The 72,089-nt window shown below is 39.2% G+C and overlaps 1 long non-coding RNA gene across 1 annotated transcript; it reads left to right on the top strand.

The window, feature by feature from the left end:
- Positions 1 to 30,679: 30,679 nt before the first annotated feature.
- LOC140505528 (uncharacterized) lies at positions 30,680 to 51,357 on the top strand. The gene is made up of 3 exons (XR_011967545.1): positions 30,680 to 31,302; positions 43,466 to 43,607; positions 50,002 to 51,357. It is a non-coding gene; the product is annotated as an uncharacterized lncRNA (long non-coding RNA).
- The last annotated feature ends 20,732 nt before the right edge of the window (positions 51,358 to 72,089 follow it).

Below are 72,089 nucleotides of genomic sequence, written 5' to 3'. Positions count from 1 at the left end.
ACTAGAGGAATGAAAATCTGTGAGAGATTACATACCTTTCTCTGTGAGAGAATTTTTCTTTCTTGTTATTTCCTTAACTTAATTAAAAATTCTATTTGAGTCCTAATCTGTTGGCAGAGAAAGCACTTGATGGAAACTTGTGTATTTGCGTAATTCTAATTACCCCAATTAAAATTTTTTACTCTTGAGGAAATGTACTGCATTTGGAAATACTGGGCATATTTGACCCCTTCTCTAAACTCAGTTAATTCTTTTCATGTTTAGCATCCCCTGAGATATAACTAATCATCAGTCCACTTTCCTTGTTTTCAGTGTCCCAAAAAGAGATCTAGCATCCAGAGTGATCATTATAGCAATCTCAAAGGGTAAAGGGACTTCACATTGACCTCAAGGCTTTTCATTATTTGTACTCTGTCTTGAACACTCTCCAGGTTTATCAATGTTCTTCCTAAAATGTGACTTCTAGAACAGAACATAATACTCTAAAAGTAGTCTAATCAGGGAAGAAGACACTGGCCATTTTTACTTTGCTAGTTCTGAGCCTGTATTGTTCTTAATGCCGCCTAAGATCATATCAGTTTGGTTGATTCACTCAGTCAACAAACATTATACACCTACTTTGTGCTAGGCACTGTGCTAAGCACTGGGAACATAAAGAAAAGCAAAAAACTATCCCTGTTCTCAAGAAATTTATCATCTAAGGACTCATACATGGGTTTTAGAAATCAGAGTATGTCCCCAAATTTAAAGTCCTTCCCTATCCCTTTTTAATTTAGTTAATTTAAAAGACTGTTTACTGAGTGCCTGATACACATGTATAAATGTTTAAGGTGTCATGCTTCTCTATTAGAAGAAATATAGAATAGCCCATGCCCTCTGAGAGCTTATGATCCACCAGGATGACATAACATCTATATACACAAGTACTTTATACGATAGCCATCAAAGCAAAGGAGATATTGTTCTAAGAAAATTTCAGGATACATTGTTTTCTATTGGGATGGGAATACAATGGGGAAAAATGTAAGTTCATTTCAGCTGTGCAACTATGGGAAATGGCCTCCACAAATATATAGAAATGGGAGGCAGATGGACAAAAATCAGTGAATGACAAGAAAGTTCAGTTTTGCTAGAATGCAGAATGCAAAAAAAAAAGGAAAATGGTAAATAAAGCTAGAAACGTAGACTGTGGACATGTTGTGGTTGTGCCCATCCTTCATTTTCGAAGAAGACCATGCTATCAGAGAAATGATGACGTGACTTTCACTGGACTTTGTTTCAAGTGAGGGAGGGCTGTGCAAGGTCACCAGCCTCACTTTCTCCTCCTGAGCCATCTGAATCCAATGCCCAGATATTCATCAGGATGACTGGAGACAGCCCAGGATGCAGTGGGGGATCTTGGCCTTTTCAGGTATTCACGTAGAGGGAGGTAACAACCATTGAGTGACTAGGCCTCTTTAAGAAGTAGTCAAGGAATGGCCCTTTTAATGAGCAAAAGAAAAAAATATAACTAAATCAAGCTGGGAGGGAAAGAGAAATTGTTACTATTGATAATCACTCTAAGTCAGCCATTAAGTGGAGCTTGGACATTGAACGTGGAAAGCATTTTCACTAGAGGCCCCTCCATGAACTCTGCCTGAAAGTGAGGCCTACAGTGTCTAATGAACACTGTATGTGCACCCACAAGTGTAGAAGGACTTTAAATACCAAGCTGAGCTTGTTTTTTACCCTATATCACATACGGTGCCACTGAAGATTTTTAAGTAGGAGAGTGACATAGTTGTGCATGTTCTTTAAAGATTATTCTGGCTATTGAATTAAGGATGTACTGGAGATGGCAGATGCTTGAGTTTGAGCGACCCATTAAAAAGCCATTACAATATCCCAGAAGAAGAATTAATGAGGCCTGATTGGATGGGATGGAGGGTGGGAAGAGACCGAGAAAGACAGAGAGACAGAGACTACTTTGGGGTTACATTTGAGTGCTTGGGATTTCTTAGCCAAAGGGATTCCAATTCTTTTTGTGAGGAAGAGGCACCTTTCCAAAGCCTTTAAGTCTCCAGAGCATTTAAATTGAGGGATTGAGGATGGGACCTTGAGTGAATCAAAGAATAGGATGCCACTGACAACTTCCCTCTCTCCTACCTGGGCATATCAGCTTGGGAGAAGGTAGCAGCAGAGGGGAGGAGGGAGGGATGATGAATTTCAGAGTTGAAATGACCACTTCCTCCATAAAATCAAACCCATACCTGAAATGGGATTGCCTCTATAATGCACCTGACAGGTGTCTTCTTGATTTGAAGACCTCCAGTGAAGGAGAACCTGCAACTCCACAGAAGGCCCATTCCATTTTTGGACAGCTGCCATTGCAAGAAAGTTTTTCTTTACATAAAGCCTGAATTGCCCTCTCTATTACCTTCCACTCATTAGTTCTTAGTTCTGCTTTCTGGGGCCAAACACAACAAATACAATCCTTTTTCCACAGGACAGCCAGGAAGTGTAAGCTTGGAGATCCACCATATGAGATCTATATATGGTGGATAGTTTACATATCTAATACTTCCCATGAGTCAGGGACTCCTTTCTTAGCCTACTCATAGGTAGAACAATCAGGGGAGCTTGGACCAGAGTTCTAATGCAGTCTAATTCTATCAGGTTGTTTTACAGAGTATTTTGCATCTCAGTGTTTAAGAAGGCCATCTTCAGGAGTATATTCAAATAATTAGAAGAAAAAAGAGAGAAATCTTCCTGGCCCCATCAGCCCAGCTTTGCCTTCTTATTAAATTGATTGAGTGCACTCGAAATCAGAAAGGAACAACTGTTCCTCTATCTACCCAAGACTGAATTTACTCTTTTCTGTCTTTTATCATCCTTCCAAGCAGACATCACTCTTTTCCATCTTTCCCTCCTGTACCCCTCCATGCCCTGCAGCAGTCAGTTTTCCTCTGTTCATTGGCTCTCCTTCAAGTGTACACGTAAGGTGCAAGGATAAGGAAAGAACAGAAGCTGGGGCAAGTACAGTCAGAATTGTATTTGTCCTTCATTGCTGAAGAAGACCATGCTGTCAGAGAAATGATGACCACTTGCACTTGACAGTCAGAATAAAGTGTAGAGGAAGGAAGGAACGTAGACGTGTCTTCTTGTTTCTATGGTCACCCGACTCCCATGCCAAGCAGGTCTGCTGAAAAAGAGAATTTCTCTGGGCGAGCCCAAACCCTGCTAGAGACTTTTATCTTCCTACTCTTGCCAGCATGTAGTATCTTGTTTCTAAGGAGGAAAGGAAAGCTTATAAACAAGACTGCAAAGGCATCATAAGACAACAAATAGCTCATAAAAATGGGAACATTCTGATGAGTTAAGTGTAAATGAATCAGAAACATATGGATTCAATCTACTTTACAATGCCCAGTGGGATTCTAAATGAAGGGCAATGATGCATCTGGGATTCTTCCAAACCCAGGACAGTTAGTGCTGGCCAGGCCTGGCAGGTCAGGCTGGCATTTGCAACCCTAAGCAGCATGGGGAAATAGAAAGAGTACCATATTTTGAATCACAACCATTTATAAGTGGTTCAACTCTTACTTCTGCCCCTTACTAGCTGTGTGACTGTGGACAAGTCACTTAACTCCTCTTAACCTTGGATTCCTCAACTGTAAAATGGAAATAATAGTACTTATGGAACCTACCTCACAGTGGTGTTGTGAGGAAAGTGCTTTGTAAGGCTTACAATGCTATAGAAATGTTATTAGTGTAATTATATTTATTGTTATTTGTTGTTATTATTATCATCTAAGAAGCCAACTGGGATGAAATCTCTGGAAGGTACAGGGTTTTTTTACATGACAACCAAAAGATCAGATTTGTAAAGTGACATTCTTCTTAGAAATACCATTTTGAGAAAGTCCTACAAGGGATGAGAGTTGAGACACCAGCTGATGGATTTTCCAAAGAAATTCAATCCTTAGAATTCTAAGAGGGTGTGAAATAGCAACTAAAAGCCTCAAACTTCCCACGAAAAGTTCTCCTCTGTGAGTGTAACTATGAAAAAACCTACTGAGGCCCTTCTTTTTATCATCTGGTCTGGGACCCTTTTGACTCCTGGACCTGGGGAGGAAGTGGTAACCATTGGGCCTTCTTTGGCATGCATTGGCCAGGAAATGAAGAACGGAGCATATTCAAGAACACAGGAAACAATAGAGGGAGGGAGAGGCAGAAAGAAAGGGAGAGGGAAAGAGATCCAGACTCATCAGTCTGGCTGGGTTACATCAGCCATGAAAATAAACACTGGCCAGTGGGCCCAAAGCCCAAAGAGATCAGGCAGGTCTAATGGAAACCAGACAACGAACAGGTGTGCTTCCTTTGGAGTGACAGTCTCAAGCTCCATCTTTGTGGTATCTACACCTCACCTGCCAGGTGATGAGAGGCTAAGGATTAGGAGCAGCTTCTGTCCCCAAGGACTGCCATCCTCTTCAGACTTCCTTTTCCTGGCCCAGCAAAGTGAGAACCTACCTCCTGGGCTACCCTGATGAAAGAAAGCCCAGTCAGGCCTGTCCATACTGTTTACCATCCCCTCTCAGAGGGGTTGCCATGGGAACAGGTCTCTCCTGTCCACCACTGGCCCAAATAAAGGTTGGGGAGAGGGAGAACTAAGAAAAATGAGCAAGTGGAACAATATTCTCCCCAAATGCTGAACTTAAATTGAAATCATCTGTCCTCCTAGCCCAATCTCCCCCACTCCCACAGCCTACACCCAGGCAGCTGTGAAAGTGGGAGGGGCAGAGCCCTCCTTCGCTGACAGGATAGAATGGCCAGAGGTAAGGTGATATGCTGAGAAGAAATTCACTTAGGAGGCTGCTGCTGAGCATTGCTGCTTTTCTCAGCTCCCCTACCCCTCAGTCATCAGCTTTCATGTCTCTGTAGGGCCCTCCATGGAATTTATCATGGGACCTGAGTCATCCACCTCCCACCCACCCCCTGTCAAGTCAATGAGGGCTGTGGGGAGAAGAGAATTCTGGGTTAGAGTTAAGTGGCATGCCAAGCCTGACCTTTCTTAGGTGGCAAAGGTGACAGCCCACTGGTATGATCTCAGGCACACCAGGTCAATGCCTCAAAAAGACCTCCCTGTTAATGAATGGAATTCTACCCAGCATAATTAAATTCTGCTCAAATGAAAATACCCTTGGGAAGGGTAGCATTTTGAGCTATCAGTCATCCCATCCAACTGAATGGATGATCCGAGAACCCATTTAGATTGGGCATGAGAAGAAATATAGCATGAAGGGGATGAGCGACCAAAAGGTAAGAGAAGAGAAAGGTAAGGCTGGGAGCACTGAAAAAAAACCTGTCCGGATAGAGTCTATTTCACAGCTTTGTTCAATGGCCAGACTTGCCCACAGGATGATGTGCTGTGGCATATGGAAGGAGCTATGGTCTAAGATCCTCCAGTAGAACCTCCATATTGTTTCTGCGGTTGTTTTAGTGAGATGTGTAAGAGGAAGGGGAAAGTAGATGGAAGGAAAACCAGATGTGGCCCTTGTGGTCCCTTAGCCCCTTTTCCTCCCTCCATAGACCAAAAAGGCCTTCAGAACTCCAGTTCCTCACTTTTTCCAGGGACCTCATTTCATAAACAAAACTTACTTTCACTAGAAAGACTTAGTCTGTATTGAAAGTAGAGTTCCAGAAGAGTCTAACTTAAGCTAGGTAAATGCCAAGTTCGTCGTGACCTGCCTCAGTTTCCTCATCTGTATGTCAGCACCAAAAATATAGACCCAACACAAGTAAGGTAAAAAAGAAAGCCAGCTTTTAAAAGTTCTTAAAGTCCCAGGATGAAGAGTATAGCTATAAAACACATTGTTTACCAGGGTCACTACTCCTCATGGATAGCTTCTACTTTACCCAAACCAGGCACTCCTGCCCCAAGACATGGATGCCCCTGATCAAAGGATCAGAGCTCTTCCAAAGCTTTAGTAGTCAAGAAGCATCAATTGTTGTTGTTTGATCGTTTCAATCATGTCCAGTTCTTCATGACCCCATTTGAGTTTCCTTTGCAAAGATACTAGAGAGATTTGTCATTTCCTTCTCCAGCTCATTTGACAGATGAGGAAACTGAGGCAAACAAGGTTAAGTGACTTGCACAGGGTCACACAACTAATAAGTATCTGAGACCAGATTTGGACTCAGGAAAATGAGTCTTCCTGACTTCAGACTGGGCATTCTATCCACTGCACCACCTAGCTGTCCTATTAAGTATCTATTAAGTACTTACTATGTTCCAGGCAATGTTCTAAGTGGTGAGGACACCAAAAAAAAATGGCAAAAGATGAAGATAACCCCTCCTTTCAAGGAGCTCAGTCTAACGGGGCAGACAATATGAAAACAACTATGTGTAGAAAAGATGCAAACAGGATAAACTAGAGATAACCAACACAGGGAAAGTGCTAGCATTAAGTGCAATTGGAAAAAGCTTCTTTGTAGAATGTGGAACTTTAACTGACACTTGAAGAGATCAAGGAAAGCCAGAAGGAAGCAATGAGGAGGGAGAGAGTTCCAGCCATAGGGGATCGCTGGGTGCAAAATGACGGGAGTCAGGAGATGGAGCATCTTTTACAGGAACAGCATGGAGGCCAATGGCTATGGATCACAGAGTATGAAGGAATAAGAAGACCAGTGAAGTAAGAGAGAACTAGGTTATGATAGGCTTTGAGCATCAGACAGATTTTATCTAGCTATTTGGTTTCCATTTAGCAAAAGTTTACTTTCTGTCAATACTTTAGAGCAGCCTGCAGATGAAGCAGAAAAGATTTTTAGGGACTTTACACACAGTTGGTACTTAATAAATGTGGAATTGATCTGTTGTTATTGCTGAATTGGAAGCAATGAAGGAGAATAAAAGACTTGAAGAGGTAGGCTGGGGAGAAGGGGAAAGGATTTGGAGGTGGGCTCTCTTTTCCAATTTAATTATTTTCATCCTCAAAATTACTCCTAACAGCTGGACCAGGGATCATCCAGCTCATGTTCTATTGATGGTCTGTGGACTGGGGGAAGCCAAGGTACTTGGCAGACAAGCAGTCCAGTCCCAAGCCAGAGCCTCCAATGTGCTTGGAATGAGGAGGTGCATGCCTGAGAAAAATGGTGACAGGCCCCAGTCATAGTCTTCTCGACTGGAAGGAACAGGCCCTAAGGGACCACCTAATTCAGTTTCCTGTATTAAATTGTTCTACATGTGTAAGGCAGGCATGGGTGAATCAGTGGTCCATGCCCTTTCCTCTTTGTGTTGTGATGACCCTACTCTGCTCAATCTCCCCTTGAACCACTCCTCAGTCCCTTTGCTATGTTACTAGCCTATTTCAAGTCCACTAACAGTAGTTATTTCCTAAGTGCTATTGAAGAACCCCTACTATTTCCTCTCCACACTCTTCCCTTGATCTCATTAGCTCCCATGGGTTCAATTACCATCACTATGGAAATGATTCCCAGATCTATATGTCTCCCAGTGTTCTCTCCTGACCTCAATTTCCACATCACCAACAGCCCATTGGAAATTCTGAGTTGGATGTTTTGTAGACATCCCAAACACAATGTGTCTAAAACAAAATTCATCTTTCCCCTCAAACCAGCCCCTTTTCTGAACTGCCCTATCACTGTTGAAGGGATCATGGAAATTCAATTTAGTCACTCAGGCTGCCAACCTCTCTCATCTTCACTCTCACTACCCCCGTATATAATCAGTTGCCAAAGCTTGTAATTTCTATCCCCATGTTTCACATATGTCGCCCCCTCTTCATTTACACGGCTACCATCCTAGTTCAGGTCTTCATCCCCTCTCACCTCTTAACTATTGCAATAGTTTCCTGTTTGGTCTTTCCACTCCAGACTTCTCACTCTGATCCATTCTGCACACATACAGCTACCAAAGTGATCATCCTAACATACTAATCTTCCAAGTCACACCACTGCCTTACATGGCAAACTCTGACAATTCCCTCTTACCTCTAATATCAAATAGAAACTCCTGTTTGGCAGGTTCAGCTTTTTGCAACCTGACCCCCTTCCTACCTTTCCAGTTTTTTTACACACTACTCCCCTCCACACTTTCTGCAATCCAGATGCACTGACTTCCTTACCATTCTGCTCACACAATGCTCCATTTGCTATCCATGTGACTTTGCACCAGCTGTCCCTCATGCCTCAGTTTACTCATGCTTCAATTCTACATCTCAGAATACTTGGCTTTCTTCAGGCCTTAGCTTATGCCACCTTCTACAAGAAGCCCTTTCTGATACCCCCAACTGGTAGAAGAGGTGGCTGGTGGTGCAATGGAGAGAGTGCCAGGCTTGGAGTCAGGAAGACCTAAGTTCAAATCTGGCTTTCAAATACTTACTAGCTCTATGACCCTGGGCAAGTCATTTAATTCTATCTGCCTTAGTTTCCTCAACTGCAAAATGGGGCTAAAAATAGCATGTACCCGGCAGGGTTGTTGTGAGGATCTAATGAGATAATAGTTATATAGTGCCTGGCACATAGAAAATGCTAGATAAAGGTTAGCAGTTATCAATAGTACCACCTTCCAGCGTTGTCATGAGGATCCAATGAGAGAATATTTATAGAGTGCTTAAGATAGCATCTAGCACATAGTAGGTACTTAACAAATGTTTATTTCCTTCCTTCTATCTTAGTGTTCTCCCTCCCCAAACAACCTTGTATTCACAGGTACATATTTTGTACATACTCATATACGTACATATTGACTCCCCATTAAAATGTAAGCTCTTCAAGGCAAGAAAGGTTTCACTTTTTTTCTTTAATCTCCAATTTCCTAGCACAGTGTAAGAGTCTGTGGTTCTGTCAGTTCAGCCATGCCTGACTCCATTTGGAGTTTTCTTGACAGAGAGACTGGAATGCTTTGTCATTTCTTTCTCAGCTTCATTTTACAGATGAGGTAACTGAGGCAAACAGAGTGAAGTGACTTGCCCAGGGTCACCCAGCTGCTAGTAAGCATCTGAGGTCAGATTTGAACTCAGGAAGAAGAGCCTTCCTGACACCAGGTCCAGCACTTCATCTACTGTACCACCTAGCTGCCCATTATTAAGAGCCCAATAGTCATTGGAGCTTAGTAAAATCTTGGGTTTTGATTGATTAATTGGAAGTCTAGGTTGAATGTGAATCTATTAGTTAGTTCCATCTGGCTTTGCCAAGGGTACTCAATCTACTTGCAAGATGGGTTTGCCTGTAGACCAACCCCTTTTCACAACCCCAGTCATTTTCAAAGTACTTAAAATACCTTTCCCGAGACATCATACTGCTGACTTAACCTTTAAAATCTTATTATCTGTGGTCAATTTGCTCAGCTTCAACTTTGATAAACTTAAGACAATGAATTGTTGTGCAATATTGTGGGAAGATACAAACATTAAATAAAACTTGGTCCCTACCCTCATAAAACTAACAGTCTAGGAAAGTGGTATTACACATATAAAAAAACCCATAATACAAAATAATAAATGAATGAAAGTGTTTATTAAGTGTTCACTGTGTGCCAGACCCTGTGCTAAGCACTGAGTATACAAATAAATGTACAAGTCACTGTTCTGGCAGAGTTCATTCTCATGGGGGAAGACAACACATACAAGATAGGAAGGAGAATGGGCACACAAAATGCTACATGGTTTAGAAATGGATAGGGAGTGATTAATAGGATGATTCTCAGGTAAAATGAAAGATTGCCTATCAGAACCCACAGTGCCAGGGGCAGAGTCCAGGTTCTGGTGGGAGGGGGATGAGAGAGCAGGCAGCATGGTTTTGAAAATGGCTGGGAAGCACCCAAGAAAGACCCAAACCAAGTATTATGTAAAATCTGAGGATCAAAGGATACTTACAGACTAAAGGTAGCAGAAAAACCTTCATGGAGATGTGTTGTCAGCATTCAAATTGGCCTTGAAAAGAGGTAAGGATATTAGTCAATCAAAGAAATGGATGATGAAGAAAGAAAGTGGGCTGGGACCATGGTACCATGAGAATGAGAGACAATCAGAAGACAACCCAGCTGCTCCACTGGTATCCTTAAGATGCCAGGAGAACTGGAGAAAGGTGTCCAGCACATTGGGCACACCCCCTGTGATGGAATGAAGAGAAGCAGAAGTGAGGAAGGTGAGTCACACAGGGTTGGTTGAAAGGCATGGATAGGTTCCATCTGCATCACTTGAGGGAATAACCACACTGATGAGATCACAGATCCTTAAGAGGACTTGTGTATTTAAAGGATGGGTAAAATTTCAGATGGGACTGTCCAACTGCCTCAGCTTTCCTCCTCCAGAAAATCTAGCCAGGCCACAGAACAAGCTGCATTGCCTGGACCCTGTCCTGTGAGTATTCATCTGGCAAGGTCACCTCTCCTTCACATTTTCAAATAGGTCATTTGGTATATTAGCGTGAGCTTCCTGAGTATATCATCCTGGGAATCTTCTGGAGGGTATTAGCTATTCTGTTTCACACTCCATTGGTCTGGGATGCTCCAGGGGCCTTGATGATGTGCTACAGAATGCTTTACAGAACTGAGCTCATGAATGTTTGCAAAACACAAGCCTAAGATTGGAGAGGGAACCTGGACCAGCTGAAGCTGGAACTCCTGGGTAGGATGTTAACACACTCTCTAAAATTAGGCAGCCTTCTCAGATGGGGCTGAGAAAGGATGATGTCAGATTATGAAAGGGGAGTTGAAGGTATGGCAAGGAGAGAATTTCTTTCTGGGGGCACACCGTGAGACCCAGCCTGCAGCCATCTTGAAACAGTTGTTGGACAATTGAAACAGGAAGTGATTGAGATTGCTGAATCTCCTTTCCTAAGGGGGCCTTTAAAAGCCAAAAAGATTGTCGTCTGTCTTGACATATTTAGTCATGCCTGAAGGTAAGGGGTTGGAGTTGATGACCCCCAGTAGTCTTTCTAACTGTATGGTTCTAGTTTAGAATTATGTGACCTCATGAAGGAGGAGTACCTTCATGGTGCCTCTCCTTCTCCATCTGAGAAATGGGGTGGGACACTCTGGCACCTACCTCCTAGGGCTTTTAGCAAAGAGGGACAAACAAAATTTGCAACTTGTACTTAGAGGACTCTCAAAGGGAGGCTATTTCCTTCTTTCTCTGTAACACTCCTTCCATTTTCAGGGCTTGTTTCCAGATTGTCCAGCCAGACGACCACTCCTCAGGCTTCTTCTGGGCCAGGGAGAAAATGCTGCTTGGAAAAATCAAATTGTTTCTGTAACTCTGGTTAAGGAGGGGTATGAGGAGAGGGATGCCAAAGGAGATTCCTTTGTAAAAGAAACCAGGAAGAAAAAGAGACCTGCCTCCACCTCTCTCTCCTGGATGGTTCAGCTCTATATCCCATCCAATTCTGTCTTGGAAATGAAGCTGGTTCTAGAATGGGTCCAGAATTCAACCAGGCCAAGAGCCTTTCTTGGACTAACCTAAACTCATAGGCCACCCAGAACTGAACCAGCCTCCAGTCTGGAGAGGGCGTGATAGGGAAAATGTCAATCACATCCCCAACCTGGTTTCCTCCCAAGCAGTCCTTCCTGGGTATACTCCCTAACCAGGCAGCAGCAATCTCAGGAAACTGAACCGTGGCTTAGGACAAGTTCCAGGAGGTGGCAGCCTTGTGTAGTTGGAGAATAAGGTCTTGCCTGGCTGTCCAGTACATAGATAGTCCTGGAGTCAACTGCCTTTTGAAATGTCCTTCAAGGACAACTGGCCAGTCAGTTAAAAAGAAGGAAAAATCTTTGAGTCTCAAAGCAGAAAGCAGCAACCAGCCAGCAAGACCATGCTGGAGGAAGGGTGTGAAAACGATTTCTCCTTCGACGGAATTCGGTGGCTGCTCTTTTGAGTGACTACTAATAAATTAAGACAAACTACAGAGAGTAGGTTAGTACAGTGGAAAAATTGCTGATTTTAGGGTTAGAGATTGTTGTTATTGAGTCATTTCAGTGGTGTCTGACTCTTTGTGACCTCACTGAGCTTTCCTTGGCAAAGATTCTGGAGCATTTTACCATTTCCTTCTCCAGCTCATTTTATAAATGAGGAACTGAGGCAAACAGGGTTAAGTGACTTGCCCAGGGTCACACAGCTAGTAAGTGTCTGAAGCCAAATTTGAACTCAGGAAGACTAGTCTTCCTGTATCCCCTGCTCTATCCCCTGCACCAAGGTAGTAAGTGGCAGAGTGAGGTTTTTAACCCAGGTCCTCTGACTTTTTTTCACTGTATCATGACAATTCTCTATCTTTAAGTCTCTGAACTCTTACCAAAAAAAAAAAAAAAAAGGAAACTTTCAGGATTCCTGGGTCATTAGACCCACTAAAACTCTTCCACTGTCATCACTCTCCCATTCCCTTGGAATTGGACGGATGCCTGATTACGTTGGGGAGCCTGGAAGGTAAAGAAAGGGGAAGGCTCTGCCACTGATTCACCTGAAGCCAGTCACTTCCTTACGCTGGGTTTCAGTATCTTCATGTGTAAAATAATGTTAGGCTAAATGGTCTCTAAGGTCCGTTCTTTGCTCATAAAGACAATGCCTTGAATTCTTCCAACCCTCCCTCACCCCATTTTGCACATTACCTCCAGTTAGAGCAACATTGGTTGCCTACTTTTTGTAGTAGTCTTTCTGTGGGCTATAAACAGTAGAAAACTACTAAACATTCCTCGTTCACAGAGTCATTATCAAACAACTCTATTCAACCAGTGGCTGATTGGATCTTTCGTCATTTAAGGAAGTCTCTCATTATTTACTGTTCATGGATGTGCCCTTGATCCTCCCAGAAAATGACTGTCACAAAGGGGAAATAAAGCTTGCAGAGGCAAGAGAAACAATGGTAAAGTCATTAGAATACATGTTCACCAAAGTCTTCAAGTGTTTGGAAAGATGATGCAACTTTTGAGGGTAAAATAAACCCTACTGGTAGATGATGCCATAGCATACAGGGCACCTGGAGTCAGTTCAAAATTTTTTATATTTTTTTATTAATTTGTTTTCAGTTTTCTACAATCACTTCCAAAAATCTTAGATTTTTCTCCCCCTTCCTCCCCAGGACAGCATGCAATCTTATATGGTTTCTATACATACATTCTTATTAAGCACATTTTCACATGAGTCATATTGCATAGAGGAGTTGGAATGAATGGGGGAAAGCATGAGAAAAAACAAAACATAACATAACACAAGAGAAAATATTTTGCTTCATTCTGCATTTCAATTCCATAGTTCTTTCTGGATATGAATAGTATTTTGCCTCAAGAGTCCTCTGAGAATGTTTTAGGTCCGTGCGTTTCTGTGAAGGGCTAAGTCCACCAGAAAAATTCCTTGTGGTTGTTACTGTGTACAGTGTTTTCCTGGTTCTGCTCCTTTCACTCAGCATCAGTTCATATAAGTCCTTCCAGGCCTCTCTGAAGTCTTCCTGTTCATCATTTCTTATAACACAGTAGTATTCCTTCACAATCATATACCACATCTTGTTAGGTCATTCCCCAATTGATGGGCATCCCCTCGGTTTCAAGTTCTTGGCCACCACAAAGAGAGCTGCTATAAACATTTTATGCATGTGGGACCCTTTCCCATTTTTATTGTTTCTTTGGGATACGGTCCTAGAAGTGATATTGCTGGATCAAAAGGGGAGTCTATTCAAATTTGACCTCAGGGGCTTACTGGCTTTGTGATGCTGGACCAAGTCCCATGACCTCTGTCTGCTTCAGTTTCCTCAGCTGTAAAACTGGTAAAATAACAGCATCCACTTCTCAGGGTAGTTGTGAGGATCAAATGAGATAATATTCATAAAGTACTTAGAATAGTGCCTGGCACAGTTGGGGTTCTTAATAAATACTTCATTGCTTTCCGCTCCTTCCAACCTTCCCAATAAGTGATGCTAATGAGCATCAGCCCAGAAGTCTAGGCAGGACCTAGCGTCAGAAGCCCAGGGTTTGAATAACTCCTTGGCTTCTCATGGGAAGGCCTTAACAACGTCACCTGCACAGGCTTGGATATCAACAGCCTGAATATCCTAAGCTCAGAGTTGTAAGACGTTGGGTAACAGTACCTAGAACATGACATTTGAAGCCCAGCAAACGTAGATTCGAATCCCAACTCAGCCACCTTGACTACGGGACACTGGGAAGGTCGATAAACCTCTCTCTTGGTGTCACTGTCTTCTGTAAAATGAGGAGAACGATACCTGTATCACCTTTCATGGTTGTGGCATCAAATAAGATAAATTGCTTTGTAAACTTTGCAAAGTATAATAATAAATGTCAGTTAAAAATTATTGCTCTGACCCCCCTTCACCAGTTCAATTCACTGCTAGGTTGGGACTAGGAGTACATTTTGACTTAAAACCAAACATTAATGTGTTCATTTGGACTCATCACCTCTGATAACTTCCCAAACCCTTGTCTTTAGTTAGACAGCTCAGAATAGGAATGTTGCTTCCATTTGTTGATAAGGGGAGAAGGTGAAGGAAGGAAGCACCCATCTGTAACAAACAAGCCTAGGGGGCCTCATTAATGACTCAGGCACCAAAGAATGCCAAACAAAGAGGAAACAGACAGGACACTTTCCATTTCTTTTCAGTCCCTGGCATATTTCTTAGGAACCCTGGGCACGTACTCATGTTCATAACTGAGTTGATCATTTTCACAGCAGAGCTGACATAAATCCATGCCTTGGTGGGGCTGCCCAGGGTGTGTCCTGGTTGAACAGAGATCCCTGGTGTGAACTCTGGCAGCAAGGCAGGCATCTTACCCTGAGGCCAAGCGCTGTTGGAAGCCAGAAGATACGATTGATCTGTAACAGGAGTGATTTGATTTGATTTTTTTTCAATTTTTAAAGTAACTCTCTGGCAGCCAAGGATGTATAAACTCTGCAAGTTGCAGAACTGAGTATCACACATGGAAAAATAACTCCCTAACCCTCCCTTCTCCACCCCCACCCCTGGAGATAAACTATAATAAAAAATTAACAACTGGCTCAGCTATTTGGACAGATAGGGAACAACTTTCTATAAAGGACCTTTGCGCAATGTTACTGCCAAAAACCATTCAAACCAGGGTCATTAGTGACTTATCTGCCTCAAACACCAGCAGAGGCGTATTTCTCTGGGAGAGACTCCATCAGTAGATGTGTTCTTGGTGGAGAGCAGCTGTCTGAAGCTACAGCATAGGCCGGAAATGCTACACGCACCCTAGGGCATAGCACTTAACTCAGGATTTTGGTTTGCTCCTCAGGTGTGCCAGACAGACTGACAGCCTAAGCCACGGGAAAGCAGACAGAAGCCCTGAATCTCCCTCTGGAAACAACCTAGGGGAAAGTTCTTCTTCTTTCCTTATTAAAGGTGGCAGGGACAGATTTACAGAGAAAGGAAAAACTGAACTAGTGCCCAAACTATTCCTAAGCCTTTGGTGGTGGGTAAGAGAGAGGGAGGGATGGACTGGGCGTGGGGGAAGGGAGGGGGAGGAATTTTGAACGATTCAGCAACAGCTGAGGCCCCGTCTGCTCCCTATCCAGCTCTCCAAATTGCAGCAGGTGGCTGGGTGACACCTCTAAGAGTAGGTGGCAATCTTTAGAACATAGGAGGAAGATGGGAGGAGGAAGGTTGAGGGAGAGAGACAGGAAGAGCCAGAGAGAGAGAAGGAAAGTCAGAGAGGGAGAACAGTGGTGAGTTTTCCCCTAGGCTATTTTCTCCCACAGGAAGATCCAGGGCTTCTGCTATGTACACTAGGTCCTAGAAAAAGAGCTGGGTCTTCCAGAAGGTAAATTGAATTTGCAACTTAGCTGCCCTTTGTAAATTCATACATGTCTGTTGGCCAATCTGTCTATTCAGAGAGAAATTGATTGTCCACATGTTGTTACCTGCTCAATTCAAGTGCATGAAAGTATCGACTCCTTCTGCTTCCTTTAGAAAATCTGTCTTCAGATTTAGCCTTAACGTCTTTTCTTTCATTCTATTTTCATCTGAAAACCACCTCAGGAACCTTCATAAGGAGACAAAGTAAAAATCTTAAATAAAAGTAAATAGATCTACATACATACATATATGTTCACATGTATGAGGAACTAAGAAGTATCAGAGTCTCCATTCTTGAGCAAGACCAGTGTCCCCACTTAAGAACATGTTTTTGTTGCTTATCTTAGGCATAGTCTGTGCTGTCAGGCACAAAACTGCTAGTTTATGACTCTTGTGAAAGGATATCATCACTAGCATGCTTATATCCCCAAAGAGGCACAGGACAACTCGTGGAAACTGAGGTGGTATGTGCATGTTTGTATGTGTGTGTGTGTATATATGTATACATGTATGTATGAGTCAATGTGCATATATACACCACCTCTGACTCTTCCTGACCCCATTTGGAGTTTTCTTGGCAGAGATATTAGCATGGTTTCCATTTCCTTCTCACTCATTTTATAGATGAGGAAACTGAGGCAAACAGGGTTAAATAACTTGCCTGGGGGGTCACATAGCTAATAAGTATTTGAGGCCAGGAAAATGAGTCTTCATACACACATATACATATATATATATATACATATACATATACACACATGCACAGAATGGAATCTGAAGTCACAGAAAATAAGTAGCTAAGCTGAAAGCAAGATAATTCTGTAATGTACTATGATTATTTGGCATATATATATATAGAGAGAGAGAAGAATATGCATATTGTATGTATATATAAATGTATGTATATATACATACATATGCACATATATAGATATATACATAAATATGGGAATAGATATAGATGTGAATATGAATATAGTTATGAATAAGGATATGGATATAGACAAACAGACACATTCATGTACACACAGACACTGACATGAACACAGATAGAGACATGGACATAGACATAAATATAGACATAGATACAGATCTCCCAGTAAAGTAGGCAGATGAAATTCAGCAAATGCCCTATGGTCATGAGACAAGAAGGAAGGACTGTTTTAACCTTAAGCCCTTAGCAATGTCAGAAGGCAAAGGTGGCTTTCCCATTGCATCCCTCTTTCTCCCCTCTAGAAGTTGACAGAAGATTGTCCCTCTGAGCATATCACTGTATTTCTGGAGAATATTAATTCAGTGAATTTGTATTTGAAGAAGTATTTATTGAATTCTTACTTATTCCAAATACTATGGGATACAGTTGACTTCCTGGGTCCCAACCCTTGTAGACTAATGGGAAATATGAGGCATGATGTCAAATAATCATAGTATGTTACAACATAATCTTTACATTCTACTTGGCTACTTATTTTCTCTGTGATTTCAGGCTTCCTTCTCTGCATCTTGATTTCCTCACCTGTAAAATTTGGAAGCTGGACTTAGTGATCTCGAAGGTCCCTGCCAGATCTAAATCAATTGATAATGAAGCATTTATCACCAGGAACTGTGCAGGAATACAAAGGCAAAAATGAAACAATCTTACACTAAAGAAATTATATTCTGTTGTGGGATAATACCCTAAGGGCCATATGAATGATACAAGTAAAGTACTATGGAGTTCAGAGGCAGAATGGATCTCTTTGGATTACTAGGATGATAAGGAAGACTTTGTGGGACTGACATCATTACTGTTGGCTGAATGGGATTGAAGGATGAAAGCTCTTGAATGATGATTTCAAGAGACAAAGATTGGGGAGAGGGTAAGGAAGAGAGAGTATATTCTGAGCACCAAGAATGACAGAAGATAAAGACATGTAAGACACATTTCCTGAGTAGTAAGTGGTCTAGTTTATCTGCCGTGTATAGAGAAGCCACCTCTGTTTCCATTGACTGTCTTATGACTTCTTTAAGGATATGAGCATGTTAGTGATCACATTCTTTCATGAGAGTCATACACCAGCAGTTTTACAGGGATACTCTCAAGGTCTCTCTGAAGAACTTTGGTATCAATTGTGTGCCCCAAATAAAGAGCAAAAAACATGCCCTTAAGGGCGGGGGAATACTGGTCTTGCTTAAGAGTGGGGACTCCAGTATACTTGTTAGTTCCTCTCTTAATGCTAGCGCCTTATTAATTCCTGTTTACTCTGCGTATAGTTTACTTTGTGTATTTATTTGCATGTTGACTCTCCTATTACATTGTAATCTCCTCAAGGGCAGCGACTGTTTTTTACCTCTTTTTGTATCCCCAGTTTTTAGCACGGTATCTGGAAAACAGTAGGCGCTTAATAAATGTTTAGTGATTGATAGATTGACTTCATCATCATTGCTATGAAGGTTGCTGAGAGTGGGAGGAGAACAAATGGATCTGGACTAGTCAAGAGCACAACCAGAGTACTACCATCACGAAGAAGCAGACAATTAGCAGTTTCCTATTTTCATTAATTCTGCTTTTTGGGGCAGCTAAGTGATGCAGTGGATACAGCAGCAGTGCAGAAGCCAGGAGGACCTGAGTTCAAATCTCACGTCAGACACTTGACACTCACTAGCTGTGTGACCTTGGGCAAATCACTTAACCCCAAATGCCTCATCCTAGGTCATCTCCAGTCATTCTAATGAATATCTGGTCACTGGACTCAGATGGCTGTAAAGGAGAAGTGAGGCTGGTGACCTGCACAGCCCTCCCTCCCTCAAAACAAAGTCAAGTGCAAGTCATGTCATTATTTCTCTGATGGCATGGTCTTCTTTGGCAACAAAGGATGAACACAAAATTCAGCTTTCTAACTAGGTGATAAGTTCTACTGTTTTTCTCTGCTGAAGGGCTGTAAGTGCCTTCAAGCATTTTCTAAATTCAATACTGTGGCAAATATTAATTTACCCTACCTTTCATTGACTATACTTTCACTAGAAAAGCAATGTGGCTATCCCTACTAAATAAATGATCGGCATGAACAAACAGTTTTCAAAAGGAGATCTGTGAACTACAAATGACCAAATGAAAACAATCTCTCACTAATAGTAAGAGAAGTACAAATTAACCATTTCTGATGCTTCACTTCATTCTATGAAAATTGGAAAAGATGGGAAATGTCAATGTTGGATGAGGTATAGTAAGGCACAGTGCTGAACTGTTGGTAGAACTGCAAGTGGTTCAACCATTCTGAGTACCATTTTGGAATTATGCAAAGAAAGTGACTAAATTATTCACATGCACTGACCCAGCAATATCTGTATTGGGCATATTCTCCATGGAAGTCAAGGAGAGAAACAAAGATCCAGTATACCCCAAAATATTCATAGCAGTGCTCTTCATGGTAGCAAAGAAATGGAAACAAAGTGAATGTCTGCCATTTGGCAAATAACTAAAAAATGCTCAAAGAATGTAATAGAATACTATAATACAATAGTACATAATAGCACATTAAGAATGAGTAATGTGAGGAATTCAGGGGAATGTAGGAACTGGTACAAAGCAAAATGACAGTGCCATGGGAACAGTATATACAATAATAAGCACTACATAAACTCTTAGTAATGGAAAAAGTAATGAAGGTCTTAGAAAATAGATCAATCAATCAACAAGCATTTATTAGGTACTTATTATATGCCACTACTATACTAAGTAAAGGATACAAAGAAAAATTTAAAAATAGTTCCTGCCATCAAAGAGTTTATATTCTAAGGTTGGAAACAGCATATACATAAGTCATCATATACAAGATGCATGCAGAATAGATAGAAAGTAGTCTTGGGGGAAAGTCATTAGCATGTGGGGGGCCAGGAAACCCTTCCTATAGGAAATGGCATTCAAGCAGTCTTAAAAGTTAGGGATTCTAGGTGTTGGATGTTAGGAGATGATGCGTTCCACACATGGTGATAATCAGTGTAAAAGGCAAGGCAGGAGATGAAGCACCCAAAATTCAGAACAATAAGGAAGACAGTTTGACCCAGTGGAAGGGTGAAGGGTTGGGAGGAATGTGTCAAGAGACTGAAATGAAATGAAGGGGTCAGACAGTTAAGAACTTTGAATACTATCTCGATAGGATGTTATATCTGATCCCAGAGGTAATAGGGAAGCATTGACATTTTTGATTGGGGTAACATAGTCAGACCTACACTTTAGGAAGATTGCTTTACCTGCTATGTAGAGAATAGATTTGAGTAAGGAGATGAAGTAGTCCTGACAAGGGGTGATCAAAGTTCAAAAATAGGGCAGTGGCTGTGTGAATTAAAAAGAGGGAATATGCACGAATTACATTATAGAGAAAGAAATTATAAGAATTAGCAACTAACTGTATATGTGCAATAAATAAGAAAGCAGTTGAAGATGATACTTTTTACAAACGTCAGTGACAGAAATGATAGTAGGAGAACTTAATAGAAATAGAGAAGTTTAGAAGAGGGATGTGTTTCAGGGGCAAAATAGTAAGTTTTGTTTTTGACATTCAGAACTTGAGATGCCAACAGGATATCCAGGCTGAAATGTCTAATAGGCATCTGGTAATACAGGACCCTAGCTCAGGAAAGAGTCTAGACTTGGACAAATAGATCTTGTAATCATCTGCATAGAAGTGAACAGTGGAGCCATGGAGAAAATAAGAAATGGAGAAATAAGAAGAGGTTCCAAGACAGAAGATAAAACCAGAAAAATAGAAAAACTAATTCAGGATGACAAAAAAATGAAAAATAAAAAAGAGATAAAATAAAAAAAATAACTGTTTAGGAATGCAAATACAGAAGTAAAGCACAACATTCAAAGAAAATATGATCTCCATGTAAGTAAAATATATTGATCTCAAAGGCACAATGCACAGAGACACTTTGAGGGTTGTAGGTCTTGCAGAACATGACAAGTCAAAACACCTGAACATCACAATGAAAGAAATCACACAAGAAAACTGCCCAGAATTTTAGAAGACAGAAAGTAAAGTGCCAATAAAAAGAACTCACAGATAAGAATAAAAATCTCCAGGAAAAAAAGCTATAATTAGATTATGAACTTCTGGAGGCCAAATTGTTAGGTTGTTGTTTTGGGGGGGGGTTTTGCCTTTCTTTGTAACCCCAGTACTTAATGCAGTTCTTTGAAAATAGCAGGCATTATAAATACTTTTTGACTGACTATGCTGAGAACTCCAATATGAATAGTAGTTAACTTTAACACCTCCATGGATAAACATCAAATTCTGCAAATCACCAAAAATAAGACCCTCAAATATAAAGGAAAGAAAATCAATTAACACAAGACTATTTTGCATCCACTAGAAACTATAGGAGGAAATGGAGTAATATGTTTTGGAAGAAGGAATGAACTTAACTTGAAATTCAGTGATAGACTCTATAAACTTGAGTCTAATTAATGAAAAAAAAAGATTCACGTTCAATAAAAAGAGGTGTTTGAAGCATTCCTAGAAAGAAAACGTGACCTGAGCAAATTATTTGTTTTCAACAAAATTACTGGCAACTTTGAAAGGGTGGTTTCAGTTGAATGAGACCAAAAGCTAGATCACAGATTATTTAAAAGAGGAGACAAAGTAGAAGTGTTAAGAGTAGATTTTTTTTCAAGTTTAGTTTAGAAGAGGAGAAACTTTGAATAGTAGGAGAGAGGAGTAGGATCTAGTGAAGGTTTTGGATTTTTTTTTGTTTTAGGATAGGGGATATTTGGATGTATTTGTAGGTGATAGGTAAGGAAGCTGAAAGGGAGAAATTGAAGACTAAAGGGAGCATGGGAATGTTGGTGGGGATAATCTGTTGGAATAGACAAGAGGGGGATGGGATTAAAAGTACAGGTAGAGAAGTTGGTCTTGGCAAACAGATAACACATCATCAGAGATTGCAGTGAAGGAACTAGAAGATGATGATGTCAATAGACATGAGTTGAGGAGGGAGAAAGAGGAAGCTCTTGGGGAATGGCCTCAATTTTTTTTTTTCAGTGAAGTATGAGTTGAGGACCTTAGCTGAAAGTGGAAGGAATGTTGTGGGAGGCTTGAGAAGAGAGGTTTGGAACAGCTGCTGTGGTAGGATAAGAAAACAGTGAGGAGTAGGATTGTTTTGTTGTAGTAAGGACCTCATTAAGATTAGTGAGCATAAATTTGTAGTGCCCCAGGCAACACGGCTTCATGACTTGCTGTTATAAAGGAATAAGGAATTCCAGAGGAGAGAATAGTATAGGTTTGAACTTTTTCACCAAAAGAATAAGAATAGAAATGAAGGAGAGTAATCACTGTAACAAGGTGTAACACTGAGGTGTTACCTGTGGCATGGAGGTACTCAAGGTCATAATGGTGAAAAGGAGGAATTAAGAGAAGTGAGTTAGGATAGATAACATTCAGAATTTTCCTAGAAGGTAGAATTTTATTTTTCCCTACTTAATAGTATTTTATTTTTTCCAATTATATGTAAAGATAGTTTTCAGCATTCACTTTTATAAGATTTTGAGTTGCAAATTTTTTCTCCTTCCCCTCTCCAAGATGGCATGCAATCTGATATAGGGTTACACATGTACTATCATATTAAACATATTCCCAGATTATTCGTGTTGTGAAAGAAGAATCAGAACAAAAGGGAAAAACCAAAAAGAAAGAAAAAGAGAGAGAAAATAGTATGCTTTGATGTGCATTCAGGCTCCATAGTTCTTCCTCTGGATGCAGATAGCATTTTCCATCATGAGTCATTTGGAATTGTCTTAGATCATGGTATTGCTGAAAAGAACAAAGTCTATCAAAGCTGATCCTTATACAATGTTGCTGTTACTGTGTACAATGTTCTCATGGTTCTGCTCACTTCACTCACCATCAGTTCATGTAAATCTTTCCAGGTTTTTCTGAAATCTTCCTGTTCATTTTTTCTTATAGCACAATAATATTCCATTACATTCATATACCACAACTTGTTCAGCCATTTCACAACTAATGTGCATCCCTTCAATTTCCAATTCTTTGACACCACAAAAAGAGATGCTATAACTATTTTTGTACATGTGGGTCATTTTCCTTTCTTTATGATCTCTTTGGGATACAAACCTATCAGTGGTATTGCTGAATCAAAGGTTATGGACAATTTTATAGCCTTTGAGCGTAGTTCTAAATTGCTCTCCAGAATGGTTGAATCAGTTCATAACTCCAACAACAACATTCAGAATTCATCAACATGGATTTGGGACACTTGTGGGTGATTGCAATATCAAGGGCATGACCATCTCAGCATATAGCTGAGGTGGCATAGAGGGAAAAGTCATAGGAATTGAGCAGATTAAGTTTGATTACTTGAGGGAATAGCAACAAATGTGCAAAAAAAAGGATTAGAATGAGAGCAGAAGTTGTAGAGGAAGACTGTGAGACAGGCACTGAATTTATTGAGACTAGAGGGAGAAGAGATTATGGCTACAAGAATCTGACCTGGGTGATAAATTTAGATGGCTCCTCTCCCATCTGTAGTGAGCAGGGCCTGGCCTTATTGTGTGTCATAACATCTAGTGAGGAGGAGGAGGAAGATGATATGTCCTAGCTAGAAATAGCCTTTATTCCAGGCATGAGAGACAGCCAAGACAAGAAATGGAGCATTATATGTAAGAAAGGACAAACAAATAAACCAATATGACTGAGACTGGAAAGATGAAAGGTCCAGATCATGAAGGGTTGTAAATACAAACTAGAAAAAAATATATACTTAGTCCAAGGGATAATATGGAACCACCAGAGTTAATTGAGTAACAGGGTGACATAATTTAAACCTGCATTTTAGATAAAACACTTTAATGGGTTGTAGGAGGGATGCACTGAGTCTGGAAGAAACTTGAGGCAGGGAAATTATTGCAATAATCCAGGCAAGAGATGATGAATGCCACTATCAGGGCAGAGGCTGTGTAAGTGGAGGGAAGTATATGTCTGCAAGAGAGGTCATGGAAGTAGAAATGACCAGATTTGGCAACTGATGGGTCATGTGGGATGAGAGTGAGAAATCGAGGATAATGCTAAGGCTGTGAACCTGAGTAATGGGAAGGATGGAGAAGCACCTGAGAATAATAGAGAAGTTCAGAAAAGTGTTTGGTTTGTGGAAAAAGAGAATGAGTCCTATTCTGGATTGACTGAGTTTCAGATACCTATGGGACATTAAAGTGAGAATTTCTGATAGGTAGTTCATGATATAAAACTAGAGCTCAGGAGAAAGAGCTAGGGCTGAATATACAGATGTGAGTTTTACACACACACACACACACACACACACACACACACACACACACACACACACAGAAAGAGAGAAGGAAGAGAATAATTTAACCTGTGGAAGCTGATGTGGTCACCAAATCAAATGTGTAGAGAGAGAAGAGAAGAAGGCCCAGGACCTAACCTTGAGGAATATCCATAGTGAATGAGTGTAACATGAATAGTGAAGGAATAAAGGAGACTGAGAAGGGTCAGAAAAACAGGAAGACAGACAAGAAGGAACAGTGTCACAAAAACTCGTAGAGGAGTAAACATCCAGGACAAGATCATGGCCAACAGGATCAGTGACTATAGAGGACAAGATCATTGATAACTCTGGATAGAGAGATTTCAATTGATTGATGGAGTCAGAATCTGCCAAACGGCAGAAGGTTTAGAAGAGGAGAGGAAGTAGGAATGTACTGAAGAAGAAAGAAGATGACTGCAAAGATTTGATTCGTCTTTTGGGCAAAACACTAAAACAAGAGTATTGCCAACAAAAAACCTCTGTTAAAATGTGCATGAGTTATAGAAGGGTCTCCTCCAGCCCTCTTCCATTATTCATCCAGAATCCTTGAAGCTCAGAATTAAAAGGGACCTATTCTAAGTCATATCTAACCAAGAATTGCATTTAGAGCATCAGAGACATATGGTCATCCAGTCTTGATTTAAGGATATCTAGGGACAAGAGAAACATAACATCATGAACGATCTCTAGTTCCAAAGAGCTCATGGTTAGAAAGATTATGTTTTTCCTATATGAAATTAAAATCTGCTTCTCTTTGTTGTTCCTACCCCTCGTTCCTAATTTTGCTCTTTGAGCCCAAGCAGACCAGGTCTAATCCCTCTTCCATATGACAATCCTTCAGATATTGGAAGGCAGCTCTCAAGCTACCCCTCACTCTCCTTTTCCCTCTTCTAAGCTAAATATTCTAAGTTTCTGTAACTGATCTGTATATGGCATTATTCCCAGTCTTTTCACCATGCTCACTCCCTACTCAAGGCACGTTCAGTCCAATCCAGCAAATATTAAGCTCTGGGGATACAAAGGAAAATAGAAAATAGTTCCTGCCTTCAAGGACGTTATATTTTTCTGGGAGGCAAAACAATAAACAAACGTAAATTTATGCTGATTATTTGGGGATTGAGAGCAAGTTTAAAAATATTTTAATTACTGCATTTCAACTTAATAGGTTTGTTTTGTAATACTATGTATTTTAAGCATGATTCTGAGAAGAAGCCCATAGGCTTCCTAGCTATAGGGCTCCATAACACAAAAAGATTTAAGAACCCCTGAAGCAGAGGGATTAGGAAAAACTTTCCGTAAGAGGTGGCATATAAACTGATCTTGGAGGAAAGCCAGGGATTCTAAGAGGTGGAGGTAAGGAGAGAGTACATGCCAAGTACTGGGCCAGGCTGTACAAGGCACAGACACAGGAGGTAGAACACTAAGATCAGGAAACAGCAGGTAGGTAAGTTTGGCTGGATTACAGAATGCATGAAGGTCAGTAGAGTGAAATATACCTGCACAGGTAGACTGGAGCTTTATGATAAAGGGCTTTAAATACCAAGCTGGAAAATTTCTATTTTATCCTGCAATAGAACTTTTTAATCTTTTTTTGTGCCACAGATCCTCTGGTAGTCTAGTGAAAGCTGCTGACTCCTCAGAAGAATGTTTTTAAATAATAAAGTACTAAATTTCAGTTACAAGTTAGTGGAAATAAAACTGTAATTTTTTTCACCATCTAAATTGTCAGCCCCCTAAAATCTAGTTATGGCCCCAGTCTGTGGCCCTCAGGTTAAGAACCCCTATCCTAGAGCCACTGAAAGTTATTTAAGAACAGAAGTGATATGATCAGACTTGTGTTTTTGGATGATTTTTCTTTTGGCAGCTTATTGGAGGATGGATTGGAAAAAAGAGGTTGGAAGCCAAGAGTCCAGTTAGAAAGTTATTGTGATAATCCAGGCAAAAGGTGATGAGATCCTGAACTAGGGTAATGGCTGTGAATGGAAAGAAGTAGATGAGTTCAAGATTTGTCAGGGAGGTAGAATCAATAAGACTTGGCAATTAATTGGCTATGGGAGGTGAAACTGAAAAGTCTTGGTTGGTGCCAAGGTTGTGAACCTGGGTGGTACTGTCAACCAAAATAGGAAAACTAGGAGGAGGGGGAAAGTAAATTAATTCTATTCTGGATATGTTGAATTTGAGATGACTGGGGAAAAATCAAGTTACCAGTGTCCAAAAGACATTTGGTAATGCTGAACCAGTCTCAAAGAGAGAGTATAGGTAGATATAAACTCTGGGAGTCACCTACTTAGAGATGACAATTGATCCCATGGAAAGTCATCAAAAGGTAAAGTATAGATAGAGAGGATGGCCCAGACAGGTCATTGTGAGACACCTATGCTTAGGGGTCAGGTCATGGATGGTGATTGAGCAAAGGAGACTGAGGAGCAGTCAAAAAAATAGAAGAAAAAAGTGAGAGCAGGGGCATATTCTACTTTGTCAGCATCTTTCCTGAAATGTGGCATCCATAATTGAACACAACTTTCCAGGTGTGGTCCAAGCAGGGTAGACTATAACTGCATGCCCATTTTATTCATTTGGACACTATGCTGCTGTTAATAAAACCTAGGATCATTCCTCTTGTAGTGGCTAAGTCACACTGCTGACTTAAATGCTTTTAGAGTTTACTAAAATTCTCTTCTTTCCCACATGAATAGTTGCCTAGCTATGATTTTCCCCTTTCTGGTCTTTTTAGTTTTCATCCCCCTTGATCTTTGTGTCTTTTGACATGACTGATCACTCCTGCCTCCTAGATACAATCTTCTCCCTTGGTTTCTGTTATACTTTTCTCTCCTGGTTCTCCTCATATCTTTCTGAATTCTCCTTTTCAGTCTCCTTTGCTGATTCATCATTATTTCTTTTCCTCCTAAGTGTGGATGTCCCCCAAGATTCTGTTCTGAGTGATCTTGTCTTTCTACACTTTCTTCCTTGATATATCTCATCTGCTCCAAAGCAAAATAAAGAGATCATAAATTTAAAAATACCTAGATAGACAGACAGATAGATCCTATGTTTGTATAGCTAATTTCTTAAACCCATGTTTAGGATTTTATTTTATGCTTATTAAAATGTCATCTTATTTGATTCAACCCATCCCTCAAATCCATTAAGGTCTTGGCAGATTTTGATTTTGTATTCCAATATGTTAGCTATATTTCTAAGTTTTTTGCCATATGCAAATTTGATAAGTATGCCATCTGTATCTTCATCTGCTAAATAAGGAGAAAGGGTAATCCATACTCACAGTTAACATTTCCTCTGCACCCTCTCATCCATTTACGCCCACCATGCCATTGAAACTTCTCTCTCAAAGGTTACCGGTGATCTTTTAACTGCTAAATATGATGGCCTTTTTTCAGTACTATAGAGATGACAATTCCTTTGCCTATAATGGAGTTTTTTGTGCTCAGATCCCCACAATGCTGAGCAAGGAAGCTACTGTCCACTCAGGAACAGCACAGTCCCAAGAGATATGTTATGGGATGAGGAAATCAGGAGGCAAAAACTTGGAAGGGAAGGCAAGAAAATAATCGCTCATAGAAAGCAATCAGAAGTAGGAAACTGGGGCTATCATGGGGAGCATCAGCAGGGAGGAAAGAGAGAGGGGTGAGCTCTGGGTTGTGCATGAAACAGAGAGGAAGGGGGGCCATACTAGACAATACTGCAGTAGTAACCCTGAGTCCAGGAAGGCTGGAGGGAGCCAAGCTGAGAGGTTCCAGCAGATTCTGACCTGCCTATAGGAGACTCTCCAAGTTAGAAAGCACTAATATCTAAGCTTTTCAGCAAATACGTAATAAATGCCAGTTATGTGCCTGGCACTTTGTACAATGCTGGGGATACAAAGAAAGGCAAAAACAGAAAGAAAAAAATATGTCCTGTCCTCATCAGGCTCACAGTCTATTAGAGGAAACAACCTGCAAACTATGAACACTTGTGAACACACAAGAAATATACAGTATAAACTGGAGAAAATCCCAGAGGGAAGGCAATATGTTTGAGGAGAACCAGAAGAGGTTTTTTACAGAAGGGCTTTTTTTATCTTTTTCTACTGAGCTATGAGTTTTGTGGACAAAGAGGAGATTAGGTTACATTCCCCCGGATCCTGCAAATGTTGTGTGTGTGTGTGTCTGTGTGTGTGTGTCTGTGTGTCTGTGATACAGGAAAAGAGACAGAGACAGACAGAAAGACTGAAAGAGACAGAGAAAGGGGGAGAGAGGGAGGAGGGAGGACTAATGTGGCAAAGAATGATTCTGCCACTTGAGTCTCTTACATTGTTTTTATGTCTTCTTGAATGCTTTGACTCTTAGATTTATGGCTCACGTAGTCTGTAAATAGGGTATATTTCATCAGTGGAAGATAGGGCTAGAAATAACAGAACTGATTACTCAGAACAGCCCACAGTGAACCTGGAGAAAGTAGCAAGGAGCTCCAGAATTTTCAGAGATCCAGTTGTTATATGACTGCTCATTCCTGACCTTGCTTCAGTTTTCAATATTACACTAACCACCACCTCCACCAAGATATTCTTTCCTCCCTCGGCTCCTATAACATTATTTTCTCCTTGTTATCTTCCTACCTATCAACTATTTCTTCTCATTTCTCTGTTCTGGTTCATTGTCCATCCCATAAGTGTGGGCATCCTCCAAGGCTGTCTTGGATCCTCTTCTATTTTCTTTCTATACATTGCCCCTGAATTATCTAGTCATTGATATCAGTTCTACACAGATGACTCCCAAATCTATACATTCAGCTCTTGTCTAGGTAGTGCAGTGGATAGAGCACAGGCTTGGACTCAGAAAGTCCTAAGTTCAAATCCAGCCTCAGATACTTAATAATTGTGATTCTGAACAAGTTACTTAACTTGTTTGCTTCAGTTACCTCATTTGTAAAAGGGGGTAATAATAGCACCTACCTCCCAGGGTTGCTGTAAGGATCAAATGAGGTAATAATTATAAAATGTTTAGCATAATGTCTGGTACATTTTAAGCTCTATGTAAATGTTATCTCTTGTTTTTATCATCATTGTTATTTATCTTGAGTTTTTTTCACTGAATATCCATTTTTTCCCCTAAAGGATTACACTCAGCTTCTATGGGGAGGCAGTTCTTGGTTGTAATCCTAGCTCCTTTGCCCTCCACAATATCATATTCTAAACCCTTTGATCTTTTAATATAGAAACTGCTAAACCTTGTGTTATCCTGGTTGTGGTTTCATGATAGTTGAAATGTTTCTTTCTGGCTGCTTGCAATATTTTCTTCTTGGCCTGAAAGTAGAGTTCTGGAATTTAGCTATAATATTTCTAGGAGTTTTCATTTTGGAATCTCTTTCAGGAGGTGATTGGTGAACTCTTTCTATTTCTATTTTATCCTCTGGTTCTAGAGTATAAGGGCAGTTTTCTTGATAATTTCTTGAAAGATGATGTCTAGGCTCTTTCTTTGATCATGTTTTTCAAGTTGTCCAATAATTTTTTAATTATCTTTACTCTTTCTATTTTTCAGGTTGGTTGTTTTTCCAATGAAATATTTCATATTGTCATCTATTTTTTCATTCTTTTGGTTTTGTTTTATTGTTTCTTGATTTCTCATCAGCTTCCATTTGTTCAATGCTAATTTTTAAGGAATTATTTTCTTCACTGATCTTTTTGCATCTCATTTTCCATTTAGCCAATTCTACTTTTTTAAGGAGTTTTTTTTCTTCAGTAAATTTTTGTGTTTCTTTTTCCATTTGGTCAATTCTGCTTTTTAAAGCATTCTTCTCCTCATTGGCTTTTTGTACCTCTTTTACCATTTGGCCTACTCTGTTTTTTAAGGTGCTATTTTCTTCAGCATTTTTTGCATCTCCTTTAGCAAGTTATTGATTCATTTTTCATGATTTTCTTGCATCACTCTCATTTCTCTAACCAATTGTTCCTCTACTTTTCTTATTTGATTTTCAAAATCCTTTTTGAATTCTTCCATGACTTAAGACCAATTCATATTTTTCTTGGAGACTTTGGATGTAGGACAGACCTGTACAACATATGACCCCTGAGCTTGCAGACCACCAAAGTAGCCCACAGGAAACATGTTGTGCAGGCCTGTTTTACATCTTCTACATTTTTTGTAGGCTTCCCAAAATCCTTTTGTGGGCCCAGGCTGTAAGCAGCCCATGGGCCGAATGTCATGCCAGTCTGATGTAGGAGCTTTGACTTTGTTGTTGGCTTCTGAGTGTAAGTCTTGATCTTCCTTGTCACCATAGTAACTTTCTATAGTCAGACTTTTTTTTCTGTTGTTTGCTCATTTCCCCAGCCTATTACTTGACTTTTAAGTCTTTGTTAAAGTACAGCTCTATTTACAGGGTGGAAGGCTAACTGTTCCATGCTTCAGAGGTTTTGTGCAGCAGTTTTCAAAGATATTTCTAGAGACCTGCAAGTTTTCAATTCTTCCAAGGTAGTATGATCTAAGAAGAGATGTTTACTGTTCTCTTGGCAATGCTCTGATCTGTGAGAGAACACAAACACTCTTTTCTGTCCTTGTATTGTGAAGAGGCTCGCTTTTCCACTGTGACCACAAGCTCTGGTATACTAGTACTCTTCCTCAACCTGGGACTGCAAACCAGATGGGCAAAGCAACAGAATCCTATTCCAAGTTCCAGAAAAGAGACACCTGTAATCTCTTTCCAACCAGTTGTTTGAACCCCTTACCATCTGTGGACTGAGAGCTATGGAAGCAGCTGCTGCTTCTGCTGATTCATTCACTCCCATGGCCTGCTCCTGGTTTGATGGGGTCCAGTCTGTGCTGGCACAGCCTGCCCTGGACTATGCTCCACTCTCACCTGGATGTGATAGACCTTTCCTTCTGACTCTTTAAGTTCTCTTTGGAATCTGTGGGCTGAGAGGTCTGGAAACCAACATTGCTGCCACTGATTCAGTTACCCCAAAGCCTGCTCCTGGTTTGCTTGGGACCAAACTGATCTGGACTGCGCTCCTCTCTTACCCTGGTGCAACAAACCTTTCCTATTGACCTCTAAGTTGTCTTAGGCTGGAAAATTGTTTCACCTCATCTTTTTATAGGTTCTGCTGGGCTAGAATTTACTTAGAGTCATTATTTAAAGTTATTTGGAGGGGCTTGGGACAGAGTTCAGGTGAGTTCTTGCTTTTTCTCCACTATCTTGGCTCCACTTTCTCTTTCTATCTCTTGCTGCTAGACTTTGTTGGTAATATATAGAAATATTGATGAGTTATGTGGATTTATTTTATATCTTGCAGCTTTGCGAAAGGTGTCGATTATTTCAACTAGTATTCTAGTTGATTCCCTAAGTATATCATCATACCATCTGCAAAGAGTGATATTATTTCCTTATTGCCTATTTTAATTCCTTCACTTTCTTTACAGCTATAGCTAGTATCTCTAGTACAATATTGAATAATAGTGGTGACAATAGGCAAGCTTGTTTCACCTCTGATCTATTGGGAAGGCTTCTAGCTAATCCCCATTATAGATCCTACCTAGTTTTAGGTAGATACTACTAATCATTTTAAGTAAAGCTCCATTTATTCCTGTGCTATCTGGTATTTTTAATAGAAATGGATGTTATGTTTTATCAAAAGTTTTTTCTGCATCTATTGAGATAAATATATGATTTCTGTTGGCTTTGTTATTGATATGGTCAATTATGCTGAAGGTTTTCCTAATATTGAACCAACCCTGTATTGCTGGTATAAATACCAGCTGTTCATAAGTTATGGTCTTTGTGACACATTGCTATAGTCTCCCTGTGAGTATTTCATTTCAATTTTTGCATCAGTATTCCTTAAGGAAATTGGTCTATAGTTTTCTTTCTTCCTAATTTAGGTAATAGCACCATGTGTGTCTTGCAAAAGGAATTTGAAAGGACTCCTTCTGTGTCCATTTTTCCAAATAGTTTATATAGTATTGAAATTAATTGTTCTGTAAGTATTTGCTAGAATGCACTTGTGCATCCATCCAGTCCTGGGGATTTTTTCTTAGGAAACTCATAGATAGCTTGTTCAATTTCTTTTTCTAAGATAGGGTTATTTAAGAATTCTATTTCTTTTAATGTTAATCTGGGCCATTTATATTTTTGTAAATATTTATCCATTTTTCTTAGATTGTCAGATTTATTGGCATATAGTTGGGCAAAATAGCTCCTATTCCCATTCAAATTTCTCTAGTGGTCTAGCGTATCTAGCTTTTCTAAAATTCTGTTCACCTCTTTAACTTCTTTCCTATTTATTTTTTGTTAGATTTATCTAATTCTGAGAGGGGAAAGTTGAGGTTCCCCCCATTAGTATAGTTTTGCTATTTTCTTCTGTAACTCCTTTAATTTCTTTCTAAAATTTGGATACTATTCTACTTGGTACATTTATGGTTAGTATTGATATTATTTCATTGTCTATGTCTTTTAGCTAATTGTATTTCCTTTGTTTTCTCTTTTAATTAGATGTATTTTTGCTTTTGCTTTGTCTGAAATCATGATTGATATCCTTGCTTTTCTTTTTTCTTCAACTGAAATGTAATAGATTCTGTTTCAGTCATTTACCTTTACTGTGTGTGTCTATGATTCAAGTGTGTTTCTTGTAAACAACATATTGTAGGATTCTGGTTTTTGATACACTCTGCTATTTGCTTCTGTTTTATGGGTGACTGGGATCATGATTTTGCCAACTTTCAATTCCTCAGTATGTTCTATGGCTGTTTTGGGGTGGCTATAAAAGGACTGTGAATTTGGTAAAGTGATTTTTTCTTTTATTTATCTTATCTTTCAAATATTTTATAAGTTATCATTCAGATGGGAGAGAATATAATCTATTTTGTCGATTTATAGCATCAATGGTTTCTTTTCTTTAGAAGATAAAGCACACCCAGGCCTTTTGCTCACTTCAAAGAACAAACTCTTCAAAGCACAAAGCTTTCTCTTTAGATTTAAGTAATAATAAGATACAGATATATCTACCCAAATCCATGATATTTCTTGTTTCTTGCACTCTAGTAAATTCACCAGATAAATCACACTTCACTCCCTGAGTGCCTCCTCATTTTTCTAAAAAACTAAAGAAAAAAAGATATCACACATGTCATCACCACCACCTCACAGAAACCCTCGGGACCAAGAAATCCCTATTTTAATTAAAATCCTCTTACCATACTTTCAATGTCATCTTTCTTGCCTTAGTAAGGACCAAAAAGGGTTGACACAGACACAAAGAGATGTGGTAAACACGCATGTTTCTCTTTTATGAGATCAATTTTTATGAGTTTTCAGCAATCCCAGTGACAAATAATAAAGTCTAGCCTTATTGGAAACAGATATCCCAACCATGTAGCATCACCATTGAAAGAAGAATCTTAACTTTCTTGGGACTGGAAGCCATATTTGGAGCTAATGTTGTTGGGTTTGGGAAGCTTTTCACCTAAAATATGAATGCTTCCCTACCTCATGACCTTGTTCTTCATATCAAAGCATGTTCTGTTCTGTTTTGTGTGGTGCTCACTATTTTTTTTATATGAGAAAAAAATCAAACTGCTTTGAACAAAGCAAAGATTTTTTTCCTCAAAAACTATGTTCCAGTTCATGGGTCAGCCAACTGTTGTCCATACACCAAATCCAGTCCACTGCCTGCTTCTGTAGGGTTCTTAAGAATATAACCAGATCTTATCTATTTGTGGCAACAGTGGCGAGTTCTTTTCTGCAAAGGAAGAGCCACACTCAGGCCTATTCCTCACTCTAAAGAATAACTCATCAAAATACAAAGGTGTCACTTTAGATTTGATAACAGTTTTGTTCTTCTCAGTCTCTGTTGTATCATTGCTGGCCACTGAGAAACCCCAGCTATAGTCAAAATTTGTTTTTTCCAATATATAAATGGGTCTTGGAGATCATAAGATTGAAAAGCTCTGAGAAATCTCATTGGTCCATAATCTCTATTTTTGGATGACTTGTTTCTGTACATGACTGTCCTTCCCCAACAACATTCAATTGAACATTGAACCAATTCAATGAGGTGTCAATGTGTCACCATAGCAACCCCAGAGTTACATCATGTAACATAATTCAGATGTTACTAGTTGTGGGAGGATTTTTCTTTGTTTAACTCACAGGGCAAACATCAATTGTCTTTAAATAGCCAAATGCATTTTAAAAATATCTCTCCATTCAAGGCTCTTGGGGTAACGTCATATGTTTGGGGAGCATTTCATATGTAGACAACATTTTCCCCTGTGACGTGGTTTCAGCACATGGAAGTTTCTTTCCTACAAAAATAATAGCAGTTCTTTTAGAGAGACTTTGGTGTAATTATTCATCCCTACTCCAGTCACTGCCTGTTGCCAAGAGATGTTTTAATATTTTGAATCCAGAATTCATATTTTCTTATAGCTACAGGTCTTTCCAGGCTCAGCATGGTCTGGCCAGCTCAACACTTGGACAAGAGATCTATAAGGGAAACCCAGGTGCACAGGAAATAAGATTAATGGTTGCAATGGATGACATTTTCTCCCTCCAGGTCAAATGCAAACCCAAACCATTAACCTAAGATAGAGTCAATATTGCTCATTCATTCACTCAGGAAGCATTTATTAAGTCCCTGACCACATACCAGGCACAAAACAAGAATGTGAGATACAAAAACAAAACCAGTCCCTGCTCTCAAATAGCTTCCATTTTGCTTTGTTTTGACTTTCTTTGGTGGTCAGTCCCATGATGCACTCTTGGAAACAATTTTTCCCCCATGTCACTGGAGTATTTCTCCAACTAGCTAATTTGATTATAGTGTTGGGTATGGATGTATCCATAAGCTGACCTCTTTTCTTGTCCTCCTTTCACATCATCAAACTGATGATTCCTCAAGTGGGAATTTAAAACAGTTCAATTCTGTTGACTGTAGAAGTCAGGCAGATGGTATATGATTTATTACCCAACTGAATTTAGGCAGCTACCAATTAAACTCAGCAGTCATAACAATAGAAGTTCTTATGATGTAAATGGGAGAGACTGAAGTGGATACTAATCCTCCTGGAAAACCTCTTCTCTGAATTATGATCTTTGACTCCATTGTCTTATACTATCTCTCTTATTATTAAAATTCCTTCCTGCACAATTCACATCAGCATAAATCCTTCTCACATTGCCTCATCAGTAATCCTTTGAGAAAAAAATGGAGCTTCTTTGTCTTTTTTTATTAAATTAAAAGCCACAATATATTTACTTTTAATCCACTGTTTTTCTGTAGTAGTCTTAGGTAAGGTAAAGGGAATGAGAAGGGGCAAGATAAATGCAATGCCCACTACAGATCTCTTCTGTGTTCACAATCTTTATTAGTCTATTAGTCTATACCTCCTTAACATTTTTCTTTCTGTTTATGATTGGTTACTCTAATACTATGCCCTAAAATTATTACTTAAAATACCATTTTTAAAATATAGTTTAAATGTGTCCAGAAATCTCATGTTTTTTCTCATTGTTAGAAATAAAAGCAGCAAGCATGAGAGGGAAGATAGCTTTAGGACTCTACTAGAATATAAGCCAATAAACCACACAAGTCAAGTTCCCAGAGTAAATCATTTCCATTTTGATTATTAGTTTTCTTACAAAAAACATTTTTTTTCTAAAGCACGTGTGGCAAAGACATATCAAGGTCAATTTAGGTCAAGATTACAAATATCCAGGCTCTCTATATGCCACACCCTTTTAGTCACCATCTTTGGAGAGGATGATGTAAGACTAGGCGAAGAAAGTAAGTTGATGAGCCTCTCTCACACACAAGTAAAGGTGGAGTGGGCCATGAATTTTTATTGGTTTGAGTATTCTCTGCCAAAATGGTGGCTGTTTTCTCAAAAATGTACTTGAATTGAAAAAGGCAATTTAGAATGGTGGATTAGGTCTCTGCTCCAGTTCCCCAAGATAGCTCAACTCAAAACAATCAATAGTTATTACCATCAAGAAAGTGGTTTCCAAAGCCCAAGTGAAAAAGCTATTGGGTTAGAAGTATGAAACTCCAAATTATATTTAGTACAAAGGGTGGCCATGAAGTATAAGTTCTACTTCATAGCTAAATTCATGGGAAATTTCAGTAAAGATATTATAGGTACATGCTATAGAACTCTGACTTTATTTGTCACTACTATTAATCTAAGGATGCTATCCATAGAAGAGAAGAATGTTGTGTTCCCAATGGATTGTTTAGCTCTTGCCAGGTGTAGTTTAGGTTGTTGCTTTTAAATGTACTTAGCATTGTTAGTTAAAATTAAGTATTGATGACATCTGTACATTCATGCCCTCCCTGGACAAAATAAGGATAAGAGAATGTATTGGAAATTGTGAGAAGTTAGGCATCATTTTCAATGATCTCCCTGCTACCAAAGTCCAATTTTAAACACCAGTAACTATAATTCATGAAACATCATATTTCAGAATATTCAAAATTACATGTCACTTAAAGGGAATAGAAAAAATACATGATTAGTAGGAGTAAATAGTAACATCTTATCAATGTAGTAAACAGCTCTAAAAGGAGCTGAGTAATCCTTTCTCATGATGCCATTAGCCCAGGGCTGAAGATACCCTACTGCCACCAAGATTAGCAAAAGTAGTCTTTCTCCATGGTGCTAAAGGCTCTGGTTGCATGTACAATAGAGGAGGAAGGTGCTTCCTGGTTGTTTAGTCACAAGTGATCAGAGGTGTCATCAGCAATTTGGGGGTGGGTTGTAAGGAGTTCCTAGACTAAATTGGAGCTGTAGGAGACAGAGAAGCTCTGGAAACCACCTTAGAGATGGAGATGCAAAGCTAGAGAGAGAGTCAAAGCAAAGAATTCCAGAGAAGACCACCATCACTGCATTAGCTCTGGAGCTGGCAATAGTAATTCACCTAGTGCAACCAGTAACGAACTTGACTGGTTAGTATAAGATCAATGAAGGAGTCATTCACCAGAAAGTATACTGAAAATATGCCTTTTCCTATCAGGTTACACGTGATTCTGCAGTCCTTTTTCTGTTCTTTGTTTGCTTTTTACTATGCATAAATGATTATCGTTTACCAAATGCTTAAAAGGGAACTGAAAACTTCTAGTGGAGAGCTAAAAATAAGCCAAAGTTAGATGTTTTCAGAACCTGAGTCGTGGTAAGAAGCTGAGTCATTATTGAAATTTAGTGAGGAATTCTTAACCAAGCAAGGGGGGAAAGCAATCATAAAAGATAAAAAAGATAATTTCAATCACATGAAATCTATAAAGCTTTTGCATGAACAAAAGCAATGTATCTAGGATAAGAAGTGAAGCTATTGATAAGGAAAAGCTTTTATCCCCATGAGTTCTGATAATGGCCTGATAGCCAAACTATATAGGGATCTAACACAAATAAATAACTAAGAGTCATTCTCTCCTAGACAAATGGTCCAAGGACATGGACAAACAGTTCTCAAAGGAAAAGTTGCAAACTATAAATAACTATATGAGAGATTGTTCCATATCAATGTTAATAAGAGAGATGCATATCAAAAAAACTGATTTTACCTCATGCCCAGAAAGTTGGCAAAGAAAAGAAGAGATGGGAATAGTTAATGTTAGAATGCTTGTGGAGAAAATACACTGTTGGTGGAGCTGTGAATTAGTCACTATTCTGGAAAGCAATTCGGAATTTTGCTAAGAAAATGACTAAAATGCCTGTGCCCTTTGGCTTTGAGAATCTATTGCTAGGCATATATCCCAAGAAGGTCAAAGACAGAAAGAAGATGTCACATGCAAAGGAATACTTACAGCAATATTTTTTGTAGTAGCAAAGAACTAGAAACAAAATATATGCATATCAAATAATCATCAAACAAATTTGGAACATATAGGCAAGGGAATATTTATAGCACCAAAAAGACACAATGACTATGAACACAAAGGGAGAGACATGGGAAGAAATATGAAGTGATGCAAAAGGTAAGAGAAACTTATAAGTAATAATTACAGTAATGTAAATGAGTAGAAAAGCAACAACTGAAACAGCTAAAAGCCAAATGTTAATTTTTCATGATCTTTGAAGTTTCTAATGATGAAGCTTTACTCAGAAGATGAAAGGAAAAAAATGCCCCTCCCTCTCTTCCTTGCAGAGGGGAGAGATTGCAGGTGTGGAACATTGCATATATTGTTCTAGTAGGTTGATATATTAGTTAGTTTTCCTAACCAGCTTATTTTCTTCTCTCTGTCTTATTTTGTACAAGGAATGATTCTCTGGGAAGAAAAGGAGGAGACTTTTTTTTTAATGAAGGGGATGTAAAAACAAAAGAGATCAGGATCTTTTTTAAGAAAAGAAAATTACAGAGAAGGCTTCAAGATTGAACACAGCCATGTGAACTGACCTGGTTATGGTTCTGAGTCATAAGTTATGTCAGCCATAATTTACATAAAAATGGGGACATCAAAGACATCAGATTCATGTATAAGCAAAAAGGGAATTGGCCAATCATGCAACCAAAACTAAGGCATAATAATAGCTGGAGTCTGAACGCTACACTCGAAGTCTCTTAAACTCCCAAAGTGTACACTAATATCCACAAAAGATATTATTTAAAATCTAGAGGAAAGCCTCTGGTGGGCTAGGTAGATCTTTCATAGAGGATTTCCAGAAGGATATGGAGTAGAATTGTACAAGAGAAGAAAACATAGAAGGATTGTAACATATACTGGTGAAGCTAGTAAGCACACTAATGAGATCACAGATTTATCATAGTATCATATGTCTGAACAATAGGACCTCTAGGAAAGGAGTATAGCAAGAAAGGAGTGACAACATGATAAACCCAATTCTTAATTTTCCTTGGTTGATTCCTAACATTTCAACATCAGATGTCCTCATGAAGTTTCTAAACTACTATTTTCCCATTCTAGCGTAACATAGAGAGAATGAAACTCTGACAACCTGAAATTCACCTCTCTGTACCATCTGCCTATTTTCTTAGTTCTGCCTCAAGAAAAACAGGTCTAATCCCTTTTCTACATATTAGCCCTTCAGATATTTAAAGAAAAAGATTGTGTCCCTTTTATTTTGGGCAACCCTTAAGTAACTTTTTTTCAAGTTTCCCCAAAATTGCCTTCTTCTGGATACACTTCAATTTATCAATGTCCATCCCTAAAATTGGGTGTCCAAAACAGAAAAAAAATACTCCAGAAGTGGTTGGACCAACACAGATTTCAGTGGAATAATCACTAGAATCTAGTCCCAGACTTTTGGTTTTTTGACCACCATGTTACCCTGTTGAATCCATTTAAACTTTCAGGCTACAAAAATTTCTCGCATCCTTTCTCCGTGAAGACTGACTGGTTAAGCATGTCTATTTCATCTTGTAACTACAGAGTTGATTTTTAGTCCCCAAAAATATCACGCTTTTACATTTATTTTTGTTTAATTTCATGTCATTAGATTTGACCAATTGTTTTGAGTAATTCTCTCCAACATATTAGCAATCCTTCCCAGTTTTATGTCATCTGCAGATATGATATGAATGCCATCCATGTTTTATCCAAGTCATTGAGGGAAAAAATGACCATGTTCAATAGCTGGGACCTGGCATCAACACATTAGTTAATACTTTTTAGGTCTGACCATTTAAGTAGTTCCAAAACCAACTAACTATACTTTGATCTATTTTGATCATATTTCCATCTCGTTCACTAAAATATCATGAAATAGATTAGGTAAGATGTGCTACTGATCTACCAATCTCAAATTTTCCTAGAAAAAGGAAATTATGTTACTTTGTAATAATTTGTCCCTAACATAAGCATCCCAGCTGCTTATAGTCATCATGGCATCCTTTTCTCCATGCTCATCTTCTAGAATTAGAGAATAATGCATTCTAGAATTTTGCCAGAAATCACAGTCAAGTTCATCAGTCTATAACTTGAATTTTTTTCCTGTATTTTGAAAACTATCACTACCACAGTCTCCCATTCTCCCCAATATTTCAAAGTCATTCAGCAATCTCACCTTCCTAGTTCTTTCATTTTAATAAAGGGGAAAACTCACATTTCCTTAGTGCCTGTCAGTTCCCTTTGTTGTTTTGAGCCCTGGAGGAGTTCAGCTGGCCCTTATGTAAAGGAAAACCAACAAATCAGTACAGATGTTTTTCTGAAAGCTTCACAACCCAGGGATTGGGGATTTAGCCCTGCCTGATATCAGATAGCAGAGAGAGGTGGGGAATTCACAATGGAAAAGCAGGAAGTAATATTGCATGAAATCAAAATATCAATGTGTTCTTTGTAGATTAGGTGTATTTTTTCTGCTTTCCCTTTTGTAACCTTATCACTTGGTTTCTTTCTTTTTTCTTCCTTCTATCCCTTCCTCATTCCTTTTCTCATTCATTTGTTTTCCTAAGGTTGGTACAAGACAGTCACTGTGCTATTCTAAGCGACTGGGTTTACAATTACTGCCAGATCCACCTCTACCTCACATTACTCTCTAAATGACTCTTATTTCTCTAATCCAACATTTTGAGCAAATAATTGATCCACTTTAATTCTGAGTTCTAGGGAAGCTTCCCTAGAAAACTAATCATAGATTCACATGATCTTAGATCTAGAACTTGCTTGAAGGGAACTTAGAGATCAAACTCCTCATTTTACAGGTAAGGATCTGAGGCTGTGTTAAATGACTTACCCGGGGTCAAACAGTCAGTGAGTGTCTAAAGCAGGATTTGAACTCAGGTCTTCCTGCTTCCAAGCATAGTACCCTATCCACCATTTCATACAAGTTCAGTGAAAATAGGGATTTTCCTATCTAGAAATTGGGGCACCACTTCTTTTATTCCCTAGTTGCTCTGTCAGCCAAACAGGAACTCTTTTGAATTGTCAGTATTAATCCTTCTTAATGCCCTGACTACATATATCATTTGATATGCCTTCAGTATCAGGGCAGAGAAAGAAGTTGCCTTCTATATAGCATGATTTCCTTGGATTGAAAAACCCTACTTCCCTAATCTGAAATTCTTTTAATAGGACACAAGCTCTTTAATTCCCACTTCACAACGAGACATGACATAAAAAAGCAAATGCCTCGGGGAGCAGGAACTCAGTGACTTTCATTCAGAGCTAAGGGACCAAGGACAAACCGTTTCTAAAAAGAAAGTTGTGGTAGTTTGAAGAAAAGACCACAAGAACAGGAGACAGTTGAAGGAGGGCTACTCCTCCTTGATTGAAACCTTGCATAGGGATTATCCTGCTTTCAGATCCACACGGGCCTAGCCCATTTTACCAACTACCCCACCCCCCCAGCATTTCCATGAATTAAAAAAGGAACTTAGAATGAGGTCTAGGATGGGCTCTACCAAACTTAGTGTAATAGCTGCAGTGAACTAGAAATAACTCCCTCTCTCCTACCCACACATACCATGGATTGAATTCTAACCTCTTTTCCCGAAGACAAAGTTATCACAAGCAAAAGTGAGTTTGCAATATGCTAATACGGAGAAGATAATGAGGTCTGAAATGTGAGCGACAGCCTGACTTCCTGGGAGTGGGGTGATAAGAAAGGCAGTGATAAGAACAAGAGAAGGGAGCTTTTAGAGCAGAGCTGGAAAGCTTCAGAAATGAGAAACTCAGTCTGCCATATGAAAAGTTGTTGAGTGAGCCACACAAAACCAGAAAGCTGGAGAACAGGATAAGCTCTCAGGGCCCAGTGAGGGCCATCAAACCATGAAAGAAGCCTAGTTTGAGGAGATTCCCATGAGGAGCCGAGTCATGAAGGCTGACTTGGCAGAGATCATTGTTGACCTGGAACTGAGGACTAGGCCTAGCATGTGCACCTCAGTTGTTTACTGTCTGTATGACCGTGGACAAGTCACTTAACCTTTGTCTCCATTTCCTTCCCTATAAAAGGAAGTTAATATCTGAATTTACCTTGCAGTGTTGCTGTGAGGCTCTAATGAAATAATGCATATAAAGCGCTTTGGAAACCTGAAAGCACTATGTAATGATAGCCAATATTTATACAGAGCTTTGAGGCTGGCAGAGCACTTTTAAATAAATACCCTATCTTCTCAATTCTCACAACAATCCGCTGAGGCTTTTATTTTCCCCATTTTACAGCTGAAAGGAAAAAACAGAGGTTGAGAAAGTTGAGTAACTTGGCCAAGGTCATACAGCCAATATGTACTAAGGCAGTATTCAATCGTAGGGCTTCCTGATTCCACGTCCAGTATTCCATATATGTATGTGTATATGTGTATATATGCATATATATATATACATATATATTAAGTAATAATAGTTATGGTGGTGGTGATTGTGGTGGCGTAGTTGTAGTAGTGGTAGTAGTAGTAGTAGTAGTAGCAGTAGCAGTAATAGTAATGGTAGTAGTAGTAGATATAGTGATGGTAGTGGTAGAAATAGTAGTAGTAGTAGTAGTAGCAGTCATCATTATCATAGAAATTGTAGTAGTAGTAGTAGTAGTAGTAACCAAGCAAGTTTTGAGAGAACTAGTTCCAACTTGGACCAAGGATGGAAAAGTAGAAGCTGCTACCCTCCATATGTGGGCTGCCATAAAATGTATTTCTTGAGTTGAAGACCATAGCATAGTCTTTCAACTACCTTTGATAACTAAAACCAATCAAACCTCTAGCTTTGTGATTAAGGTGGAGATTTATCCTTTGTTCAGAAACTGTCCTCTAAAACCCATGCTTTTCATGCCCTAGCCCCGGAGTATCTCATTTTAGGGCTGTGTAAGTTAGAATGTGCCCATAATACCATAATGTTGCTGACCTGTTTGGCTCTTGCATAAAAGCCTCTAAATTCCAAATCATCCAGAATAGACTGGGACAGTTACCAAGAACTGCAATTTAACTTTTCCCTTAGGTGTATGGAATCAAAAAGTTATATTATGACATGTTTAATTAAGATAAGGCCTCAGTAAAATTCAACTTTCTGCAGTGGAAACATCAATGGAATACTTGAATTTAAAGTCTACTTTGTAAAGTGTTTTTAAAAATGTGTTACTGCTTTCGATGTTATCTTCTAGCCACAATGTTTATACTGTTGATGCTTTCTTGGGTGAGCATCCTGAATTTTCTCAATGATCTTCAGTGATAGGGAACTCATTATTCCTTGATTCCTAAAGGCAGCCTGTGACCTTTGGGGGAAAAGAGAATGTGATGGTTATAATTGTTAGGAAGTTGTTCTTAAAATCCGCTGGGGATGTTGGAAACAGGATTCCAAATTTGAGCAGTAATTGTACTAGGTGACCTATAAGTTTCAACTTTAAGATTCTAAAATTCTGCAATTCTGTAATCTTCTTTGTGCTTGTTTTTGCAGACATCGATATTCTTAGACCTTGTCTTGGATTAGGAACAAAGGAATGTAGAAACTTGGATCAGGAAGGCAACCTTAGAAGTCATTCATTTCAGTTTTCCAATGAAGAAATTGAAGGCCATAGAAGTAAAGGTACTTGCCAAAGGTAACACAGCTAATTTGTTCTGCCTGTCCCACATATCAGATTCTTAGAACTTGTTTGCACAGTTAAATCACAGTGACTCCATGCTGAGCAACAGTGCTTTGCTCATGGTAAATACTTAGTAAATGTTTGTCCAATTGAATTGAATGCCCTTGTTGGCCCATGATTAATAAAGGGGGTGGATTTGGCTAATCCATAATGGATTACCTTTTGCTTTCCAAATTTTCTTCACTTCTGTACTTCCTGAAAATAACAAAAGGAAGTTTGGATATTTCTCATTAATGAGATGAGCCATCTGCTGACTATGGTTTGAAGGTGCTGCTGGGGGTGCCATTTCAGATGAATCTTGAGGGATAGATAGTATTTTAACAAATATATATTAAGTTTTGAATTGAATACCAAAGGAACAACATGAGCAACCACCATAGAGACAGAAAAACAGGGTGTTTCCAGGGAGTAGCAAGTAATCTGAATTTGGCTGAAACATAGACTACATACTAATGATAGCCTACAGTTATATTACATTTCAAGGTTTATAAAATTTTTTCCAATACATTTCATCCTCATGATAGCCCTGCTAGTCAGGAAGTGCAAGTTTAACCATCAGAAGGTGCTCCTGCCTACTTTCCTGATCCTGTTTAATGTCCACTTCAGCACTTAAACCCTTTACCCTACACGAGAGAATACTCAGTGGAGATTGCATCAAGAGCTTTCTATGGATCTCTAAGAATTGGCTTTATCCATATCACATTTGACATTTAAAACAACCCAACTAGATAGTATTATTATCATCCTCATTTGACACTACAGATGAAGAAACTGAAGCTTGAGTTAAGTAACTTGCCCAAGGCCATATGGCTAAGAGACAGAGCTAGGATTCGAACCCAAATCTTCTGATTCCAGGACAAATATCCTTTCTGCTGTACAAGTTGTTATTCAGTCATTCAATCATGTCCAATTCTTTGTGACCCTGGGGACCATAGCATGCCAATACCGTCCATGTGGTTTAAGATAACTAGAGTGGTTTGCTATTTCCTTGTGCAGTGGATTAAGGCTAACAGAGATTAAGTGACTTGCCTAGGGTCACATAGCTAGTAAGTATCTGAGGTTGGACTTGAACTCAGATCTTCCTGACTCCAAGACCAGTGCTCTATCCACTGAGCCACCTCACTGCCACTTGCTACCTCTCAAATAAAAGAGTAGCGGGAGGTGAAAGTAGAAATCCAGGATGGAATTATGTTGTAGGAGGCCTTAAATTCTATGCTGAAGAGTTTGGATTTAATTCAGTAATCAATGGGGAACAGTTAGAGATTTTTGGCCAGGGAAGCAATATAATCAGAATTGTATCTTAGGAAAACTTACCTGACAGTAGTATGTAAGATGGATTATAGAGAGGAGAACTAGAGAGGTGGATATCAATTAGAAAGCTATTGTAATAGTCCAGGCAAGAGATAACAAATATCTGAGATTTTGTCACACTAGAGGAAAAGAAGAAAGTTGGTCTTCAGGTTTAATTAAATCACACTGTACAAGGCCAAGTACCATTTTTAAAAAACTGCCTCCCTATAGAACTCAGCCTGTAAATGCAGTAGCTACTCCCAGCTTTACTGCTCCACTTCAGAAATTTGACTAGTTCTATTTTTGACCTGGGCCAGTTGACATTTCTTCTTTCTTAGGCAACCTGGTGGCCTGCTGCTACCAGGGATTCACCATATTAATGTCAGACTTAGAGCTTGCACCTAATCTCCTTTAGCTCTCTTTAGCTCAGAGCTCCTAAGCTCAAGAGATCCATCAACCTCAGCATCCCCAGTGGCAGGAACTATAAATATGTACCACTATGCCCAGTCCAATGTACCTTTTCTAAAAATCTGAACTTCAAGTAAAATGATCACTTAAAGCAAATATTTTTCTAATGAAAGATAACACTAAAGACAAATCATAAGTTTTAAACATGAGATAAGTAGGGTTGTTTCTATCTGGCACAGTAGTTGGGTAGTTTAAGGGAATGTGCTACAGCTTCCTAACCAAAACACTGAACTGAAAAGTTACTCAGTTGTTATCAAAACCTGACCTCAATTTTCTATATGACAGGATAACTTGCAACACTTATATTGGGTAGGGAAAAAAATACCCATTGGCTGCTTATTTCCTAGCATTTGGTAGAAGCTGTTGTTTTTAGAAAAGAAAATGAATTTTGGCCAAATGGAGGAGATTTAGAGGCAGTCATTCAAAGGGAAGTCACAAATCAATCAGAAGTACAGTTTACAATAAAATGCTAATAATAATCACTTGATGCACAGAGATGACATCAAGCCATATAACTCCACAAAAAAAACACATTAAACAGCTCTTTTGCCTGATGAAATATTTCTCCAATGACATAAAAATGTCCTTTGGACTCAATAAGTATAAAATTCTTCATGTAAGCCAAAGCAAGATAGATACTGAAGGCTTCAAGTTTGAATCTGGAAGTCACATTGAACGGCAGAATGAAGGTGTTACCTATAAATACTTCAGTGTATCAAGAAACATAGACCAAACATAAGCATAAAATCACTACTACTTTGATACTTGAATAAAAGTGTTGGGATATAAGATCATCTTTTTGCTCACTGAAAGCATTCTCAGTCCTACTCCAGTAGCAAACAAGATGACAGGAGTGAGATGCAACTTTATCCTTCTCCCATATAATTTTGATTTCTTCTGCCAGATCTATGTTTTGAAAGCTTTTTGTTCCATGCAGCTTGGAGATTATGAGTAGCTGTATGACATCTATTAAAAACATTGTTCTTAAATTTTTATGGATGAATTTTATGTCTGGGTGATTATGGGCAACAATTCAGTCTGTGATAATGTTCCACTTGCATTCTGGTTTATTTGTTGAGTTCTCAAGGATTTGGGGGTTCTGAATTCATAATATAGGGATTTATCATCTGTCAGTCTATGAAAGTTAGTGAACTTCTCAGGAATACTTCTAGCTACCAGATCATGTCTTGCTAGATAGGTAGGTGCCAAATTTTTACAGCCTGAAGTGATATGTTGAATGGTCTGTACTATTTCTTGGCATAATCTGCTACTGCAGTAGTACCAAAGATGCTTCCAGTGAGCCAAGAGGAGATGAGTTTACATCCAAACACTTTAATTCACTTATTAAAGGCAGATACTTTATCTACCTGTTCAATAGTCTGATGCACAATAAATGCAAATAACAACATTAGGAAAGCAACTAGCCCCAAGACCCTTTCTATCTGAAATCCGTTGATGAAAAGAAGATGAAAAGAATGAGATTAATACTAAATAATTAACTAAGTAGTAATGACAATGATAATAATAAATTAGAGGCATCTGGATGGTGTTGCACATAAACTACTAAGCCTGTAATTGAGAAAATCTGAGTTTAAATCCAGCCTCAGACACTCACTAGCTCTGTGGCCCTGGGCAAGTCACTGAACTTCTGTCTGCCTCCGTTTCCTCAGCCGTACAATGAAGATAATAATGGCATCTACTTTCCAGAATTATTGTGAAAATCAAATGAGACTATATTTGAAAAGTACTTGGCACAGTTCTTGGCACCTAGTAAATCCTTAATAAATGCTTCTTATAATAATAATATCGTGCTTTTAGACTATAATGTATTTTTCCCACAACAGTCCCATGAAGTTGGCAATGAGAGTATCATTATTTCATTTTTATAGATGAGAAAATGGAGGCTTAGAAAAGTAAAGTACAAAGGACGTCCTCATGTTCACAAGGATATGAGCCCAAATCTCCTGATTCCCACTACTCTTCCATTAGATCATGAACACCTTAAAAGCAGGAGATGATTTTTTTTGCCTTTTCTTTGTATCCCTTGCACTTAAAGTGCCTGACACGTAGCACTTACTTAACAAACCAAGAAATAAAAAGACAAATATGAAACCACACCTGATCACCAAGACACTTATATTTATTGGGAGGGAGGGGAGAATTGGGATAGCATGTATTCTATACTATTACTATTATAAAGTACAGTGAAAACAGAGGGAATATCATGTGTTAGGAACAAGAAGTTGGCCGTTTAGACTGGACTATAGAATGAATTAAAAGGAGTAATATGTAATGACTAGAAACATAGATTCAAGCCAGACTGTGAAGGATTTTTAAATGCCAAATAAAGAAGTCTGCCAAAGTGATATTCCTAAAGTACAAGTCTTTTAGGACAGTTAGGTGGCATAGTGGATAGAGAGCTCCGATCTTGGAATCAGGAAGACTCATCTTCCTGGGTTCTAATCTGGCCTCAGTCACTAGTTAGCTGTATGAACCTGGGCAAGTCACTTGTCCCTGTTTGACTCAATTTCCTCATCTGTAAAATGACCTGGAGAAGGAAATGGCAAACCACAGCAGTATCTCTGCCAAGAAAACCCCAAATGGGGTCAGAGAGTTGGACACAACTAAAGAACAAGTCTTATCTTATTATTTCCTCTCTCAGAAAGTTCCATGAGGTTTCCACAGGCAATAGGAAGCCCGTGGAGCCTTCTAATCAAGATAGGGATAGGATAAGACTTGTACTTTAGGAATATCACTTTGTCAGCCCTATAGAGGAGAGGACGGACAGAGACCAATTAAAGTGCCACTATTTGCAATAATCCAGGTAAGAGGGGAGAGGGCCTGAATTAGGATAAGGGCAGAGAAAAGGGGACAGACATAAGAAATATTGTGGAGTTAGAATTTGCTAGACTTGGCAATGTTTAAATATATCAGATAAGGAAGAATAAGGAGAAAAGGATGACTCCAAGATTGTGAAACTGATTAACCAGAATGATGGTGGTATCTTTGACAGAAATAAAGACATTTGGAAAATATGTGTGTTTGGAAGGAAATATGAATAGTTGAGGACCCAAAACATGGGTGATTACCTGGCAAAAGAGATGAATGAAAGGTCAGACAGGTGATTGGAGAATTAAGAAAGAACAACATCAGGAAAGCACACACAGAGAGAATCCAGGAGGAAATGATGGGCAACAGCATCAGATGCTACAAAGAAGTCAAGAAGAATGAAAACTAACAAAAGACCATTAAAATTTCAATTAAGATATTATTATTGGTAACTTTGGAAAGATCAATTTTTATTGAATGATGAGATTGAACCCAGATTGCAAGGAAGACAACAATTTAGAGGTAGGAGAGGGCATGGAGATGATCAAGAGGCATCCAAGACTGAATTGTCAGTATCCAGGAACTCAGGGGTCCTAGAGTTGTCTTAAGGCCTTCCAGAGGCAAGGAAAAAGTGTACAAGCTATTGCAGTTATGGAGACCAAATGATGATCTGAGCAGAGATTGAGGTATTATCCCACAACTAGTCAATTTTCAACCTAACCACTTCATGCTCTATACCAGGTTTATCCCATTTTGAAAGCATCAGTATTGGAAATGCTGTTTTGCTAGGGTAATCTGGTGGCTTGTGCCCATTCAGGAATAGGTACTAAGATTTTTTTTCCTATTCCTTTGTTTTGCAATTTATTTTCCAGGTTAAATATTTTATTATTTCAATATAGGGTTCCTTCCTAGTCGGTTACTAAGACACAAGCCAAATTTAGATGACCTTTAGAAGTTCCCATGAAATTGGATGGGGACTTGAGCCAAATAAAACATCATAATTATACAAAATTGGTCCACATTGAATCCTAATCTGTGTATTCTAGAGTTGATTGAAAAAATGAACTACATCTCTGGGAATTCATTCAGGATACATGAGGTTTTGAGGTATAAAGTGCCTACATTAGTAGCCTTGTATTAATATTTTTAAAATTTTTTTTGGTCCAGACATGATTTCATCAGTGTAGGGAACTCCAGGTAAAGAATCACCACCCACTGAGCCACAATTTATAGGTAATTTCTAGTATTAATGAATTGCCTACAGTAGCAGGAGGATAATGATTGGAAGCAAACTTGAAACTAAGTCTAACTCTAATGACAGTCCTCTGTACACTACATCACACTTCCTTATCCAAGTCATTTAAAAGAATTAAATTGCTTATACTAGTAGCTTTGTACTAGACTAGCAATTTTGGCTATGCTGATGTTTCAATATTTTGGCTGTAAAGGTGCAATAGCTAGTGGAGTCTGAAAGAGCTGAATTCAAATCTGAATTCAGACACAGTAGCTGTGTGACCCTCAGCAAGTCATTTAAGCTCACCTTTTTTTGCCTCACCTTCCTCATCTATAAAACAGGAATAATACTCCCAGGGTTGTCACGAGAATCCAATGAGACAGAAATTGTAAAGTGCTTAGCACAGTGCCTAGGCACATTGTAATCACTATATAAATGTTAGCTATCATTATTAGGTTATCATTGTTGCTGTTGTTAATACAGACTCTACTAGCAATTCAGACAAATTAATTCAAAAAACCTTTCCAGATGCAATGGAATACTATTGTGCTACAAGAAGTGATGAGCAGGAAGACTTCAAAAAAACCTGAAAAGACCTATATGAACTGATGCTCAGTGAAATGAGCAGAACCAGGAGAACATTGTACACAGTAACAACCACACTGTGCAGTGACTGACTTTGATAGACTTAGCTCTTCTCAGCAAGGAAAGGATCTAAGACAATTCCAAAAGACTCACAATGGAAAATGCCATCCACATTCAGAGAAAGGTGTTTGGAGTCTGAATGCAGACAGAAGCATACCATTTTCTCGCCTTTTCTTTTGTTGTTTTGTGTCTTCTTTATCATGGTTCCTCCCATTAGTTCTAATTCTTCTTTACATCATGACTAATGTGAAAATATGTTTAATATGAATGCATAAGTAGAGTCTATATCAGACTGCATGGCATCTTGGGACGTTGGGAGAGGAAGAAGGGAGAGAGAGAAAATTTTAAACTCAAAATCTTATGGAAGTGAATGTTGGAAACTGAAAATAAATAAATTAGTTTTTTTTTTAAAAAAAATCTTTGAAAAAGTGCATCAAAATAAGGTTACATAATTGTATATTAAAATAAACATGGATGCTCAGTTATTGGAGAACTGATGATGTTCATTGGTAGAATGAACTCTTGCTGAGCATATTTGGTTTGGGAAATGCCTACTAAATGCAACGAGAAAAATTTTGAAAGCACTTGGATGATACCATATTGTGAACTCTTTGGGGTCATACAAGTTACTGACTTAGCCAAATAGGACGAAGGACAATACTCCTGCTGTACTGAGTGAGCTGCCTGAAACCATGGGGCATTCCAAGATTCCCAAAAAGATAACTGGCAAGAAAGGTAATTGAAAGGTAGTGATTAAGTCTGCCTCTGCTGACCAAAAATTGGTGAGTTTAATGCCTTTATTATAAGTGTAGGATAGACTGTGTGGCTGATGTAAATGACCTGCTGGAGGGAGAGATACCCTCTTCAGCAGTCAGTGACACAATGTAGATGCTCTGTTCCATGACCAGGAACCCAGTAGCAATAGTAGTATGTCCTAGTCCAAGTGAAGCAGACAATTGGTACAGTTTATAAGGGGATCAATACAGAACGTTATTTTCAGAGAGGGCATCCTTGACCACAGAGATGGGAACCTTTTGAATCCTGAGTGCCACAGAAGAGAAAGAGGACTGGCTGGCAATGAATGCAGAAAAATATGGAGGACTAATGGAGAGCCTCAGGGAACCTGCCTTTGATTGCATATATTTATTGAAAATGGAAATTTTGAAAGATTTGAGAACTATGATTAACTGAATAATAACCATGATTTCAGAGAACTAATAAAGAACATTGACCACTTCATTACAGAGAGACGGTGAACTATATGCAAAAATAAGAAATGCGTTTTTGAACCTGACTAATCTAGGAATATTTTTTTCCTGATTGCACTTACATGATACAAGGGTTTTCTTTCTTTCTTTCCTTCTTTGCATGTTTTTCTTCCTCCCTCCTTTGTTTCTTTTTTTCTTTCCTTCTTCCTTCCCTTCTTCCTTTTTATTTCCTTCATTCTTTCTTTTCCTTTTCAGTGGGTAGAGTAGGTGGGAGAGAAAATTAATACTTGATAATTGACAATTTAAAAAATTTTTAAAGAAAATACCAAGCCCTGATGTCACAAAACTTCCAGGTATTAAACTATGTACAGATGCTCAATGGGTAATTTGGGAGCATTCATGGTTCAAAGGAAAGCATTGTGGTATACCTCAGTACCCCAAGGTACCCAGAAAATATTTCTAACTTTGTATAGAGGTTGGAGAGGCTACTTTACACAGCAGTAATCAAAAGGGATGGTGCCTATGGAAGGAATGGCCCAACCTAGGCTAACTCAAGTAATCAAGGTGTTGGTACATGAGAAAACACCATAGTGGCACCTACTGATCCATGAGCACCGAGAACAGTTACAATTAATCAGTCAGTGGCCCAGAGAAAATGAAGATGCAGGCAAAGTGATATGTATATGCTTCCTGAATTCACCAGATAATCACTCAGATTTCTGCTAGGTTGGTCCTTGACTTATCTGCCTTTCTCAGACTACAGATCTTAGACCTGAGGCTTTTTCCATACCCCTGGGTCCATCCCAAGATCTTTTTGAAAAGGAAAGATGATGAGGATATATAGAACATACAATGTCTAAACAGAATTGAGGCTACACAACTATATGAAACCCAGAAACCCCACTCCCCATGGATGTTTATTTTGGCCTCTCCCAGAATCAAGGAAAACTGTTTCATATCTGAGTCAAGTGCAGCTGACTGTAGGTCTTTAATTGGCAGAATTTGGTCATGGCTGGCTAGCTCCAATTCATTGGAATTTAGCAGGTGCTAAGTGGGGAAAGAGCAATGAGGTCTGGATGAAATGAGAAGCAGACCCTAAAGGCAAAGCCAATTTTACTCAAGCTTTGAAACAAATTTATTCTGAGGTTCCAACAAATCAGGGTATTTTGATTTCCTTCAGCTCCAGCAAGAATCACGGGGACCTTAGGATCATATGAAAGACGGTGAGGAAACTTTAAAAATGCTTATTGAGCATTCTGACAATGTCTCACTGTTCATCTTCTGTAAATCCCCTAGAGATAGAAATTAATCTTGTTTTCCAGATGAAGAAAGTACAGCTGGGTCAACATGGTGCCAAAACAAATTGGTGAAAATTGAAAATGTTAATCAACCCATTTGTTTTGTCTACAAAGTGCTAAACAACTTTTGCCTGATTTCCCCCACACATATACAAACTGGATTGCCTTGCTTCTGCACTGAGAGCATCAGAAGCCTTGTTGTGAAGATGTAGACAGATTCAGAATTCTATTGACTTGACCACAGTCCCACCTTGAACCCATACTTTAAGGAGTCCTTAGCTCAGGAGAAACAAACTAAATTATAATAATTTTTCATTGTTTATGATCCCAGAAAAATTAAAAGTGCCTGGCCTTCAAGACAGGAGAGAATGGAATGTGAGATAGAATTGAAATAAGTGATTGGTAAATACTGAACGTCATTGAAGCCTTACCTGGCAGAATGTATAGCTGCTCATAATACCTGTCTCTGAAACAGGCAACATCACTACAGAGAAATGTTAGAGCTAGGATGTGATGTGATGGGAAGGGCACAATACCAGGAATCAGGAGAGCGGGGTTAGATTCCTGGCTCTGCCACAAACTAGACCTAGGTAAACTATGTCAGATAATTAAACTTTGTAAACCTTAGTTTCTTCATTTCTAAAATTAGGGGGTTGGATGGGGTGAAGTCAGATAATTCCTTCTGAATTCAAATTTTAAGATTATCTAATCATGCTTTCTTATTCTGCACATGGGAAACTGGTCATGGAATCATAGCTCCAGATCTGGAAAAGACCTCAGAGATCATTGCATCTGACTTCCTCATTTTATAGATGAGGTATTTGAGGCTATGGGGGATTTAGTGACTTGCCACACCAGGTCACCCAGGTGAGGGAATTGGAGCCAAAATTCTCTGACTCCAAAGTCCATGTTCTTTCCATAGTCCTTGATCATTTCACAGAAAAGTGAAATGAATTAATGAAGTTAATAATGTTAAATGACTCAAGATGGAATGAACTGAAGTGGAATGGAATGGAAAAGCATTTATTAAGTGCTTACTATGTGCCAAGTACTGGGCTAAGCACTCAGGATGCAAATACAAAGATCATATAGAGTTAGTCATTGGCAGACCCCAGTCTCCTGATTCCTAATCCAATGTTCTTTCCACTACATGGTGCTACTGCTCAGAATAAGAAGAGATTGCCTCATTGAAGATATTTTAAAAAAACCTGCACATGGAGAGGGGACTCTTTGGAGGTCTCTGACGTTCCATTCCCCCAAAAGAGGAGCCAGGGTATTTCTAGGGCTTGGCACTAAACTGAAGCACTTTCCAGAGCCATCAGCAAACACTCAGACAGTCTCTGGAAATGAGGAAGGAGACATTCAGATACGGACAATACTTACACTCTTTTTATCCCATTGGCTCCTTCTGTATCCCTATCAAGACTTTGTCCCTAAGCTCTATGTGTGCATTAGCTGAATGCCAAGGGGATTTCCAGCCACATGGAATTATATAGCTGTACCTCTTTTATTTTCTTCTTATGTGACACACGTGTCCAAAGACATTGAAAAGTCCCTGAAGTCTTCCAAACTTTGATGATCCTGATAAATTTTCAATCAAAGGAAGACTCAGCAGGCTTTACAATAATGATTAGCTTCTGGATCTAGGGCACATAGGAATCAGGATGGGCCTAATGATGACTAGATATTAGTTAATCCCATTGAGGAATGAAGGAGTTTGGACTGAATTATCTTATGGTTTCTTCTGGCTCTCACATTCTACAGTTGAAATTGTTCCTAAATAGATAGTCAAAGGAGATGCACAAACAGTTCTCAGAAGAAGAACTGCAAACTATTAACAGCTATTTGAAAGAATTCTTCTAAATCAGTGTTAGTAATAAAATGAATGCAAATCAAAACATCTCTTAGACCTCATGCACAGCACACTGGCAAGGATGACATAAGATGGGAAATAAGCATTGGAGAGATTACAGAAAGGCAGTCACAATTAACGCTGTCTTTGTGGAGATGCGATTGGTCCAATCATTTTGGAAAGCAATTTGGACTTACAGGTAAATAGAAAAAGCATTTATAAAATGCTTACTATGTTCCAGACATCAAATAGGGAAATGCAAAGAAAGTGACTAAAATGTCCATGCCCTTTGACCCTGAGATTCTACTGCTAGTCATATACCCCAAGGAAAGCAATGACCAAAAAGGCTATCTATACTGCAAAATATCTCTAGAAGCACTTTTTATGGTATAAAAGAACTAGAAACAAAATAGAAACTCATTGATTAGAAAATAAACATTGTACTACATGAAGAAAAAAAACAATATTATTGTCCTATAAGATCAAAAATATGATAAAAAGATGGGAAGACTTATATGAACTAATGTAAAGTGAAGTAAGCAACACCAAGAAAACACTATACATACTGACTGCAACAACATAAATGGAAAGACAACAAAATAATATTGCAACAGTGCTGTGAAATTATAATGATCAAGCTAGGTCCTATGGAAGAACTAGAAGAAAATGTTTCACTCTGCTTCATTGCAGAATTCAGGGACTATCATGGTGAAACATTTCACATCATGTTGTGTTTTTTTAATATGTTAGTTTTGCTGAAGAGGTCCCCCCTCTTTCTTTTTCTTTGTTATAAAGCATGATTCTCTGGGAAAGGGAAAGGAGAGGGATATGTTGAAAAATCTAGGTGACATAAAAATAAAATATATCAATAAAAGTGTTTAAAAAGAAAAGAAAATGGAGAGACTGGTAGGGATCATCACTGAAATCCTCCTCCCCTTGATTCCTATGGCATTTATTTTCTCTATCACACATCTGGGAGGCCACTAAGTGGCACAGTGGATAAAGTGCTGGGCCTGGAGTCCAAAAGATTCATCTTCCTGAGTTCAAATCTGTCCTGAGATACTAGTTGTGTGACCCTGGGCAAGTCACTTAACCCTGTTTGCCTCGGTTTCCTCATCTATAGAATGAACTGGAGAAGGAAATGGCAAACCACTCCAGTATCTTAGCCAGGAAAATTCCAAATGTGGTCAGAAAGTGTCAGACATAACTAAAAAGCATCTGAACTGAATCACATGTTTGATAGAGATCACATAATAATAAGGTTTTACGTTGATATTTCAGTTGTCATGTATCCCTGTCTTGTCTCCCATAGACTGTCACGAGCAGGACCTTGAACTTTGCATCTCTTATAGCACCCCATCACAGTACTGAGCATGCAAGAGTCACTCATTTAATATTTGCTGAGTGGATAGATGAAAAATGTTTAAACATGTACTATCTTCCAAGGCTGTGCCTAACAGGGGATACAGATAAGCAGGAAGACAGTCCCTGCCTTTAAGCTGCTTATATTTTGAAGGGAAAGACAACTCACAAAGGGGAATCATGGCCAGAGAAAGGAATTATGTATGGGAAGTCACAAAGATGGCTAGTGGAGCAATAAAGCAGTCCCTTGACACCCTTTCCCAAGGCAACAGCAGTAGGGATTTGATGATAGCTCCCAGAGAGAGGGGGGCAATATAAGGATCACAGGTCCAGAACTGGAAAAGAACTCAGAAGTCATCTAGTCTAACGCCCTCATTTTTACAGAAGAATTAAGTAACTTTCCCAAGAACACTTAGGTATGAGAGTCAGAGGTAAGATTTGAACCCAGGTCCTCTAACTCCAGCTCTTTCCATACTGTAAGGTAAAAAGGTAGGCCTTGGGAGTAGAGAAAGAGAGCATCCTTGAGGAGGATGAACAAAAAGACAGGGTAAAGATAGGAGCACAACTTCCCAAGGAGTATAGAACCAAGTGGTTTAGCATCTCTCAGGCATGACCTGTGGTGATCTGGTTTGGAGGGCAGAATGGAAGCAGCAGCAGCTAAAATGGGAAAGCATGAAAATGAAGGGGGGCCAGGGCAGAGGGAAAGGTCAGCTGATGTACAGAAGGCCTCAGGTGACATCTCAGAATGCAGGTTTTAGGGAGAAGATGACATTTCTCTCTGTGGAGGATGCCGAAAGCTGCTTCCAGGAGACTTGTAATGCTGTGTAAGGGAAGGGCCTTGGAGAGCCAGACTGTGCAGTGTACATACATATTTCATAACATTCTTATCAGCTAACCCCATGTTGAAAAGGAAACTCTCTGGCTGTGGAATCAAAAAGGTCTGTGTGCTTCAACTATAGGTAGTAGAGTCTATTACCTCATGAGTTCAATATATACAGAGGTTGTCCTTGGCAACTCATTGTTCCAGCGTTTTGAGTTTGGGTCCTGTTTTGTTGTTCAGTCATGTCTGACTCTTCATGACCCCATTTGAGGTTTTCTGGATAAGAATATTTGGTGGTTTGCCATTTCCTCCTCCAGCTCATTTTACATATGAGGAAGCTGAGGCAAACAGGATTAAATGACTACTCATGGTCACATAGCTGGGAAGTGTCTGAGGCTGGATTTGGACTCTGAAAGATAAGTCTTCCTGCTTTCCAGCCCAGTGCTCTATCCATTGTACCATTTAACTGCCTAGGTTTCAGTCAGGGCAACTCTAATGCCCTGAAGGATAAATGGTGAAGAGTCTCCCTTAGTATCCCAGCACTCCAGGTTTTGAAGCCAGAGCAAGTATGGATGAATAAGGAATGACTTTGGGAGTGATATTCATGACCCCCACACAACAGTTGTTGAGATGCAGGACCATTCTACCATGTGGTGCATCTAAATATGAACTTGGTGGAATCCAAGCCTATTCACCGCAGAGACCCAACATGATAAAGGGGCAGTATATCCCCAAAGAGTTAACAGTGGAAAATGTTTGTATGTTTGTCCTGGCTATGTCTTTGAAGCAAATATCCTTTTGTAAAAGCTAATGGATTTTAAGTGGTTAAATGGAACTATAGTGCTATTACTAGTCCCTCACAAATGAAATAACACAGGCAGTGGTGGCTCAATCTGATGGTAACAGAGAAAAAGTCACTAACCACCCCTCAAGCATCCTGGAAACCCAAGAGGGATGTTGCTTTGGGAGAGAGAGTCAGAACATATTCGTTACAAATGAATGAATGAACCAAAAGGAAATTGAATCGATGTTGCCTTTTCCTTAAATTTCATTTCTATTTAGTTATGATAGAAATTAGACACTGAAAACCACACTGGATATGGTTGCCACATACAGGTATCTATATTCTCTTAGCTTAGTGTCTTAGGGAACTGGAAGATAAAGCCAGGAGGGATATAGAATGAAGGGAAATATTGGTGATTGTAAGTAGCATCAATGGCACAGCTAGAATTTTTTTTAAGTCTTTGGTGTTTATAACCTGCTCCCAGACAGAATAGCTCCTGCACTGGAGAGAAAAAGAAGTCTCATTCTGCCATTAATGTATAGGTTTCAGGAAGTTGACTCAGTGAAGAATCGCAGACACCATATACGCACATCAAACCTGAACTTAACAAAGATGTTGGAACCCAAGGAATACAAAGTAATGTGTACTGTCTCCAAGTGTATTTCTCCAGAAAACTCACTGAAAGTGAAGTCACCAAAAAAGTTATGCAAATTGGCTCCCCATACACCTCTCACCACCGTCAAAATTTGCAGTGAACACAGATGAATGCTAAATTGAACTTCATTAAAATAATATAGTCATTATTGTATGAATTATTATAAAGTTACAAGCTGTTTTGACTATTTTTGCACATGGAGGAAAGTTCTTCCATTTGTTTAAATTAAGTGTAAAAAGTGCCACAGGTAAAAATCCAATTAAGCTCTAAATGTTTGAATAAATATTAAAATACAAATGTTAACCTTTTGGTTCAAACTGAATAGCAACAGGGCCTACAGGCATTTAAATAAAAATGAAACCCCAGTCTGGTGGTTTGATGCTATCTCTTCTCAGGCTTCCAGTTAATGAATGTTAAAAATAGAGAGGACTTCAGAGAATATCTGCTCCAATTCCTGCTTTTTACAAATAAAGCAACTGAGAGCCTGAGAGACGAGTTGCAAGGCTATGGTCTAAGGTCTACTGGTCTCATGTTCTCACTGTACCAAGCTGGCTCCCTGCCAATGTTCCCTATGACTCTAGCCCTACTGAATATCTGGGAATTGGGGAAATTCCTGGGAAATGTCTTCTTCTTGGGGAAAGATTCTATGGCTGAGTTAGGTTGTTTTATTTCTTTCCAGGGCCACCCTGCATATTATTGTTCTAACCTGCTCCTACCTACTTTCCAGAACAACCTTCTATCTCTCTTATTTCACTCATGAGTGCCCAGCATCCCTGGTTCTCTCCATAAGAACTAAATCCTTTCATAAGCTTAAATGAGTTAAACTCTCTATCTCTGTCTCCCCTCCACCTCCTCCTGTCCTCCTCTTCCTCCTTCTGCTCCTCCTCTTCTCTCTTCTTTCCCTTCTCTCTCCTTTTCTTTCTCTTCTCTTTTTCCTCTTTCTGTCTGTTTCTCTATTTGTCTCTGTCTCTGTCTTTCTGTCTCTGACTTTGTCTCTGAATCTTTCTCTGTCTCTCTGTCTCTGTCTTTTTCTGTGTTTGTGTCTCTCTGTCTCTCTCTCTGTCTCTTTCTCTCTGTCTCTCTCTCTCTGTCCCTCTCTCTCTCTCCCTCCCTCTCTCTCTCTCTGTCCCTCTCTCTCTCCCTCCCTCTCTCTCTCTCTGTCTCTCTCTGTCTCTGTCTCTCTGTCTCTCTCTCTGTCTCTGTCTCTCTCTGTCTCTCTCTGTCTCTGTCTCTCTGTCTCTCTCTCTCCCTCCCTCTCTCTCCATCTCTCTGTCTCTGTCTCTCTCTCTGTCTCTGTCTCTCTGTCTCTGTCTCTGTCTCTGTCTCTCTGTCTCTGTCTCTGTCTCTCTCTCTGTCTCTCTCTCTCCCTCCCTCTCTCTCCATCTCTCTGTCTCTGTCTCTCTCTATCTCTCTCTGTGTCTCTGTCTCTGTCTGTCTGTCTCTCTCTCTCTGTCTCTCTCTGTCTCTCTGTCTCTCTCTGTCTCTGTCTCTCTCTGTCTCTGTCTCTCTCTCTCTCTCTCTCTCTCTCTCTCTCTCTCTCTCTCTCTCTCTCTCTCTCTCTCTCTCTCTCCTTTTCCCAAACACACACCTCCACTCAGAACAAGAGAATTCATTCCCTGCCTGCAAAAACCACAAGCCATGGAAAGCTGAGGTTATTGCTCGCTGAGAGAAATAACAGCAAGATGGATGAGATCAGTCTGATGGCTCAAGTAACGCCTGCCAAGGGGGCTATGAAATTCCATGCAACACCCCCACCTCACTCCACCCACTCACCCACCCAGCCCAGCCCCTCTTCTGCTGTCTCTCCATCGCTTCCTTAGCCAGCTGTTCAGAAGGGAGAGTGTGATATGAACCACTGGTTTAATCATACACTCTAATGATTTTGCATTGACTAGTTGACTTTGCCCACCTACATGTAGGCATGGCTGAAGCTGCCCCACCTGCTGCTGGCACAGACTCACCCAAAACAGCTGTAAATCATAAGAGAGATGACAGTGTGCATAGCTCAGACATGCAACCCCAGGTGTTGTTGAACTGGTCATGGTATAGTTGGTTCTCCAAAATCTTGAGTTCTGTTTCCTAGCAACCAAGTGGTACTTCAGGGTACTCATAGGATGAAATCTCAGGAGTCTCTTTTGAATATCTCCAAATTAAAGGAAATTCATTCTGTGAGTCAAGGTATTACACAAGACTTCCAGAGATGTGTGTATCCTTCCAAGAAAGAGAGAGAGTTAAGTTCCATAACCTTTAATGATTTAACCAAAGAAGAAAAGGGGGAAAGCATATCTAGAACCACAGAATGGTAGCTATCTAGTCCAGCTTCTTCATATATAGTTCTTCATAAGTATATATTTGAATAAATGTTGGCTTAATTGAAGTTAAGTGGCTTATCTAAGGTCACACCATCAATTAATGACAAAGCAAGACACATGAAAACCATCCATTCCATGATCTTTCAAAGGTACCACATAGACTCCCCAAGTTACAACACATTTGATACCCTGTTAAATTGGAAGAGGATGCCATCTTATTTTTCTCAGAATTCATTAGTGTCCACTTCTCAAGTATTCTGTTTAAAAAAAGAACACAAATGATCCTACCCTAGTGAAAATCATTTCCCTACTCAATTTAGCCCTGCCTTATCAATTTTTGCTAGAGATTTCTGCTTTGCTGCCACCACTCCTTACATAAACATACACATAGTCATCATACATCCCCAGTAGAATGCAAGCTCTCCTCAAATTTTAATCTTTGTATTCTTACTGCTAGAGAGTACAACACTCTCTTGAAGGCCCTCTTCCAATATAATGTATCCAAATCTTATGTTAAAATTATTCAAGATTATTTAAAGTATATAGCAATAGAGAAAAGCTTGTTTGATGATGCTCTGATCTATCATGAGACATAAAACAACAACACGCTAACTAAAGTATTTGCCACTATCATGGAGGAAGGAAATCCAGTGTAGAATCTTGTCATGTTCGTCCTTCATTTTCAAAGAGAAATGATGACATGACTTCCATTTGACTTTGTTTTGAGTAAGGGAGGGCTGTGCAGGTCACCAGCCTCACTTCTCCTCCAGAGCCATCTGAATCCAGTGACCAGATATTCATCAAGATGATTGAAGATGGCCCAGGATTCACTGGGAGACCTTGGGCCCTTTAGGCCAAGGGTCTATTCAGGTACCTACTTAGGGTGAAGTAACACTCATTCATTGAATAGGCCTGTTTAAGAAGTAGCCAGGAAGGTAAATTTGGATGGCCAAAAGTTGCCCGGTTGACCTGGGTTTTACTGCCTCCTTTCCTTTCCCCTCTCCTCCTCTCCCCTCCCCTCCTTCTCCTCTCCCCTGTCCTTTCCCCTGTCCTCTCCCAAAACCTTAAACCTACTACACTCTGAAACTCGGATTCCAATGGGCCCCTGCCAAGGGTTCCTGGACCCCACTAGCTTTACAGTGATTATCAATAGTAACTGTTGCTGCTTCCCACCCAGCCTGATGTCTTTGTTTTTCTTGACCTCATTAAAGGTGCCATGCTACTTCTTCCAGTGCATCCTGGGTCATCTCCAGTCATCCTGAAGAATATCTGGTCACTGGATTCAGATGGCTCTGGAGGAGAAGTGAAGCTAGTGTAGAATCTAAGATGAAGGGAAATTCTCTAAAAAACCTGCTCCATAAAACTAGTCCATACTTTAATATTTTTATAATTGTATTGCAATATAATTAGTGTCCTTTGTAAATCTGTGTTCTATGTCTATAAAAACTATGATTATGAGAAGTCAGTAGGATTCACCAGATTGCCAAAGGGGTCTGTGACACATATAAAAGGTTAAGAACCCCTGCTGTAGATGATAAGGTCTCTCAGTTGCTCCAGTTATATATGTTAATATGCTGGCTGCTTCAAATCCAAGTTCATTGTAAAGCCTCCTGCGAGACCTGTGATAATTCCAATCACTTTGGCAGAACCAGTCCCAAAAAGAAAAACCAAGTATATGAAAAACACATATCATCCATAATCTCACCTTTAATTATACTCTACTTGTAATGGAAAGAAAGCAGGATTTGCCATCAGAGATCATAGTTTCAATCCTGGCTCTGCTACTTAACATCTATGTGATGTTGGGCAAATTATTTTACTTCCTTGGGTCTCAGTTTTTCAGCTATTGGACTTGGGAGCCTTCAAAGTCAACTTCCAGCTCTAAAAATCTTTAACTCTGTGAATCTAGATGCACAATGTGGAAAACTTATCTGTAATGGTCAACTAGTTAGATCCAGAATTAAATAGAAGCAGGGAAGTGGGCTAATTTCAAACCTCCTTTTATGATCCCACACTTTACCTCAAAGCAAAGCTCCATCTTTCAAATATGATATTCTACCAGTTTTCCAAGGCTTATGGAACATTATAGTCTCCAATATATTAAAAATTAGTATTACATAGATGATAATGGAAAAGTACATAGTGAATGTGAACAGGTTACAACACATAAGAATTTTGAGGAAGAATTAAAGTAAAAGGTGTTTGGGGAGAAAAGGTAGATGCACCAGTTACCTGCAAAGAGAAAGAAATGACCAGTGAAGCCCACATCTTCCACTGATATCCTAAAGATAGGAGGAGAAATCAAGGAATGGTCCAGCATATTGAACAGACACTTCCCCTCACTATCCCCTTTATGAGATGCCATGAACAAAAATTACATGGGATAAGCAAAGATGAATCAGTTGGATTGTGTTCTAAATTGTTGGAGGCAATATTCACATTCATGAGATCACAGGTCCCTTTGAATATATTCAGTGCTTTTTGACTGCAGTAGACACTTAATGAATACTTATTGAATATAACTGAAACTGAAATAACCAAAAATTACAAAGAACAAGGTTGGTCCCCAAAGAAGAGGTATAAGAAGATACTTTTCTCTATTCCTTTGTAGAAACAAGGGGTCCACAACTTTGAAACGCTGGGAGTAATACTAGAGTTTTTTGATGTTTTGGCCAGTTTTACTGGATTTTCTCTCTTCTTTTTTCTCTTTATTTAAAAAAATATGTTATGAGTGATGACTCATAGCTGGGATGGAGAGAAAAAGGGGAATCTAGGGAAATATTTTTAATAAAAATAAAACATATCAACAAAATCTATTTTTAAAAAATTTCAATTCTGTTGAAATTGTTTTGTCCCAACTTATGTTTTCATTGATGTAGAGAACTTCCAGAGAAAGAATGTTTGATACAGGTCTGCAGCTATTCTGGAATTTATAATTGTTGAGAGTTGCCTAGAGCACTAGGAGGTTAAATGACTTCCCTGCAGTAACCTAAAGTTAGTATTAGAGGTGGATTTCGAACCAGGTCTTCCTGACTCTAAGGCTGACTCTTCTGCTGTATTATGCTCTATACCAGTTGTCTCTACCTTTTAACTATTTCTTATTTTGAAACATGCCCTCTCTGAGAATTATTTTTATTTTTAGTATAATAATAAATAATATATAATATAATATAATAAAATAATATCTTTATTATTATATTTCCTTATAATTGACAACACAGTGTTGACCATCAGGCTGACAGCCCTGTGCCATATGGATTCCACACTTCCTATATCTCCCCATATTTCTTTCTCAGAGATTGACAATCAAGTCAATAACACTTTTGCTACTGCAAATAATCTACTTTGGGATGGTCCCACTGAGAATCCCTGTGATTCTGTATTGTAGTTCTCCAAAAATTTATCTCACTTGCTTGACTACCACTTCTTACCCTCATATCCAGCCATGTCAAGTCCATCTCTACAGTATATCCCTGTCTCATTTTTCCCTATCCTAACATTATATCCTTTGGAACCATTGTTCTACTATTAACAAACTGCTCTTTATATTAAACCTCTGAGTTCCTCCTGGAAATTACACTGCATATGTTTTGTACTTATCTGTGTGTCTACATATTACTCCCTTAGCCACCAGGGGAATAAAAAGCCCTTGAGGGAGATTAACTGTGTCATTTTATTTTTATATCCACTACACTCAGAATGGTGCCTAACACATAGTAGACACTTAATAAAATGATTGTGGAATAGGATTCTTTCTATTTTACTATCTTCCTGTGAAATTTCATTCCAGACCTGTGGAATTTCCATAGGAAATAACCACTGTGGGTGTAATTATTCTGAGTAGTAATTCTCCTTACCCCCACAAAAACTTTTCTCAAAACATTGGGAACCACAATTACAAGGTCTTTCTGTTCCTTTCCCAGGGAAATTCCAAATGACATTTGCTGGTACCTACTTCTACCTTCTACACCCACCATCCAATCCTAGCTTATAAGACTACTCCTGAGTCAGTGAATAAATAGATTAAATTTCCTGACTTTCCATCAGAGCACTTGGATTGGTAACTCATGGGTTCTGAAAAAGTGACTAGTCACTGTTTGAAAATGTTTTCTGATGGGAACCACATTGAGTTCAATCTTCTAGCACTTTCCAAAATGGCCAGGTCTGCCATGGCCCTTGTTTTCTGGACAAGTTAGAAGGGGTCTGATAATGTTGTGTGTCCTTCCTTCTGGAAGAAGACCATGACATCAGGGAGGTGATGCCATGACATGCAAATGAATTGGAGTTAAGTGAGGCAAAGCTGTACAAAGTCTCCAGCCTCACTTTCTTCTCTGGAGCCATCTGGGTCCAGTGGTGTGATATAAATCAGGACAACTGGAGATGGATGTCTCACTGAATAATATTTTTCAAGCATGCTAGGTTGTGACTAACTGTTTTGGTCAATTCCTTAAGGGTATGAGTTATCTTTAGTGCATTTGTATCTCTCCTCAATTAATCAACCAACAAGCATTTATTAAATACTGACGACATAGTGGTAGATGTTGAAGATACAAAGACAAAAATGAAATAGCTTCTGCCCCCATAGTACTTGTGTCTACTCTGCTCAAGGTTGTTGCTTAGCTTATCTAGATGACTGATTTCATTGATAACAAATCTTTCCCAGGCATAAATACTGCTAAACTCCTAAAGAAAATGAAAAACATACAAGTTTTGGGGGAATTTAAAAAAGTCTAAATGTATAGTCTCATGAAAATAATGCCAGAGGTTATAATCCTCTAAACACTTGGAGCATACACCCAAATGGTATAGGTTTGATGAGAATAGGAACTCTGTCCAATTCTTTATATTCCCCATAGTATATAGTATAGTCCACTAGTGAATTAATACATATTGAACGAATCAACGAATCAAGAGTCTCTCCACTTAGAAATTGCAACCTTAGGAGTTGTGAAAGGGTTTCCAAGTGATATAAGAGAGGACCCTATCACCTACTCCAATCCCTCCATTTTAAAGTCTTTTTGCCTTGGACAGCAAGGGTGATGCTCTCTGCCACTTTTGTTCTTTATTGTGCAGTATAGTGACGTAGGACATTGTCAGTCACAGACTGGAAAAGCTTGACAACCACTAGTCTACACCATAATTTTCCATGCTGAGGAATTTTATCTATTGGATGATTCTACGACTGGAGTATACTCTTTGTTCTGTCCTAGTAACATCTCAAGACAGAGATTTTCAGTAGGGAAGTGGTACAATAGGGAGAATTCAGTAGAAAAAGCACATATTGTCTTCAGCTATGTAGAGGAATTGGCCCAGACGACTGAGGATAATATTGTACCCTGAGTCATACATGATTAGTTATGACTACACTGCACACTAGTTTCCTTATGCTCTGGGAGACTTCACTGAACTAAAAGTTTATTATAACCCTTCTATAAACAAGGCCTGAGGAAGGGCTCAGGAGATGGAGAGATCACAGCAGGCCCAAAACAGTCTGGTAGGACTTCCCAGAGGAGATGGGACCTCTACTGGATCCTGAAGAAACAGTGGGATTTGGATATTTCCTGAGGAGATGCTATCAAAATTCTTGCACCCACTTAATACATTCATGGACATGTCTGACTTCAACACTCCATGTTGGGATTTTTCTAAGAGCCACAACTAAGAGTCTTACATGTAATCAAGAATCAGAACAATGGCTTCGTCTTTTAACCTAATCAAACTGGTCTGGGTCCATGGGTCAGCCCTTAAACTCAAATAGAAATGAGAATCACTAAATTAAATGTAAGGATCAGGGCAGGATGCATATTGACTTAGAAAACCACATATTTAAAATTATCTGTGTTCTATTATGTTATTATTTCCCTAAACACTTCCCAATTACATTTTAATCTGGTTCAGGCAGCAATCCAGAGTGTTGCAGGTCCACATGGGGACCAGGAAGCAGGATGCTAGACACCTCTGCTCTACACTATGTTGGAGAACACCCACCCACCCCAGGTCCAGAGATTGAAGCCATAGAGGAAAGTCATAAGGCCAACTGTCAAGAGTTCCTGAGCCCAAATCTTTATTAGATTATGAGCTCCTTGAAAGCAGGGACTATCTTAAGCCTTGTTTTATATCCCCCGCTCTTAGCACAGTGCCTGGCACAGGGTAGGTACTTAATAGATGTTTATTGGTTGGAGAAATTTTAAGAATTCCAGGAACTAATTTTTCAGAACAGGGCATCCTAACCTGATAGTCTATGAGCGTGATTTTTTTTTTCAATTTTGACAACTGTTATTTCAGTATAATTGGTTTCCTTTGTAGTTGTGTATTTTATTTTATGTATTTTAAAACATCATTCTGGGAAGGGGTCCATAAACTTCACTAGCCTGCCAAATAGGCCAATAACAAAAAAACCCTTAAGAATTCCTGTTCTAAAGGGAGGAGAATGCCTGAAGAAATGATGGAGCAGCCTGGACTCAAGTCTCTTGGGAAAAAGAGGGTCAGGGACCTTACCCTTCATTTACAAGAGCCTCAGGGTACTGATTCACAATTTGGGGAAATAAACCCAGAGTTTCCCTATTACTAAAATACAAAGGTCAGATGTGGTACAAGGACACTCTCAAGGTCTCTCTGAAGAGTTTGTGAGACGTGGGAGATTCTGGCACAGGACTCCCCAGCATGGCATGCCAACATCAAAGAAGGTGCTGTTCTCAACCAGTGAAAGAGAATCACAGTAGCACAAAGGAAATGTGAGATGTACAAATCTAGAGACATCTACATCCCAAATGTTCAAATGGACTATTTGTGTCTGACTTGAGGTAGCGCCTTCTGTGTTCGTATTGAACTGACCAACCACAGGCAGACACACTCTACCTTGACCCCAACAGTGTGATGTCATTGGTCCTCTCCAATTACAGAAGAAGAAAACAAAGTTATTTGGAGAGTATAGATCCAACAAGAAAGGGATTGTTTAGAAATTGCAAGTTCATTTTCCTTTTTCCCTGGATTTAAGGGACTCACTAGAATAGAGGGATCATAAGATAGTAGGATCATAGATTCACAGTTGGAAAAGACTTTAGGGAACATCTTGTCTAGCTCCTTCATTTTATAGATGAGACTCAAAACTATTAAATGATTTCTCCAAGGTGACACAGCTAAGTGATAGAGGCAGCATTTGACTAAGAATTACACTAATCCCATGGGATACTAGGATTCTTCTGTGTGATTTTCATTTCCTCGGTCTGAAATATATGCTGTGTTATTTCTAATACTTCTAATCTAATATTCATTATTATCTTTAATACTTTGAATATGGAGCTTTTTGAATCAAATATGCGTATAAATAGACATGACCTATGTTTTAAGGTTCATAGAAGAAGGCCTGAGAAGAGACAAAAAAGCAAAGAGATGTGATTCTTGATGATACTGACCCAGCAATAACACTGTCTATTTCCAAAGATGAATAGGTAAAAAGGAAAAGAACTTATATATTCTAAAATGTTTATAGCAGCTCACTTTGTGGTGGCAAAGAAGAGGAAATTGCAGGGATGCCCATCAATTGGGGAATGGCTGAACAAGTTGTGGTATGTGATGGTGATGGAATACTACTGTGCTATTAGAAAGGATGAGCTTGATGATCTTAGAGAAACATGGGTAGACTTGTATGAAATAGTGAAATGAGCAGAACACTGTACATAGTAACGGCAATATTGTTTTGGGACCGACTTAGAGCACATAAGTCATTTTGACTATTATAAATGTCCAAATTAACTATAAGAAAAAAGAAAGATGCTATGTGCATCCAGAGATAGAACTGATAAATAGAAGTATGTACAGAAGAATTTTTATACGTACATATATACTTATGGTGTCTGTGCGTGTGTGTGTGTGTGTGTGTGTGTGTGTGTGTGTGTGTGTGTGTAATGGGAAGGGAGGAGGGGAAGAAAAAAGAGGAAAAGAAAAAAGGCATGATAATTTTATTACATATTTAAAAAGAATAGCAAGTTATACGTAACTGATTTGTAGTTTCATGTGTAATCTTTTATCATGCTGTGTTGTAGAAATGCTTATTTTATTCCAGAAATTAAAAATTAAATAAATAAATGTGGGAGGGAAAAAGAGATATGATTTAGGGGAAAAATTCCTGCCAATTTGAGCAGAATCTTCTTACACCTTACTCCCCCACATAAGTTGTGATTCAGTACCATTGACCTCCTTGCTGTGATTCATACAGAACAATCCATCTCCTGACTCAGGGCATTTTTCCTGGCTATCCTGCATGGCTGAAATTCTCTCCTTCTTCCCCTCTACTTCCTTCCTGGCTTCCTTCAAGTCCCAAACAAAATCCTGTCTTCTAGAAGAAGCCTGTTAACACCTTCCCTCTGTTGATCATCTCCAGTTTATCACATATATAACATGTTTGTACACAGTTTTTATTTTTCATGTTAGCTCACCCATTAGACTGTGAACTACCTCAGAACAGAGACTGTCTTTTACCTTTCTTTGTACCTCCAGAACATAGCACATTGGCTAGCACATGGTAGATGATTAATTAATCACCAGTTGACTGACTGATAGCCTGGGTATATACTCTAAGCTTGAATAGACCACATGCTGTAACTGGGGCAGTCCAGTCACTGTAAACCAACTGAAACTTCTGTCATCAGTGCCCTTCACTGGAGTATCCCTACCATGACCAACTCTAGAAAAAAATAGGGTGGGGGCTATAAGAATTTGGACTTCATTCTTGGGAAGAGGAGTTTTATTGAAGATCTTGTAAGAACCTTGCTATGTGATTGTTTCAACTGTAACATAATCTCCTTGCATGGACTATGAGGATGAACTTGACTGCCAGTCCAGCATGGAGAGTGGATGTTAACAACAGTCTTGCCTCTAATGGACAAAGGATGATACTTCCACTGTACTGATGGCAGCCCTTATGTAGCAGCAAGGGGGAAAAACATTGGCCCAAGAAGGTGGAAGACTCTTACCTCTCTGTGCCACCTCGAATACATTACTCATAGGTAAGGAATGTGGCAACATGCCCTCTGAGGAAATGTAACACCCAAACATTTTCGCATAGGTCATTCAACATATTGCACAGGATTTGCTGAGTATGTCTAAGAAAAACATCTAAGTTTTCCTGGAAGGCATTAAAAATCTCTCATTTGAAATGTAATCATTTGAGATTCTTGAGGGATTCTGATGATGTGTTATAGGACAAGCTACAGCATCCAGGGCACAATTATTAACAAGAGACAAAACCTGGAATCAGGGAGAGGTTTAATTTGAGAAGTGAGTAACTAGACCTTGGTCTTGCTACGGTATCATGGACAAAACTTCATTGGAGTTGAAATAGACATTGACAATGATGTCAGAAAGAGAAGAACATTTTCATAGAAGGTAGTTATGGAGTTTCAAGTCTACAGTTTTAGAAGGCCAAGGCACACACAGAAGTTGGTTATTTTCACAAGACCTGGCAAGAAACTCTGCTGGTAATTTAGAGCAAATAGAATATTCCTTAAAAAACAAAATGACCTCATGCATCTTAATTTGATCAGCCAGGCACAGTCATGAAAACCTGTAATCCCTGCTACCATGGAGGCTAAGGGATCTCTTGAGATTAGGAACTCTGAGCTTCAGTGAGCTAAGATGATCGCTAAGTTTGGGCATCAATATGGCTAGACCCTAAGAGTAGGAGATAAAGAGACATCCCAGGCTGTCAAAAGGCAACCTGTCCCAGTTCAGGAGCAGAGTAGGTCAGAGCTCCCATGCTAACAAGTAATGCAATCAGGCTCTTGAGTAGCCCCTGCGTTATCAGCCCAAGTAAGAGAGACAGAACGAGTATATTTAAAACAACTTAATTTGATCATCAATCTATTTTTTCTAATATTTTTCTTCTTTATTTTGGTATTTTAAAGTCTATTACTGGTTTTTTCAGCAAAGAGAATATTGGCTAATGAAATCTCTCAACTTTCAGATCCATTTTCCACTTCTGGGTCTGCCTAAACCCATATCTGATAGTAGACTTGGGTTTTCCATTTTTCTTCAACTACATTTACAAGAGTTGGCTGTATAAACCAAGTGTTTCCACAGGGTTCAAACTGTTCAAAAAATAAGATGATAAGAATAGATCCACCAAGAAAGACTTAAAAGGGAACAAGAAATGTGTGGTATGGTGGGGAAAGCATTGAACTAGGAGTCAGGGGACCTAGATTATAGTCCTGGTTCTGTCACTGATTCACTGTGTGAATGACTGTCAAGTCATTTCATTTCACTGTTCCTTGACTTCCTCATTTATAAAATGAATGGGTTGGAGAAAATGATCCTAAAGACTTCTTCAAGCTCTTATGAACCCTCCTTGAAATACAACATTCAGTGATGCAAAGCAAAAAAAATTGACTGAGAATATGATCTGGAAGGAGGTCCTGGGAGCAAAGGAATTCAAATCAAAGTCAGTCTTCTACCTAGCTACAGGGTGTTGGTTCCTCTTCTATCTTAGTTCAAACCAAGAGATATGTGATAGACACTACCAAAAGGTAATGTTGGTGCTTGTTGCTGTTGGTCAGTTGTTTCGGTCCTGTCTGATTTTTTGTGACCCTGATTGGAGTTTATTGACAAAGATACTGGAATGGTTTGCCATTTTCTTTTCCAGCTCATTTTACAGATGAGAAAACTGAGGCAAACAGGGTTAAGTGATTTGCCCAGGGTCACACAGCTAGGAAGTGACTAAGGTCAGATTTGAGTCCAGGAAGACATTTTCCTGACTCTAGACCTGAACTCTGTTCCCTGTACCACCTCGCTGCCCAGTTTTGATATATACCCTGGCTATCTGCATTCCCACATGCTAAGTCTACCTTCATGCTTTCTTCCACAGAAGAGTACTATGATTCTTACAGATGTCTTATACCTAGGATGGTATATGCCAAGATCCAAAGTCATTCATGCTATTTACTTAGCCAAAGAGCCACTGAGCCCTGATGGATCACTAGCACCAACCCTGAAATGAATTTCCAAGTTTCTCTGTGGCTAGGGTATTAGCACTCAAAACCCTAGGCCTAATGTTGGCATGTATAGTTTGGCATGAGAGGCATTATTAAGGGTCAGCAATAAAATCCTCCAAGACAAAAGTCAGCCAACTTCCTCAAGAAAGGCTAGACAAATTCCTATGGTACCAGTCACCAGATTTCTTTTAATGCTTTAAAAAAAAATCACTATCACTTTCAAACAATTTCTCCTTTTCCCCAGAAATAGAGTCCTCATTTGTAACAAAGAAACCATTAAACTGACACAATTATCATGTTTGACAGTGTATACCTCATTCCAGAGGAGGAAAGAAGTGAGGCATGTTTTATCATTAGTCCTCTGGAGTTAAGGTCAGTTATTGTACTGATCTGAATCAGCACATCTTTTGTCTTCCTTTACCTTAATCATTGTGGCCACCATGTGCTTTGTTCCCATAGTTCTGCTCACTTCACTCTGTATTGCTTCATTTTAAGACTTTCCAAGTTTCTCTGAATTTCTTATACTCATCATGTCTTATGGTGCAGTAATATTCCGCTATATTGATATACCACAATTTGTTTAGTCATTCCTGAATCAAAGGGGGCTATTCACTTAACTTTCAATTTTTTGCTAGATAAAAAAAGGGTGGAGGGAAGGCTGCTATGAATACTTTGGCATATCTGGGATCATT

Source organism: Notamacropus eugenii, chromosome 5 (assembly GCF_028372415.1).
Source record: "Notamacropus eugenii isolate mMacEug1 chromosome 5, mMacEug1.pri_v2, whole genome shotgun sequence".
Classification (NCBI taxonomy): Eukaryota; Metazoa; Chordata; class Mammalia; order Diprotodontia; family Macropodidae; genus Notamacropus; species Notamacropus eugenii.
This window is presented reverse-complemented; position numbering and strand designations above follow the sequence as displayed.